Source organism: Chenopodium album, chromosome 6 (assembly GCF_948465745.1).
Source record: "Chenopodium album chromosome 6, dcCheAlbu1.1, whole genome shotgun sequence".
Taxonomy (NCBI): Eukaryota; Viridiplantae; Streptophyta; class Magnoliopsida; order Caryophyllales; family Amaranthaceae; genus Chenopodium; species Chenopodium album.
The window spans coordinates 22,183,570-22,255,658 of NC_137839.1; the positions used below are offsets into that span (position 1 = coordinate 22,183,570).

Here is a 72,089-nt window from a genome sequence, read left to right on the forward strand (position 1 = left end):
TGCAACTCATAGAAGTTGTACACATTTAGACTATCTATTACTTTTATGTCCTGCCAAATCAAGTACTGATGCAATCTTCACAAGCTTTTCTCTGCAATCAAGCATGTCTACAGAAATTGACCCAGCCCCTGTTGGTGAAATAGTTGAGGCTTCAAGAGCTTGGTAAGTAAACATCCTAAGTGCTCATGATCATCCCTCAAATTACATTGCATTATAGAAGCTAATTTTAACTCCCTCATTTCAATTCACTTATTCCTGCCCTTTTTTTTATGTTAATAGGGCCCATGCACATCCAGATGTCATTGCTGACTACATGGCAAGGCAACTTGAATTCATGACTATTGGTGTTGAACCAGTTCCTACAACACTTAATCACATCATCAATAAAAATGTGAGCTCCTTTGTCAGCTACTCCCTTATCCCATTGCCACCAACACTTAATTTGCTAACTCACACTAATTCATCTAGGTTGACAACACTGTCCAAGAAGAAGTGTACATAATCACAATCACAATTCCGGATGCACAGTTGAGCAATGTCATTGCTTATATTGGCTGTGATGGTTGTGGTAAACGTTGTGGAGTTGCTGCAAATGTGCCATTTTTTTTGCCCACATTTCCCTAACAATAACTACACTTCCACGGAAAGGTGCAATTTCTTTTTCAGCATTCTTATATTATGCAACCAACTACTACTCTCAATTAAAATGCACTAACACCAGAACATTGCAGAGTCAATTTTACCTTTGATGATGTAGAAAGCACCGGAACATTTCGTCTGACTGCCTTTGGTCCAGTGTGTGAGCAAATCTTCTAATTGCCTACATTAGAGATATTTGAGAGGAAAATTAAGGTGCCTATTTAATTAAACAAGTAGCTTGTTGAGTACAATCACCTATATATATCTATTTTTGTCATGACACTTTCTTCTATTTCTCTCAGGATGATTAGAGTGACTTTGATCACCTTGCTGCAGCTCTGAAGAACACACCAATGCACATCATACTTCACCCAGCACAGTCATTAAACAGGGCAGGGGTGCTTAGGTGGGTAGTGTAGTTAGTTTCCCGCCCCTGAATACCTGATATACTAATCTAAGGGCTCGTATCTGAACACATCGTTCCCGATAAGCATTGCTTATCGTTTTGGGTTGTGTTCTTGTTTGAGACCTCATTGATTGTTGTTAGCATGTTAGCTCTTCTTTGACCACTTACCAAACATTACTTCTTTTAATTGGCACTTAAACCTTGCTTTAGTTGTTGTAGTTGTATGGACAGCTTACTTTTTTGTCTTGCATGCACTTTCACTCAGTCTGACAAACAATGTCTCTTTTGCATGCTTAACAAATACATGAATTCAGCAATTCCTTGTATTATATACTCTAATGTTCCACAATCAATGCATGCAAGTAGCACCTGTTAAACATTCTATTGTTTATCCCTTATTACTTGAGATTACACTCACTCATGCAATTAATTCTTTGCATAACTACACCTATACAGACACTCTAGATCATGAAATCATTTAAGAAATTGACTAAAAAAAAATTGTAATGTGTGAATCAGCTCTTCAAATTTAAAACATATCAGCATTTCAATTTTTTTTAAGATTTATTTCCTTATTAATGGTCAATCATCATGTTTTTTCCCTTCAAATATCACACAATATCACATTATTTTACAACACTGATTTTGGTTTCCTTTCTTAAAAATTAATTTTAGTGAATTTGTAACAATTGTTTTGATGAAATTTACTGTGTAAAAAACCCCAAATTCATCCTTTTTAATATAAATATAGGCAGAATTGTTGTGTAGCAAGTATAAAAAATCAAATTTCAATATAATTTTTTTTAGGCAGGTATTTATTAGCTGTTAGAAAGAAATCAATTGTTTTTCTTCCATTGCATTATGTCAATAGTCTAATAAATTGATTGAAGAATCAACACTCTTTGTTTACATTAATTATGTGTACTTTGTCTTAGTTAAGTAGTGAAGTTCAATTTTCTCCAATGATTTTCTCTTGTGCAACATTCTAAACCTTTGGGAATTCCCCTGTATTAATATGGACTACTTACCAGTCTATTAGAAATATTCTGATTATCAGTGGTTATTCTGCAAGTCTAGCTACTGCCTTTTGCATGTAAATTGTATGGACAGCTTACAATACTTTTTCTCTATTCTACTTGAGTTCGTTAAGATACAGTCACCCATCAACACCAGAAACATATTCAAAATGCTACAAAGTGTGACTATTGCAGAAATATGTAACCCAAAAAATTCATTACAGACTTTATTTACTCAAACTTAAAAATCTTAGGGAGATGTTTGCCATTGCTGTACGTTCAATGTTTTCCATTTTATCTAACACTACAACTGATAATTTAAATGTATTCTTGGCTCCAAATTGTGATCTCTACCATCTGCAATCTAGACTCCTCAAAGTCTTCTCCTTTTCTCTCTAATTTGTATTATGATTTCCTTCTAATTTGGTTGTATCTGAACATAGTATGTTAAGCCCTCGCTTTGGATTTGATCAATCAAAACTACTATTGGTAATTTGACTAAATAATGAAGCAATTTACTCTTTCCTTGAATCCAGTTCAAAGAAGACCTTTAAAATTGAAAAGCATACTAAACTTTGCAATAGAAACTCAATGCCAAAATTATGCGAATAAATAAAATAGAGGAAAATTTTATTAACCGAGAATTCTGTTCATTGGTTTACAGTGACTAAACCTAGCACCCAGCTCCACAACTCATGTGAGAGATAAAAAAAGAACTTAGCAGTTTACATTACACACTACATTAGAAGTTAAGCTCATATTCAGCATTATTGCGCAGACAAACTTCCCTCAAGAAATATACTTGAACAGATTTAAATTTGTAGATAATTCTACACAAAAACACTTGTCCAGAAGCACACAAAACAAGCTACTAACTACCTAAGAGGTACACAAAGTCTGAGAAACAATAGTATGTTTATGATCTCTCAGAAACAATGATCAGACCTTGAGGACAGTGGTACTAAATTCTACAATCAGCCTTTCTTATACCAGTAATTTTGCCAACATTAATATAATTACTTCAGCTATTCTTCTCTAAAATAATTAAAGCCAATCTATAAAAAAAAAAATGTTGTTCAATTCTGTCCTTCCTAACTATACAATCAAATCCTTAAGCCTTAATCCCACGGGCACTAATTCTACCACCAACAGACCATCTTGTGCTACAGTAACTCTCCTTAATATTGAAAATTCTTTCATACATCCAACAGCAAGCAACTATCAAGCTTCAACACACAAAATTAATTCTACATAGTTATTCAAGTGCTTCCCAAAAATAATCAGAATAGATTTGTATAATAAGCCTGAACAGAAAACCATGGCCTAATATACTATATGTATTTCAATTTTAATTACTTAACGATATACTATCAACAACAATCCCAATAAACCTGTCCTTAATTCTATTATCAAGGAACAGCAAATCAGATTGAATTTGGCCATCAAACACAGGTCAGTGTTTGCTATTTTCAGGCTGATTCAAAGCCAACCCATAAACCTTTACCCAATATATAATACCCGATATTGCAATGCTAAATAAGACCTAGGCACAAACAAGCAAGCACACCCACTCACACTGAAATGGACAGAAAATAAAAAGAAAGAGAACATCATTTAGTTCACAATAGAATAGCTCAACATCATTTAGTAATAGCAAGAATCACTTCTCTTCCACATTGAACAATTTAGTTTTATGCAGAAGTACATTGTGACTTTCTGACTCGAAAATGAATTAGTATATTTTATTCAACCACCATCAAACCAATGAAAGGTATTAAGAAATTTAGCCAAAATGCATTCAATCTCACAAACAATGTCCACCATCAGAGGCAGTAAACATTTTGTAACACATCATCATCAATAACTTGAATACATAATTTTAAAAGACAAAGCACCTAAATTCATTCATCAATGCATCCAACTTTAATACATAATTTTAATCCAAAATAGATAAATTGTCTTTAGATAACTAACAAACCCCTAAATTCATATCTACTTAACCCAACAAAAAAAAACCTTGAATGCTTAGTCAGAATCAAAACCATAGGCTTCGTCATCGCTTTCAGACCTCCGAGGAATCGTCGTACTCCTCAGCCTCTTCTTCCTCATCTTCTTGCTCTTCCTCAGACTCCCTTTCCTGCGGTTGTTGTTGCCCTGCTGCACTGCACCAGCACCCTCAACCCCAACATCAGGTTCCTCTTCTTCTGCTTCAGCATAGGTAGCCACCGTTGAATTCAATTGCATGCTTCACTATGCCCTCATCCTCGCTGATATCCATATCAACCTCCCTTCCTTCGACCCCAACACCAAAAGGCAACTTACCACCACTGTATTGACCCCTAAATTTAGATGGCTCACCTTGAAAACCTACATATCTTATCATTCTCACTGGCTCTTCATCATCATTAGAATCGCTTTCAACTTTAATTGGAGTATCATAGTTGCTTCCAGGTTTAGGTTCTTTACCCTTAGCTTGCTCCCTGGTTTGACCTCCTTACCATTGTTCTTCCTCTGAGCAACCTCAGCGCACTTAGCTAACTGTGCATAACAATCTTTCATTTCCTTCGTCAATTCATCCAACTTCTTTGTAGCTTCCGTTCGAACTTCCGCAATTGCAACAAATTGGCCACGCAAATTGTCTTTGCGCTTCTCTAAAAATTTTCAGTACCAATCATTAAAGATAGTATCATCATCCTCATTTCCAGCCATGGTGATGGTATGATTTTCAATTGAGAATACGAAAGAAGAAGATGAAAGGGAAAGGAAGAGGTTTTCAACTTTCAAAGAAAAGCAGAGAAAATTTGGGGAAATGTGTGATGATCAATTTCTTCCTTTTATTACAGAGCAAACTGTCACTTATTAAAATCATGTCTTTTCATTTGTCTATCATACCATGCAGAAGAAGAAGAAGAGTTGCACTGTTTCATACAACGCACCTGTCCGAGCAAACACTTCGGTTTTAGGCCTACATATAAATAATCCCATAAAAGATGCATTTCTTTTCACACATACAAAAAAACACTTATACTAGAGTGTGTTATAATTTTTCCCAACACTTTTAAGTGATCAAGTTATTTTAAAACGTAAATGTGAAATCCTTTTAAGTAACAAAAAATTATATTTATTTTTTAAAAAAAATTGCAATTTACCTTGCTTCAATTAAAAATTAACCATCAAAATTGAATAATCTTTAATAAGTTTATTGAATTCGTAATATACTATAGATTAGCTATGATTTTAGAATAACATATACGTGCACTTTCTACATCAATGCTTTGTAACACATCGTATATGATGTATGATGTATATAATCCACTTAATTTATGATATACGAAAAATAAACACGTGAAATCAAAATAAAAATATTACAAATACTTATATTAGTTTTTTTTTCTAGCAATAATTTATTTCTTACATTGCAATCCACAACTACACACTTTCCATTTCATCTAAAAATCATAGCATACTTAAATATAAAATTTGTAAAACCCCCAACATTGCCCCATTTCTAAACACGACAAACAAACACACGATTTACAAACTAAAAGCCCTAGTAAGAAAAAAGAGAGAAGTTTAATGGATTGTTTTAAAGTATAAGATGACTACACGCAAGTTGGAAGATACTTTCTTAAATTTTTTAAATGTAGAATCGTCCTTCTTGGTTTCCCTATATTTTTAAAAACTTCAAAAAGTATAATCAATTTATTTATCATGTTGAGATAAACCAGTATTAACTTTGAGAACCGCACTTTGGAATGTGTGAATTGGTGCATAGTGTAAAATTGTACCATCTAGGACTACTTTAACAGGATTAGGTTGTGAATTGTTTTTTCATAGTTGTTGCTGCTGCTTTTCAGCTTCCAGACAATACTGAGTTAGACTTCTTGATATTTGATCAGAAATGGTTGTTTATCTGATTATTCTAAATTCTAATAAGAGAATGCGTATAATTTTATCTAGGACTTTTAAGAAACTTGAAAGTTATTTATTTATTTTTGCTAGCATCATGTTTAAGGATTTTATTATTCACTATAAGTATCATGTTTAGGCGTTATATTAATCTTGTTAGTATCATGTCTAAGACTTTATTGACAATTATGAGTATCATGTTTAGGATGCTTTTAATTCATTTCTCTAATAATTATTATCAAGTTGCTTCTAATTCTTTATGCCTGCTTATTTGTTCTATTTGTTTTTATTACCAATATTGCAGTTTGATTGGGATTATGTAATTGAAAATCACGCCTAATAAGATAATTTGGACAACCTGTTTAGGTTCCTATTAATTTTGTTGCTTATTTCAAGTGATCACAATAATTAGATTTATGTGTGCATTACATATTCAACCAACTTAGATTAATTAGTTTGGAGTGATCCTACTACAAAAGGCGTGCTTTTTAGCGCTTTTCAGCTTTTTTTCGACACATAAAAGCATCGCAAAAATCTTTCTTGACGCTTCTAAAAACCATCGAAAAACGTGAGTCGAAAATTTTTAGACACCAAAAAAGCGTCGTGAATCTCGACGCTTTATTATGTCCAAATTTTTATACGAAGCGTCGCAATTTGCCACAGTTGGCGCACTTCCTTAACTTTGGCGACGCTTTTTCACGTCAAGACTCTCAAAATTGGTGACGCCTTTCTATGTTTAAATTTTCATACATTTGCTAGTTAACATTTTGGCAACGTTTTTCCAGTCCATATTTTCTAATTTGGGGACGCTTTTTCTTGTCTAATTTTTTTAAAAAAATATCTAGAATACCCAAATATTTCATTCACTAATAATTATTTCTAATATACTAATTAAAAAAAAATAAAAATACATGTATAATAAATTTATGCCAAATTTTTTTTATTACATATAAATATATTATAGCATATGTACAATATCTCATAGTAATGAGTTTTCTATTACAAGAAGTACAATTCCAACTTATGCTTTATTCATGACTAATTGTAGTGGAACAAATTTGGAATCACTAATTGAAATCTTTAAATAGCTTAAATATATCTTCATTTCATCCTTGAAATATTGCAGCATTAGTTGTCAGTTTCTCAGTATTGCAATATCCTAACTCAAGCCAATAGCCCACCAAAATCAAAAATGGATGAAGGTCAGTACTAGCAGCTCACCAACTATAAAATAAAAAATGGATATAGAATTGCATCCGTGAAAAGCCCCACTTTCTTCACATCAAAAGCCTCGGCCATAGCCAAAGCATCTCTAACAGCATAAAGCTCAGCTGCTAGCGCCGTGACAGTGTTGTATTTGCTGGAGAAACCTAAAAACCAAGTCCCATCATCATTCCGAATCACTCCACCACCAGCAGTAACATTAATCCTCCTCCAAGAGCCATCTGTATGGATTCTTTTGAACCCAGGGACAGAATGCAGGCATTAGCAGTAGCTCCATCCTCACCAGAGGGAGGGTGGAAGACAGAGACAGCAGACTGAGAGGAACCAGCAATCCCAGCAGAGATAGGGATAGTAGCAAAATTAGAATACTGACAACATCATCGAAAATAAAAAACAACAGCAACAACATTGCACATCAACAGTAGCAAGGTCGACAACAGTGTGATCAGCGTCCTGCAACAAGAACAACATCAGTCATTTCAACTAATGACACAAATAAAATTAGAAATATATATGAATACCAGCCAATTACAATGATTCAAAAAGAAACCACACCTAAGACTTTAAAGCAATAACTAGAAAACCACCTCTGTTTTTCAAATCCTCACCATTCATTAAAACCTAAAAATACAAATTTTATCGCAAAAAAAGCAAACACAACCCAAAATTAACAAAAGTTCACAATAATAAGAACATAGAGAGTGGAAACAATGGACCAAGCAAGTACTCCAAATTAAACAAGCAGCATATATAGTTAAAACAAAAGCAATATTTGACCAAAATTAATGCAAATCAATATCACGATAATAGTGCCCACTTGAGATTATGATAAAGAATTCAGACAATCCACCTCAAGAATCAGGTGTTGCAAAAATAGATCACCAATAATAAATTACGTCAAAGAAAAAAAAATTAGAAATAAAAAATTCGTATTAATTATATAAACTAAAAATCGCAAAGATATACATTCAGCAATTATTACTCAATTATTACTCTGAAATAATTGGAGTACAAAATCAATTAAGACAATAATAATGTAACACTGCAGTGGATAAGGAAGCGATCAATGGCATGGGAAAGCTGTTCGACAACCCTCCTTGTACCATTAGAGATGTGTACGAAGGGGATCTGCTACGAAGTGTTGAATGATCAGATTATTAAGCCTGGCTCACGGTGTTCTTCTGAGTAGTTTGTTAACTGTGGATCTTGTGTTTTTGATTTTGTATGAATTAATCCCCAGTCTCTCTGTCTAAGTATCTATAGGAAGTAGTAGTTTGATTTGGTTATTTAGATGGAAGGCTAAACTCTGACTCTAAGCTGTACTGGTTTGTCTGTTAATTAATTAAATTTACCTCTTCCTTAAAAAATACCTAGAGCTATCAAATTAAAAAAAAAAATACAGTTTCTCAAGAAACACGCTCAATCAAACAACAAATCTGATTTTCAGTTCTGAACTTCAGCTCTGAATTCAGTTGTGAAATTCAGCTCTGAATTCAGTTCTGAAATTAAGCTCTGAATTCAGTTCTGGATTTTAGCTCTGAAATTCAGCCGTGAATTCAGTTCTGAAATTCAGCTTTGTCACGCTTGAGGATCAAATTAGTGGAAGGCATGATTGATTGCTAGCTTGGTTTGCTTTACTGGTTTGCTATCGCGCTCTTCCGAACATCTTTATTCTTGACAATGCCTACTTCTGCGGAAAATAAAAAAGGAAAAGTTTGAAATTCAAAGTGACATTTCTTTAGCTTTATTCGAATCAATCCCTGCACCTACCTACAGCAATTTACAACATATTTACCAAGATACACTCTAAACCAAATTCCTTTTATTTGATGCCTACATGACCTTTTCTATTCTTCTGGGTACTGAGCTATAATGCAGCTACTAAGATGATACACTTGAAGATTTACAAAAAAGAGAACAAAGTAAATCATAATTTGCAAAAAGTTCATAAATTATCATACTATCAGGCATTAGCAACTACAACAACAGAGTCATATATACACATTGAACTTTAAGTTACCTTTCACTAGGACAAAACTCCAGTGCTGCAATGGATGTACTCCGGTGCAACCTCTTACTCCATTGACTGACCCTCTTTGTTTATACTTCAACTACACACACATCACCATCTTTACTTCACCTGTCAAAAAGGAAAAATAGTGTTTGAAGGAAACTCATCAGTTAAACCCCCAATAAGCATGTCAACAAATCAATAGAAGACAATACTTTATACTGCTACGGTAATTACTCTTTTGCTCAGCATTATTTTATTTGACTCAGCTCTCTAAATTTTAATGACGGAGAGGACGGGCTATATTAATGTTCAGTGCACGACACTATTTTTGTATTGAAATGAGGCAAAGAACCTCTAAATTGTAAGGATAAGCTTTTGAAATATTGTAGTTTTCTAATCAATATTTACCAGGAAAGAAACTGATTTGAAGCATGTTCCTTTAAGACAAGTAAACAAAATCTAAAAGATTCATGAATGATCTCTCCCTCCTAAATAGTATCATACTGAAAGAAGTATTTGCACATAGTTACATACATAACACAGAAAGCTAGATGGAACTAGGCTATAACAAACAAAGGCAGTAAGAGCAACAACACTACAATATCAATTTTGAGAATAGTTAGAATTAGCTAGTAAGAGTAAAATCCATCACATGGTAATTGAACCAATACATGAAAAAACAGAAAGCGCACAGCAATTTGATGTGATTAGAGCTTAGATGCATGTGAGAAAATTCTTTAGAGTTTAGGTCCTTACAAGGCAAGATATTTTCCATCTTGGCTGGTGGTTAAAACCGAAGCAGGCTTTACAAGCAGTTCTTATAACCAATTCTATTCCAAGTACTCATGTCCCAAACAACAGTCATTGGTTTAGTCTTAGCCTTAGCTGTATTTAGACAAATATAATTTTAGTTTACAACTCTAGATAATTTTAAAAAAAATTCCCAATAACGTAAATAACTTTGCATCACCTAGAAGCTTATTTACCTCTTTGAACAGTGCAAAATAGAAAAGGTTTAGTTCCATCCTTTGAGAAGCAACATAATTCAATCTTTTCATTCTGCACAAGAAACTTACATATCAGCAGCCCAAGTTATCAAAAGTCAGCACATATGAATTTCCTATGAATAATTAAGACTAAACCAAAGATGAATTAAATTCAATTAGAACTAATTAAAAAATTAACAAAAAATCAATCAAACCAACAATTAAATACATTCAAAAGGAAGATGTCGTTTTAATAACTAATAATGGTTCTTTTTGCTTCATTTCTTACTGGCTTCACAACTTCTCTTTATAAATTACTTTTCAATTTCCAATTCAATTGATGGACTCGAAAATTCTTGTAAATTCACACATGAAATCTGGCTATGGTATTTCTTATAACCATAAATATACCCAAATTCAAAAGTAAACCGCAAATGCTCATCAATTCGAATATATATAGCTATGCATGTCTATATCCTTAGTTGGTTTTCTCGATTACAAGAACTCTCCTAAAACATAGACGTGCCTCAAAGTTTGACACAACAACAAGAACACTCTATATATATTATATATATTTGTTGTGCATCCTAAAAAATTATTCATGAGAAAACAAACAAAACTATAGTATCATGCATTTTAATTAATATCTAATCACACCAAAGGAACTTTAAAATAAGATTAAGCAAGACAAATTTAATAGAGAGAGGGCCAAAGAGAGATTGATATTTATCTTGTTGTAATTGGTCTTACAATAAAAATTTTGAGGAAAAAACCTTGTATAAACGGATATAATGATGCGTCTTTAAAGTGATGATTTAACTCTCTCTAACAAAAGTTTTACAACAAAATACCAAAAACAAAAAAAGAAATTCACGAAGATGAAACGAGTATATCAAATTTTAAAAAATAAACCCTTCGTGTGCTCCAAAAATTTTAACAAGGTTCAATAATAGTTATCTGATTAGTGATTAGGATGGGGATATTGAATTATAACACAAGCTAAGATACAAAGACCCTATAATGAAATACAAATATTAAGAACTAATAAGAAACCTGGATTCAAAAAACAAAGAAATATAAAAGAAAAGAAAATGAAAACAGGAAATTACATTGCTCTTCAAAGAACCTGATTCATTTTCTTATAAAAAAATCCACTCATTGTACTAATCACTTATCACATTACAAGGGTGTCAAGCTGTTGCATTATACAATGCAAGGGAAATGTCAAACAATATCACAATTATAGCCCAGATTCCTAAAACTATTGTAAAGTATGTGCTCAATTACAACCAAGTATTCCTAACGGAGAGGTTTAATCTTTTACCACTGACAATCATGTTAAAAGAGAATTTGTGGGTCATATTTTTCAGTATAAGATTCAAAAGGATGATACATATAATAAACTAGCTAAGACATACTATGCAAATCTTACTGTTAACTACATTCCCACAATAATTTGATAAGAGATATTAGTTGCTCTGAACTTAGCTAGCTCAATTCATCCTAAAGAACCATTAATCTCATTCAAGAATAGAATCAAACTCATAAGAACGAAAATCATAGAACTATTAAAAGAAAAACCAATATTTTGATTAATTTCAAAAAAAAAAAAAAAATTTAACAAATAAAAATAAAAATAAAAATAATAATCCCCAAAACCCGTGAAAAAAATTTAATTGTTCGAAATGTTTCAGCAATTACATAATTGAAAACGAAATTAAACAAATAGAAACCCTTAATTACCAATCAAAACATATGATAAATGGGCAAAAAAAAACCCCGAAAAATTGATACTTTACATTCTACAGAAGGAGAAGAATATGACCTTAATTTCGTCAAACTTGTTACCTCAATTTATAGTAGATCTGGAAGTGATGCAAGGGAGATGGAGCTAGAGGTCAAAATCAAAGAAAATTCATATCAGAACAAGGAGATTTAAAAAAAAAAATGATTTGATAGAGGAATTCGAATGATATATTAGCAAAATAACGAACAAATTTATAAATATTAAGAAGATTACTAGAAATTGACGGGCAACGAAAGAAATTTCTACCATTTCAAGCCCAATTCGCTGAACTTTTGCAGTTTTGGGAAGCAAATCAAACTGAATTGAAGAAGTTTTGATGGAATTTGACGAAGAGGTATTCGCCTATTCGGTAATTAGGTTTAGGTTGATGGAGGAAGTTCTAGCGTTGAGTGAGTAATGTACAGTGGGCGAATTGTTTTCATCCAAGTAGCTTCAAATTGAAGCCACGTGCAAGGCATATGACTTTTTAGACGCTTTTCAATTGAAGACACCAAACAGCGTCGAAAAGACACGGGATATAAATTTATTCATTGACGCCTTTGGCACAGCGTCGACCCAAAAGCGTTGAAAAAGCAAGGGAATTGTAGGAATTGAATCTTGTTTGTATGCCTTTTGGGTTGTAATTAATACATGTCACAATAAGATCGAGTAGAGGCCAACACGGGCGGCTTTGGGTTCATGAATTAATCCATAAAATCATCCCTGAATATCCAGTTATGGTTCTTGACCACTATAGAGTTAGTAATTTCTTGGATTATGAATGGGGTATAACCTTCAATTCATGGATCAAATCGTTGTTACCTTTGAATTGTCCCTTTTTGTGGTTGCCTTCTATGATCCATGAACGTTTTACAAGTTCCTAACAAACTTGTTGGCAGTACTTTTTTGTTTCATTACTATATGTCAAATCCAACTTCCTATGATTGTCAAGCATATTCACGTATGTGCACTTCGTATGACGCCTACATTCCCCTTTAGCCTTATCCCATTTTCAAATCTTGTTTCAACATTTGAAATCTCTACGTTGACACATGAACTCCAATTCCATTATTCTTCGAAAATTATGGAGATTTGACAAATATTTCAGCTAGAACATTAGCTGTAATCAATTGTTATGTGTCTTTTTCTTTGTTAGGAGGATTTTTTTATACTCCCTCCGTGTTTTAATAAGTGTTACACTTATCAAATCCGGTTGTGTTTAGTGTTACACTTCCTTTTTTGGCAAAAAAACTATATTAAATTATTATATCTCTCTCCTCACATGGTCCTCGCCCAAACCCACTACTACTTTTTTTTATTATATCTCTCTTCTCACATTCATTACTTTTCAATAAATTCTTAACTCCACTATCTTTCTTTTACAATTTTTTAATACTCCAACTACCCCACTTACCTCTTATTTTGTTAAGTCAATTAAATTTCCTAAAACTATGTGCCGATCAAACTGTAACACTTAAAAAAACACGGAAGGGGTACATCATTTCTTGCACTCCTCTTAGCTTCCAAATTCAACCTCAATCCTTGAAGATTAATCACAAGGTTTTTGGTATCTTCATCATTTCCCTATGCCAAACTCACACAATTGTGTATCTTTGACCACAAATCATTCAACAATTTTAGTTAAGAACATCATTAATAATATAATTAATACATAGTATACATGCAATTCTAATTCCAAGCAAAGGGATTAATTATTTAGAGAATAAATTTATTACTGAAGTGTACTAAATTGTATTTAGATGTTTGCTCTAAATGCTTACTCATATGTTCTAATTTATGATCGACTTATATGTTATAAACTGTTAATTAGACACCCCTTAGAAAAATCAAAACATGTTCTAAAATTTAATTCATATGTTCTAAATTATTTCTCATATGTACTAAATTGTAAAATTTTCAACTATATCTTCAACTAATACTTTCCTACCATGTTCTAAATTTTTACATACATGTTCTAAATTTGCCTTCGCATACTCAAAATATGTTCTACTCAATTCCTTTCCGTAATGTACAAGATTATTGTTCGAACATATGCAATTAAGTTTTGAATGAACATAGAGATAATTACTTAGATTGAACATAAAATCATCCAATGTTTCAGTATTTGCTTGTTGATCCGTAATTTTCAACCTAATATTATGAATTTACAAAAATCAGAATAAGAATTTCGAAAGAAATATGATAACATACACAAATTCAATCCAACTAATCAAGTTCAATAAATTTAACCCAAATATATTAATTTACAATAAAATTGAAAACATATTTTGGAAAGTAAAATAAATTTAAAACATCAAGTTCAAAACTGTTGACAAAAACTAAAAAATATGAACATTCAATACGAAAAATTTATGAAAATCGACATTAACTAAAAAAATTAACATTCAATACGAAAATTTGGAAAAAGTTAGAACACTCAAATTTGAAAAAATTGCATGTGAACAAGAGGAGAGAGAAAGTCAATCTTTAAGAAGAGAGAGAAAGAGAGAAAAACTGCTAATTCAATTCTACGTACAGAAAGAATGAGTAGAACGTGTGGGGTTGGTGAAATAGTAAAATTAACATTCGTATTTTATTACTTGCTTCATTTCTCCATGCACGGAATTTTAGGAGAAATAGTAAAAGTAATAAAATATGAAGGAAGTGGGGTTGGTGAAAAATAAAATATGATAGTTTAGAGGAGAAAGAATATCATAATATTGGGGGGTCCACTATAAGAGAGAAAATTAGTAAAATATTGTGTAATGTTTTCAAAAAAAAAAAAGGAAATGGAGCAAGTTATGAAATATGGCTTAAAAAGTAATTGAAAGTGGAGCAAGTAATAAATTACAGAGGGAGTAACTTTTTTGCCTTCCCACTAGTACATCTAATCTATCGATATGCGTGTCAAAAATTATTCGTTTAAGGTTTTGGGTGTCATTTCAGCCCTAGAGTGTCCAAATTTACCTTGAAATTAGCAAAAAAAAAAGTCTCTTATGCATGTCAAGAAATGTCTCGATTTATGTATTGTAATTTTTTATGTGCTAATAAGTATTCGGTCGAGGTTTTTGTGTCATTTTTTACAAGGATCTAAAGCAAGCTCAAAATTGACTAAACAATAACGAAAATGTCTCTAGAACTTCTTATTAGGTTTGTTTTGTCAATTTTCGTTATTGTTTTTTCATATTCGAGCTCGAAATCTAATTTGTTTACTGATCGAGTGCTAATAATTAGAATATTTGTACATAATTCACATTGTTTAGATAACTATCTCGATCATTAACAAAAAAAACAACACTTTCTAAAAATGATGAACGCCTATGACTACAAGTCTACAATGTACATAATCCATATTTTTCTACGCCTTTGTCAAGAATGTGTATTCTTAGTTTGTATTCCATGTAAACAAGGTATTTATACAACCTAAAGTAAGGGCTTTAACATAGCCCGTTAACCAACTAAATACAATATATACGGGCTTGGCTTAACACCCCCCCTCATGTTGGAGCATGCAAATCACAAATGCCCAACTTGCCAAGTAAATACAAAAATTGTTGCTTGCTTAACGCCTTAGTAAAGATGTCTGCTAGTTGGTCCGTGGTCTTCACATATAATGGTCGAATAATCCCTTCCTGAATTGCATCCCAAACATAATGACAATCAACCTCAATATGCTTAGTACTTACAACCTAAAGTAAGGGCTTTAACATAGCCCGTTAACCAACTAAATACAATATATACGGGCTTGGCTTAACAACCTTTAAATTCATGATTAAAAAAATAAGGAAAGAAGTGAGCGAAAGTAAAGAAAGAGTTGTTTCTGTCTGGATCCGATAACTTGAGAACCCGAACCCGAGATCCTGATACTCCTATCGGCAAGCTGAGAACCTACACAATGAGCAGAAGTTAGCTAACCCCGGGGTGATTCGGGGATAACCACTCCGATGATAAAGTTAGAATCTGTTTAAGAGAAGGTAAGTAAGAGAGAGAAAGTAGAGAGAGAGAGAGAGAGAGAAAGAGTAATTAATGCTTACCATTTAATGAAGCTTAATCTACTATTTATAATAAATTTCATGACAGGTGGCTATAAGACATGCATGGCTTTTCTAGCCAAGTGTCAATGATAAGACTGCCACGTGCCAGGTATTGAAGATCCCACATGGCCGATATGTCTGCTTTTTAGAGCATATCAGCCCTTATCACATATCATTCTGCTTTTTAGAGCATATCAGCCCTCGTCATATATCATCCCATACAACTAGCCCCCCAAGTGAGGACGTTAGATTATTAATCGACGTTCTCACTTTAGGATAATAAATAATTTTAATGTTATGATATGTTTAGGCTTTCTTTTTATATTAGAAAAAATGTGTTATAAATCTATTTGGTTCACTTCTATGTTTCTTGCACTCTGTTAAGCATATTTGTTAAAATATTTATTGTATTGTTCGTGGGTGTTTTACAAGTGAGCGAAAAAACTTCGCATTCTCCCTAAGTGACCTTGTGTACCGATAGGATACAAGGTCTACCTAACAAAAGAGCTGGGAGCGAAAAACTCCGTTTTCCCCCCAAGTGATCTTGTGTACCGATAGGACACAAGGTCTACTTAACAAAAGCACTGGGAGAGAAAAACTCCGTTTTCCCCCCAAGTGACCTTGTGTACCGATAGGACACAAGGTTTACTTAACAAAAGAACTAGGAGAGAAAAACTCCGTTTTCCCCCCAAGTGACCTTGTGTACCGATAGGATACAAGGTCTACCTAACAAAAGAGCTGGGAGCGAAAAACTCCGTTTTCCCCCCAAGTGATCTTGTGTACCGATAGGATACAAGGTCTACTTAACAAAATAACTAGGAGAGAAAAACTCCATTTTCCCCCCAAGTGACCTTGTGTACTGATAGGACACAAGGTCTACTTAACAAAAGAACTGGGAGAGAAAAACTCTGTTTTCCCCCCAAGTGACCTTGTGTACCGATAGGACACAAGGTCTACTTAACAAAAGAACTGGGAGAGAAAAACTCCGTTTTCCCTCCAAGTGACCTTGTGTACCGATAGGACACAAGGTCTACTTAACAAAAGAACTGGGAGAGAAAAACTCCGTTTTCCCCCCAAGTGACCTTGTGTTCCGATAGGACACAATGTCTACTCAATAAAAGAAATGCTAAAACGCAGTCGTTTAGGAGATGAATCGTTTGCTAGGTTTTAAGCGGGAAATATGCTTTGAGGCAGGACACGTGTTATTAATCTATCGATTTGTATTGAAATTTTTACAAATTGTCCTAGCCATTGGATTTCTGACTCAACCGTCACATCAGTTTCTTCCCCTTTCTTTAAAAAAAAAGAATAAATTTTCTCTTTTACTTTCATATCCCATTTTTAAAAAGCAAAAAGTCGATTTAAAACGGAGATTTCAAAGAAAAGGGTTTTCATCTTCACCTCCATCGCTGCCATAGCAAGCAACTGCCTGTTTGACAGTTCATTACTTAGAAGCACAATTGAAGTTCTGCACTTTTGGCGAATAGCTTTAAGGTATTTACATAATTTAATTATTACATACATAGCCTTTTTTTGTTAAAAAAGGATTTGCATGCTTCGTAATTCGATTTTTTTTACATTTTTTTTTAAAAAAATTTCAAGTTAAGATATTAGATATCTAATAGTAGTATTGAGGAAGAACTTCCTTCCCTTAGCACTGTTAGGCGTCGTCTTATTAGACAATCGTTGGGGAAAGACCTCGGCCGTTCTAGAGGGACTGCTTCTTCCCTTTCTAACAATATTGACGATCTGTTTCAGCCGTTATCCCCAGAAGAACAAAAGAAAGCTTTTTACCGTCACAAATTACTAGCCTACTGTGAGAAGGCTACTCGCCCTGTTAACCCTTGTATTCCGGAAGGCACTGAAATTCTTGATATCGAACCAGTTAATGTCCGTTATCATCTAAGGAGCTTTGATAACACACGGTTCGACCAATATGGCTCTAACGTCGGGAATATTGGTGTAAATACCACATCCATGCCAAGAATGAAGCAAACAAGTTATCAGCCTGAGGTTGCCGCCAGGGAAGCTGCATAATCAAGTAAAAATCCTGGGCAAGGTCAAGTGGTAAGTCCTAGTTCTTCCGATTCCGATAAAGAAGAGCGTCCTCCATCTCGGCCTGAAGATCAATCATCTCCTATTCACGAATTTGCAGTAAATTCGATTCTTGGGGATGACGATGATGACAATTCCGATGATGAGAGTAGGGACAATGTTGTTGACTTAACAAGAGAGGTAATTCAAGAGGAGAGATTGGATGAAGAGTACAACTCTGAGACCGATGACAATGATTTTCGGCAACCTCTTGTTTTGTCAAGGAGTAGTAAAGTACGGAAAGCTATAATAAGTGATAAATCCAGAAAAACCGCAATAGAAAAAGATTATTGCCGTCGTGCTAAGCGATTTTATAACCTTCCTAATGGTTATGACCTTTATCTTCCAGCCGCGGGATCCTCTATACTAGATTGCCCTGCTGGCCATGTTGCCGTTTACGCTAAGCATTTTGATTTGGTTTACGGTTTCCCCTTCATCCGTTCGTGGCAAAAATTTTAAAAGCTTGGAATGTCTGTTTAGTCCAGATAACCCCTCCCACAATTCGTGCCGTAATCGCTCTTGTGTGGATTATGCTGTATAGGAATTTTCCCCTAACTCTTAAAATGCTTTTCGGAAGCTGATGACCTTAAAAAGAGATGGCCAATCTGAGGGTTGGTGGTCTTTGTATACTGCTTCTAGGAAATATACAGTTCACCCTAAGTTATCTAGTTGTAAAGGGTGGCAAGACAAGTTTTTCTTTTTATCTGTTCCCGATGATTATCCTATTCGGAGAACTTTTTACCGGCCACATCCTCGATTTGACACTATTCCTGAGAGAGAACTTGGCCGCCATGAACTTAGAGCTGTCAATTATTTTGACATTGTTGAATCCCAGGATGATGAAGGTAGATCTCGCCTTGCTCCAAAGGTGTGGGTTCCTAATGTGGGGTACATTCTCGGCAATGCCCCATTGTCACATGTCGGTCTGTGCTGGACTGACTGTTATGGTATTAACCCACTATTTGTAATTATTTTTATGATTTTACCTTTTGTTGTCTAATATCTATATCTTACCAACTTAATATAACTTTAACCCCCATTTTAATATATATTTGTTAACAGGTGTCGACAAGTTAGATAATAAGCAGCTTGGATTGTCCGGTGACGGGAAGAGTAGGGGTGTCCGTTCGGTTTTCGGTTTGGATTTAGTCCAAATCCGATCCAATCCGAAATATAATTCGGTTTTCAATTTTCCAATCCGATCCGATCCGAATTTCTCTCTTGATCCAATCCGATCCAATCCAAATTAAAATTCGGTTATTTGGATCCAATCCAAAAATCCGAATTATAATACATTATTTTTTAGCGCCTAATACAATTATAAAAATAAACCTTTACTATAAATAAAAGTCTTCAAAATCATGATTAAAATAAATAGTTCAACGTCAAGACATTAATTAATTAATACAAAGTCTCTCTAATTTATTTTATGTAGTACTAAGTATTTGAGCTAAACTTCAAAATATATAGAAATCCATATTTATACAAGCTCAACTTTACAATTCGATTTTCGGTTTGGATTGGATCCAATTAGGGTCAATCCGATCCAATCCGAAAATCCGAATTTCCAAAAAATGTCAATCCGATCCGATCCGATTTAAAGTTCGAATCCGATCCGAATTGATAATTCGGTTTGGATTGGATTGGATTTCGGTTTTTATCCGAATTATGGACACCCCTAGGGAAGAGAGTCATTCGGAGGTGTCCTAGAGCTCCCAGCTCCAGTTACGACACACTCGCCTCGTATTGCAGCCGCGCTTCCCCAGTCAATCCCAAAAGAAAAGCTGAAAAGATGGCTGATGACCAATCAAAGAAGAGAAAGCTATCCACTTTGAGGAATCGCCGAGGCGACAATGTCGGAGCAGTCAACACCAGAGTACCTGACATCCAAGCTGAGAAAAAATCGAGAGCAGACAACAACCAGACCAAACGCCCCTCTCCGTCTTCTAAGCCCGCTACTATAGAAGATAAGACAGTGGTTCAAACTGAACCAATTACTAAAAAGATGACTGAGGGGGTGGAGATTGAAGATCTCACTCGAACCTCCGAGTCTCCCCCTCTGCAACCTAATGACACAGTTCCACCAGCCGGCCCAAACATCCCCATTACGACTGGTGGTTCTGATACCAGCATTCTTGGGTTTATTTATCGATCTCAGCAGTGGATCGAGCGCCCAGAAGGGAGATTTCCGGAAGTTTTTCTGAGAGGGTTCTCTGTTCCTCCTGGCCATTCGGGGGATCGATGGCAGCCAAATCTTGATGTGTACCGAAACGAATCTCTCTACACCGGCGACCCAATGCAAGGTGGGAATCTCGGATATCGCCTTTTGTGCAACTTGGCTCCTCCTTTGGATAGGCCTGTGGGCGAAATCGGTCCCCTCGCTGCTGTTCATATGCATAACATGATGAAGGTGCTCAATTTTTCCTTTGGTCCCTTACTTACTTTTTTATATACAACTTTGTTTATACATCAACATATCTTTTATTATAACTTCTTATTTACGTGGGCGAAATTGTGTTGTTTTTTTTTTTTTATCGTCCTTATATTACTGTGTTGTGCTCTTATATTGAGACAACTTTTAAACGCAGGCTGTCATGCCCGGTACCGAGCTGGTTGAGATGTACCGCTATTATCAGGAGTAACATCATCAATCTTCTGCCAACCAAAACGCCTTACAAACTGCCTTAGACAACGCCGACAAGGCTTTAAATTTGCTGAAAGAGGTCAAAAAGAGGGATGACCTGGAGTTGGCATCTCTAAAGGACAAAGCGGTCAAGGTCGAAGGACTTGAGAAAGAGGTTCAACAGCTACAAAGTCAAATTGCCGAGAAGAACCTTACTCTTGAGCGTCTTCCCTCCCTTGAGAAAGACCTCAATGACTCCAAGGCAAAAATTCAAAGTCTTGAAGAGAAGGTTCAGAAGATGGAGGCTGACAAGCCAGGTGTTCGGCAAAGAGCTGTTGGCCGTTACTTGGCTTCCAAAGAATTCTGCACGCGGCTACAAGACCGCTTTGACGGTGGTTGGACAGCCGCTCAGAGGTGCATTGCCCATGCTGCCGGTTGGAAAAAGGAGGATTGGGCTAAGGTTGAAAAAGCCTTTGACAACGAAGCCTTCAAGATTCCTTCCGGCTTTGAACAACAACAATTTGCTGATGATGATCTGTTTAACTTAGAGCCAAGCGTCGACGAAGGCCTCAAAGATCCCAGCATTTTGGATTCCCCGACATCAGATAATAAACAAGCTTGAAGGGGCGGGAAATCATCACCGACATCTTCTTGTGGGTTTTGCGTTGTTGGACCTTATCAGTCTTAGTTTGAAGTGTTTTTCCTGTTTTTACCAAACTGTTTTTTGTATATTAATGCTGCTTTATCGGCATATGCCCTTTTTGTGGTGGTGCCTGTCGATTGTTCTCTTACTATTTCAGACATGTAGTCGCTTTTCCGTTTTAATAACTTATGTTATTTTTATGACTATCAATTTCACTTGTTAGTTAAGTGCAACTCTTGCCTTTCATTACAAACCTTGTACATAAACCATTGCACCAAAAAGTTGTCTAACCAATTTTACACGTTACGATCTTACTAGGCTTAACGTCCTAATTTCACTTTCTGGGCTCAACACCCTAATATCACTTTTTTTATCCGTCTTGTCAATAAGACAAAAGATGTTTATTAAATTAAGCCTTTTTCCCATACTTCTTGCCCCCTAAGTGCATATGCTTGTTATACAACTATATCACTATAAGGCATTTTTCGTTGGTGATTCAGAGTATAATACCGGTCGCTTACTGCACCAATTGTAGTCAGTTAAGCACCCTCTCGGTTATCATTATCAGAGCTACGCCTCTTGTCGGCGTATACTCGTTTTGATTTTACCGGAATTATATTTTGAACCAGCAACCTCGTGAGGTAATGACTACAACTGATCAGGTTGCGTTTTCATTACTCTCACGGAAGCGGTTTTTAGCTGTCCGTCCCACTTAACGATGTTTTGTTAAGTAGAGGATGCCTTTTCAACAGTAGAATTTGTAAGTGACAAAATATATACATATCCACTGTAATCATTGCCGTTATTAACATCAGTTTTTCTAATTACAAAATTTCATTATATTTCTTATACATAATACTTTTTTAGTACTGCAGTATTCCAAACGTTCTTCAATGGCTTTCCATCCATTGTCTCTAAGTAAAATGATCCTTGCATCACCATGTCTCTTATTCGGTATGGTCCTTCCCAATTAGCCATTAACTTTCCTTCTTCATTTCCTTTCCCTGTTGCCGCTGTTCTTCGCAACACCAAATCTCCTTTATTCAATGGCCAGTATGCAACTCTTTTATTATATGCCCTTGACATTCTATCTTTGAAGGCGGCTGATTTGATTGCTGCCTTTTCCCGTATTTCAGGGAGAAAATCCAACTGTTGCCGCAAAAGCAAATCATTCTGGTCTTCGCAGTAATGATGACTTCTGAATGTTGGCAACCCTACTTTTGTCGGTACTACTGCTTCTGTTCCAAACACCAAAGTGAATGGCGATTCTCCTGTTGCTTCTCTCACTGTAGTTCTATTTGCCCACAAAATTTCCGGTATCAAATCAGCCCATAAACCCTTTGCATCTTCTATTTTCTTTTTGATTGCCGCTATAATCTGCTTGTTTGCCGATTCCGCCTGGCCGTTTGATTGTGGGTGACAGACTGCCGCATATGCAAATTTTACCTTATTCATAGACAACAAATCCTTTACTGGTTTACAGTCAAATTGAGATCCATGATCAAAGACCATTGCCATCAGCAATCCAAATCTCGTGAAAATATTTTTCCAGATAAACTTTTTCACCTCTGATGCTGTTATCTTTACTACTGGCTCCGCCTCTATCCATTTTGTAAAATAATCCACCCCTACTATGAGAAACTTCCTTCCACCTGTCGCCAGGGAAATGGCCCTACTATATCCATTCCCCATTGTGCAAAAGGGACTGGATTAAGTACCGGTGTTAAATCGTTGGGCGGCAAATTGATAGCGGGCTCAAATTTCTGACATTTCTCACATTTTTTCTCGTACTTAACAGTGTCTTCATTCATTGTCGGCCAGTAATATCCTCTTCTCATTGCTTCTCGCGACAATGCTCTTGCCCCAAGATGATTTTCGCAGGTGCCTTCGCGTATCTCCTCAATTAATTTTACAGATTCAAGATCCGTTATGCACCTTTGTAATGGCAAAGAAAATCCTCTCTTGTACAGCTGGCCTTGATACATTATGAACCATACGCTATCCCTGCGTAGTTTTCTTGATTCTTCCTTATTTGGGGGTAAAACTCCATATAGTAAGTATGCTAGTTTCTTATCTAACCATTGTATGCCGTTATCGACACAGCACACTTCTGATTTTCCTTCTATGCTTCTTTGTTTTAACACCTCTACCATGACTGTTCTCTCCAAGTCATTAAAACTTGAAGATGCTAACCTTGCCAAAGCATCAGCTTGCGCATTTTGTGCTCTCGGCACTAGTCTGATTTCGAAATACTGCAACTGTGCCGTTAATTGCTTCATTTTTTTCAGTATATTTTACCATTGTCGGCTCCCTTGTTTCATACTCTCCTGTGTACTGGCTGGATACTAGCTAAGAATCGGTGATCAAAATTATTCGCTTTGCTTCAGCTGCCATTGACAACTAGATCCCTGCTATAGCTGCCTCATACTCAGCTTTATTGTTGGTGGCTTTGAACTTGAATTTGATCGCATACTCAAAAGTTTTCTGATCTGGGGCTGTTATCACTATTCCTGCCCCTTAACCAGTTGATGTTGCAGATCCATCTACTGATACCTGCCAAGTTCCCAATTCTTCTTCCTCATCATTGTAGGTGGTTTCCACAATGAAGTCTGATAAGGCCTGCGCTTTTATTGAAACTCTGGGCTTATATTTTATCTCATACTCCGACAACTCCACAGCCCATTTTAGCAGCCGACTTGATGTATCCATCTTGTGCAGAGATTTTTCCAAGACATTTTTTTTCATTACCGGATACCTTCGCTCAGTCGCACTTAAAACATGACTGACAAAATACACCGGCATTTGTATCTTCTTCCTTTCTATCAGTAATACTGCAGCTATCATCTTTGGGGAAGCCGAAATGTATAACTGTAACAACTCCCCCCTTTCTGGCCTAGCCACTGTTGGAAGGGACCTTAAATGGTTTCTTACCACCTCTAGTGCATCCCTTTGTTCCTTTCCCCACTCAAATGCCTTGTTCTGTCTTAAAGTCACAAAGGACGGAAGTGCTTTGTCAGCTGATTTACTGATGAACCGAGTTAACCCTGCCATCCTCCCGGTTAACCTTTGGATATCTCGGATAGTTTTTGGTTGTTTCATCTCAAGAACTGCATTTACCTTATCAGAATTAGCATCTATCCCCCATTCGCTAACCATTAAACCCAAGAACTTTCCTGACTGAACACCAAAGACACATTTCTCCGGGTTCAACTTCATCTATTCCGCAATGTCTCAAAGGTTTCCTTCAAATCGGCTATGTGATCCTTCTTTTCTCTACTTTTAACAATTGTATCATCTACGTACACCTCTACATTTCGGCCCTTTTGTTTCTCAAAAATTTTGTCAACTAACTTTTGATAAGTTGCTCCTGCATTTTTTAACCCAAACGGCATTGCCTTATAACAATATACACCCACATCTGTAATGAAAGCCGTTTTCGGTCTATCTGCCTTATGAAGACTGACTTGATGATAACCTGAGAAAGCATCCAAAAAACTTAGCATTGCATGACCAGAGGTAGAGTCTACCAACCTATCTATCCTTGGCAACAGATAACAATCCTTAGGACAAGCCCTGTTCAAGTCGGTAAAGTCCACACGCATTCGCCATTTTCCCGTTGGTTTTCTCACCATAACAACATTTGCTAACCACTCTGGATATGTGCACGGCTCTATAAACCCCGCCGCTAAAAGCTTGTTAACCTCTGCTTCTATGACCTCTATCTTTTCAGTAGAGAAATTCCGTTTTTTCTGCCTTGCAGGCCTAAATTCTCTGTTGACATTCAACTTATGCTCCATTACTCCAGGGTGGATTCCTGACATTTCACTTGCCGAGAAAGCAAACACATCAGCGTTCTCGCGCAACAAACTTATCAAATGACACCTCATGTCTACATCCATATCTGCCCCTACCTTCACTGTTCGACTGGGATCTCCTGGTTGTAACTCTATCTGTAATGTTTCACCTCCCGACAATGGCCTTGGAGTTGCTTCCGGCCTGGTGTCAAAGTTACTCATGGCCAGATCTCGTACCGTTGGCTCCAACTCTTTCTTAGTATTACTTATCACCACATCCTCCCCAGACGGGTTTTTCAAAGCTGTCACATAACAAGACTTTGCCATCACTTGCCCTCCGTGAACTTTTTCAACAGCTCCTAAATTTGATACGTAAGCTATTGTCAAATGGTATGTCGATACAACTGCTTGTACATCATGTATTATCGGTCTGCCGATAATGGCATTATAAGATGACGGGACATTGACCACCAAAAACTCCGCCATCACATCTCTTGCAGTCGGCCCATCACCCATCCGTACTGGCAAGACTATGCTTCCTTCTGGTCTTACTGTCGACCCATTAAACCCAATAATCGGGTAAGATACTTGCGTCAGATACTACCTCCCAATCATCATTTCATTAAAATCTTTCATGAACAAGACATTTGCAGAACTGCCCCCATCCACTAGGACTCTCTTAACATCAGCTCCATTAATCTTTGTTATGAGTACCAGTGGGTCATCATGTGGAAATACAATGCCCATAGCGTCTTCTTCCGTAAATACGACATCTAGGATTGATGCTGGCCGAGGACGGTTGTCGGTATCAAGGGCATTGATAATGTGACGATGCTTAGACAGATGCTTCTTGGCCCCGCTAACTGTTCCTCCATGAACCAACCCCCCAGTTATCACATCTACCCCCCTTCCTGTTGAGAGGGGAGGCATTCCGCCACTTCCCTATCGGACCACTCCCCCTTGTAACCTTTCAGGCCTTGCCTCCAACTACTGCCTTTCTATCTGCCTAGGAGGTGGTTGAGCTCCTTCTACACTTAACCGATATTGAGTCAAGTGGCCTTTCCTTATCAAATCTTCAATGTTGTCTTTCAACTGTGTGCACTCTTCGGTATAGTGACCCGCGTCTCTATGAAACATACAGTACTTCTTAGCATCTCTTGGTCTTGCCTTCATCGGAATCGGCCTTGTCCAGGCCTCTCTATTCTAATTAACTAAATAAATCGCTGCTCTTGGTGTATTCAAGGGCGTGTATGAACTGTACCGCATTGGCGGTCTTGCAACTCTGAACTCCTGCCGATTTCCCCCTCCCCTTCCTGGGGTCGGAGTTCTCGGCCTCCCACTTCAAGATGCCAACCCTTCATACTGATGCTGACCCTTACCAGTAGCCACATTCTTATTACTCGTTTTCATCAATTCTTCACTCTTGATGTAATCATGGGCCTTGTTAAATGCAGCAGCCAGCGTCGAGAAGTTCTTTCGTGTAAGATAACGCTTGAACTCAGAATCATTCAGGCCGTTCATAAGAGCCATTACTGCTATCTCTTGTTGCAATTTCGGGATTGTGTTTGCCTCGTTATTGAACCGTTTGATATAATCCCTCAAAGACTCATCTGCCCTTTGTTCTACTGCAATCAATTCCCCTGATGTTCTCTGCCGCACACTGTTGCTAACATACAACCCTATAAACATCTCGATCAACTTTTCAAAACTATCTACCATTCCATTTTCCAGATTGTTGAACCAATCGGCTACAGCCCCAATTAATGTAGTCGGAAAGACCTTGCACCAAACAACATCCGAATTTGTGTAAAGCATCATATGCCCCTCGTATGACGTTATGAATCTACCCGGGTCTCCTCTTCCGTCATACCTACATGTCGGCATCTTGATCTTTTCCATCGGTTGATCCAAGATGCTTTGCGCAAATGGTGATGCTCTTAATTGTACCACAGTTTGCGGTACCTGCCCTTTAACCTGGGAACTCCTCTGCTGATGGGTTCTTGTTATAATAGTACGGCTCGACGATTGCCCCTCTATGTGACGCAGTGTGGTATGTGTCCTTACTGGTGTTTCTTCTCGGCGGTGCCTTGGCGAACTCATTGCTTGATTGGACTGTTCACCATGATTAGCTAGCGGCACCCCCCTTCTGCCTGAGCCATTTCTGCCTCTTTTCTTTTTTTGCTTATTGCAGTCATTACTCGCGCTGCTACTTGCAATTCTTCTGGCGTAAATTCTGCCATGGGATCTACTGTCGTTCCCACTTGCCTCTCCGGGGTTAACGACATGTGGAACTAATTTTCCTCTAACGTATGCGTTTCGTCTTCTACCTCAATTTCTGGCTGTGTTATAATCGGTCGGTTTACCGTTTTGCTTATTATCGGTGTTGCATTGTTTTCGGCCATAACTATCGTTACTTTTGTGTGTTAGGTTCTTAGGCGATAGAAGTAATCACTGGTCCCCTCCTTCTAGCGCCAAATTGTTTATGTCTAGATCCGATAACTTGAGAACCCGAACCCGAGATCCTGATACTCCTATCGGCAAGCTGAGAACCTACACAATGAGCAGAAGTTAGCTAATCCCGGGGTGATCCGGGGATAACCACTCCGATGATAAAGTTAGAATGTGTTTAAGAGAAGGTAAGTAAGAGAGAGAAATTAGAGAGAGAGAGAAAGAGAGTAATTAATGTTTACCATTTAATGAAGCTTAATCTACTATTTATAATAAATTTCGTGACATGTGGCTATAAGACATGCAAGGCTTTTCTCGCCAAGTGTCAATGATAAGACTGCCACGTGCCAAGTATTGAAGAGCCCACATGGCCGATATGTCTGTTTTTTAGAGCATATCAGCCCTTATCACATATCATTCTGCCTTTTAGAGCATATTAGTCCTCGTCATATATCATCCCATACAAGAGTACACATTTTTCTGAATTTAATTATATTAATATTCAATATGTGAAACTTCACATAATATGGAGCATTTTAGAAGCTACGTGAAATTCCCACTAAAACAATTAATGTACTCGTGAAAAAAAATACTTTGAAGTAAATAACCAATAATATTTCTTTTTATTCTAAAATAATAATAAGCTACTTTTGATGGGAACATCTAGTAATCTGTCAATTGATTATCCTTTTCAATTCTCAACTCTAATACCAAGTGTAATATACTACTTCTTTGGCTCATTTAAATGTGAAAATACGTCCAACTATTTAACACACCTAAATTTGGAACAAAAAATTTTAAATGCTCACATAATTGTTCACCTATGATATTTTCAAAAATTTTCAACAATTTATTGTTTGTCTTGTCAAACTAGATAAATTAAGTAAATTGACATACTCATAATATGTCGTGATGTCATTTTGTTTAAGCATTTCGAATATTTGTACATAATTCACATTGTTTAAATCAGTAGCTAGCTATAACTTTGAGATGTTGAAGATAATTTTGGCAACTAATTACAATCTTGCGTTGAGTGTATTTACAATTGCAGAAAAAGACTAATTCAAAATTAGGCGGATTTAATGAAATTAATGGAATCAATTGACCTTACTAATTTTTAATGAAAATTTCTTATTACAGATATTTAAAAGTTGAATAAATAAATTATTTAACATTAAAATATTTAATATGAGAAAGATAATCATTATATGTGTTAACTATGTAAAATATAATATGTATATTAATCTAATTGGTCAAATCCCAGGATGACAATCTGGTCAGAAATGGGTTGAAATACCTATTACCAATTGGATTATGTACTTGATGATGTGAGGATGATAGCTATTGAACCTCTGTTCAACTTTGAGCACATTGACTCCGAGAACAAAATTTTTCATGATAACAAGACTTTCGGTGGTCTGACCGGAATTTATTTAGTTGGTCTTCCCCTGATGTTGGATTTTCAAGGCTGTTTTCAAAAATTGTTCTGTGCTTTTGGTCAGTTATTTGTTTTTTCTCTCATTAAATTTAAAAATATTGTAATAAAAAATTAATATTATTTAATTCATTTAACTATGCATATCTTATTAACTAATTTTTATTTCAACCATAATATAATAATGTATTGCACCTATATATATATATATATATATATATATATATATACTACCTCCGGTTCACTTTACTCGCAACTATTTCCTTTTTGGGATGGTCCAAATTACTTGCAACTTTCCCATTTCTTTCCTTTTTTAGTAAACTTTTTAATGTGAAATTACCATTTTACCCTTATTTTTTTAATAAATCAACTTAGTTATATTACTAACCTTATCTGATTAATAAGAAGACTGATTAATTAAATTAATCATTCCCACCAAAATTATACCCCAACCCTTCAAATTCATCAACTCCCCAACTGCCCCAATTGAATGCTCCTCATTCAATTCATCTGATTAATTGGTTGGAGTTCATTTATTCTGGAGAATTCTCCAGAATAAATCCCTCCCACCTAAACCCTAGTTCTTACTTTCTCTCTCTTCTCTCGCCGAATCGATTCCTCTCTCACTCTCTCTCTCTCTGTAATCCTTGTTTGGTTTTCTCTGAATTCCTCTTTCAATGGGTTCCTCTAAAGACAAAAACCCAGATCTAACTTGCCATGAAACCCTTGAAACTAGTGCTACCAGCCGCCGATCTGGTAGCGTCACCTACAAATCTCGCCGTTGAACGGGTGTCCTGAAACCCATTCGCCGCGCTTCAGTCATTGCTAGGAGGCGGATTCGTGGTGCGAAACTCGCTGACTACGACAGCGACGAGGAGCCGCCTAAGCTGGTGTTCTCTGAGGCCGTGGCCCGTGAGCCGCCTAAGCTGGTGAGGGTTCCGTGGTTGCTGCGGTGGTTTCTGCTGGAGGTTCTGGGTCTCTAGTGACTGAGGTGAAGGTTTCATCCACCGGATCGGCTACAGGGGAGTCGAACCCAGTAGATCTGGAGGTTTCTGAGGTGGCTCAGCCACCGGAGTCCCATGAGCGTGACGACGACCCTTCCTCTGGCGCAAAACACATCAAATCTGGTCCTCCAGATGGCATGTCGAGGGAGGAAGTGATTGACGCCTATTTGCAGATCTACTACCCTCAGTTCAACCCCCCTCGTAATTGAATGCGCAGCGTATACTCTATAAACCCTAATTTTTTGTTTTCTGATTCTCTGTGTTTGTGCTGTTGATGTGCAATTTTGGATAATCACTGTGTTTTGATGATTGTTGTTGATGATTGTGTGAGTTGTTAATTACGGATAATCATTGTGATTTGATTGACATGATTAGTTGATGCATGAATGTGGGCGTAATTATCTAGTAATTGTGTTAGCATCTCTGTTTTGGGATGATGGTGGTTGATAGATGGTTTGACTGAAATCTTAACCCTTCTGATGGAAATAATAGACTCTAAAATGAAACAAAAACAGAGTGAAACATGTAACTTTTTGTTAATCAAAATATTTGTACTTGACTAATTACATGACTGCCTAAAAAATAAACAAGTTGTATCCACCAAAAGTACACATAATCTACACATAATCTAACACAAAAAGTTGTTTGAATAGGAAAAGGTTATATGTGGCAGTCAATTATGAGTCCCTTAATAGTTGGCTTCCTAAACTAAGACACAGTCATCAGTCTGCATCTACTTCCATGTTGCCTTCATCATCTCCTGTAATTGTGACTGTGTCTAAAAAATGAACAACTTGACCTATTAGCTCCCTGTCTACTTGAAGTAGTTGAGGTAGTAGTCCTTGGCTGTCCAAGCTTCTCTTCTTCATGTGTGGGGGAGAGAGGTTATTGCCCCCTTGCTTTTCCAGAATCTTAATAAGGCAGGATTGAAGTGTGATCCATGTGTACTTGTTTAGTGTAGGATCAAATTCTTGAAATGCTCTTGCCACTTCCTTGATTAAGTCATCTAGATTCCTTGGAAAAGATTGATATTGTAATGATTGAATGACACTAAACAACCCTTGTAGACACCTTAAAATGTCTCCCCAAAACCAAACCCGATGATGAACAACCTTTCACCGCCATTATTGGTCGGGTTAAGTATTTAATTTTTGGAGTGCTTAAATCCATATTTCCATTTCATAAACCAACCCAATTCCTATCCCATTTCCCCAAACCATAACTTATTTTCCTCTTTTCGTGCCTTTAAACCCAAAATAATTCATTTCATGTCCTTTAAAATCATTCATTTTGTGTCCTTTTTATAAAAACGTTTGATCCAGTTTATTTTGGTCCATAATATGGGTCCAATGATTAAATAGTTGGATGGGTCTTGAAAAGATCTTTCCAACGATATATTATAAGACCAAATCCGAGTTATAACGAATAAGTTATGGCCAAAATATTAAACCGAGCCCAAACCGAACCTAAGCCCACCTTACCTACGACCCAATGATCATGTGGAGGGTCCAAATTATTTAATCCCATTCATAAACCAATTAGGATTAATTGGAAGCTTCTATAAGTTTCTAAAAGATCTTAATTATCCTTTTTGAAAAGATAAGATTAAATAGTTTGAAATTGAATAAAACTCCTTTTTTTGAAAATCCTATTTATATCTGAATTGAAAAACATTCAAAGATAGAAAGATATTATTTTCGTGCCTCATATTTTTTATCCAAATTTTATATGGTTGGATAGCCCTTGAAATTATCTTTCCAATGATATTATAATATCAATTTCGAGCTATAACGGAAAAGATATGAATAAAATGTCAAACTCTATCCAAAACTGACACCGTCTCACTATTCCGGCTATATATTTTGTTCTACAAAATATTTTAATCTGATTCCAATTGGGTTAAAAAGTAGACTTCAATAGATTTCCAACCATATCTTATTCATCTTATTTTGATTTTTGGTTCAAAAGATATGATAAAAACAAAAACCGCAAAAACTGTTGTCTATCGCAAGAGTTTTACCCGATTCGAATTCTTATCTTTTCTTGATTCTTCGACCCTCTTTTTTTCTCTATAAATAGAGGTCATATATCCCCTTTTTTTTTCCAACGATCAACAAGCTTGATCACAAAATAATTCTCTCCCTCTTTATCCTAAACACTAGCCTCCCCATTCTTTCATTATTTCTTCCTTTAAGCACTCCAAGGAGTCCATACAATACCTGAAATTCTATACTTTAACCAAGGCGTGATAGGTATAATTAACTGATGGGTTGGACCAAATCAACTCTAATCTTTATTTAATTTAATTTTCATTTGCTTTATATTTTTATTGAAGTTACTAACAGTTTATTCATGATGTAGCAATTTAAAGGAACGCGTGGAATGTGAGTAATTAATTAATTTAATTACTCTTATTTTATTTTTATATTGCTAGTATCATGATTAGGTTTATTATTATTTGATTTGACTCACATTATTATTGTTAAATTGCTTCTAATATTAATGTTTATTCTATTATATTTATTGATCATCGTTTTGCATGTTTAAAGGGAATATGTAATTGGAAATCATGCCTAATAAGATAATTTGGACGACCGGTTTAGGATCCTTTTTAATCTTGTTGTTTAATCAAGTGATCACAATATTTTAGAATTATATGTTGCATTAATATGAAACCAATTTAGCCTAATAATAGTTTGGAGCAAATTGAATATTTTGTTTGTATGCCTTTGAGATCGCAGGAATCACTTTTCACTATAAGAATCGAGTAGAGGCCAATACGGGCGAATGTGACTCCATGACTCACTTCGTACCATCATCCCCGATCCTCCTTTCGTGGTTCCGAACCATATGGAGTTAGTTATCTCATGGATTATGAATGGGGTGTAACCTTCACGGGTCAATCGTTGTTGCCTTCGTTGTCCCTTTATCGTGGTTGCCTTTTATGATCCGTGAACGGTTTACAAGTTCCTTAAAAACTTGTTGGCGGCTCCCTACTTTCCTTGTCCCTAATCGTGTCCCTTACCGTATATGTCAATTCTCACTTCCTATGAGTGCCAAGCATATTCACACATGCTTTTATGTAGGCGCACTTTGAACGACGCCTACAACCCTAAATCTAAAACATTTGTTTATGGTGACTGAGCTGGTTGGAATATGAATTGAATGTTGAATCCATGTGCATGACAAGCTGCTTGAAATTCTTCATCCTTTGGTACCTGATGAGGCCTTGCATTATCCCATTGGATGATTATGTCCTTTGGTAACTGCTCTGGCCATTTTGCATAGATTGTTGGGATAACATGTGTTAGCAGCATTTCCCTTATGCATTCTTTTGTGACACTTTGAATTGCCTTTGTCTCTAGAGTCCCTGCATCTCTGTTCTTGCTTTTCTTTTTGGCCCTTTCATATTTTACAAAAGGAAAAAGGTCATACTTTCCATCATGTATCATGTTGTTTTCAGCATCAAATAATGGTTTACCTATCATTCCCATAAACATTGCTTTAATTTTGAACCTCTTTGATTGTTGAGCCCTGTATGGATCATCTTCTGTTGGAAGTAGGTAGAAGGTTCTTGTTTCTGGATTGATGTAGAACCATTTTTCATCTAAATGTATCCATTGCTGCATATCAGTAAAAGTTGGGTCCCCAAAAACTGGAATAGGATTAATTAGACTTAAAACCCATTTAAGTCTAGCCACTTTGTGCTTCTCTGTAAATGCTGGATGATTTGTGCTTGTGTGTGTTCTCAGCCTGCCTTGCTGCCTTAGCCTATGCAATGCTGTTTTGGGTATTTTCAGTGCTCTAGCATATCCCCTTTCAGTTGTTCTTTTGTACAATGGTACAGATGTTAGAAACTCATCTGTGTATTGTTTTGTTTTGCGTCCTGTCCTGCCTAATTTTTTGGTATTAACATCAACAACAATACCTTCAGCTAGAGATTGTTTAATTACCTGAAACCATCTTGTTGTTGTAGATTTGTGCACTGAATGTTTTCTTGCCAAATTGGCTAAAAAGCCTCTTGGCTGTGAGTCCCCCTCCATGTGCAACATAATCTCCTCAACAATTGCTCTTTTCTGTTCCACTGTCATCTCTCTTGTTGGTCTGCAATTGTGTTGTAACTCTTCTTGGTTTGCATCATCATTTGCATCATACCCATCAGCATCATTAGCTTCATCATATTGCTGTTGTTCATGCTCTGAATCAGATGACCCTTCATACTCTTCTTGGTTGAATTGTTGTTCGATTAACTCATCTTCCATGAGTTGGTCTTGTTGAATTAACTCATCCATAAGTTCGTGTACGAACTCTCCCATGAGTCCCTTCTCTTTTGAAAAAATTTCAGGATTGCTTTTTGGTGATGAAGTGGCGGCTGGTGGTTTTTGGACGGTAGTCAACGGAGCCTATTATTGAAGCTGCATCTACTAACGTTGCTCTAGGATTTTGGATTAAACTAATCTAAGTTTAGATGGCTTGTAATTTTTTAGGGCTGCCTGTATTTTGTACTTAATTAATTAATTTCTGTGATGTTGGTACTTGAATTATTCATCCCCCCTCCCCCTTCCCCCCTCCCCAATTCTCCTAAAACTTTGCTTTTGAAAATGGAGAATTGGAAGGGATGCCCTGCTTTTATATAGGGCCTTTTGTTTGAAATTAATGCTAAAATTTGGAACTTTGGGGAAATTTGCTGCCTTTTTGAATTTTGGGGAAAATTTGGGAGGGAAAAGACCTTCCCAAAAAATTTCGCCCCTTAGTAAGCTGCCAGGTAAAAAAAAAAGCTGGGAATTTCCCACTCTTTTCACTAAAGTACAACCCCTTTATAAAGTCAATAAAAGGGGACCACAATACTTCCCTCCAATTTTAACTCCTAATTACATACCCTTACTTTTTCTAAATCCCCCCTTAAAAGTTTTGCCTCGGCCTCCGCAAACCCCAAGACTGGATTCAGCAAAGACGCCTGTGCTTGCAAAACAATGAAGCACCGAATGGTCGGTGGTACGCCTCCTAAGATTAAGTTAGTAAGGGTTCGAAGTAAAACTTGCGGAAATTAAGTTATCTGCTCGGATTCCAAGCTCAAGTGTTCTATTTCTTGAGAGTGACAGATCAGACAATGATTGGTATTCAATCAGTGTTAGGTCATAAAGTTGTAAAAGCTGCCCCATAAATGAGGGGAATGTTCCCTATTTATAGGGTCCTTGGGATGTGTGCCCTTCCTAGGGTTTGATGACCTAGGGAGGGCATGCCGTTTCTCAAGGGCCCCTTGGGATTTTAGCCTTGAAAGCCGCCATTCCCGGGGGGGGATCTGCCAGACACGTGTCACCATCTAGAAGGTCCAAAGTGGCGCCCCTTCCAGTGACACGTGTCAGGCTCTGATTGGGCCATTTGGCAGGGTAAAAATACCCAAATCATTTGCCCCTCACAGGGGACACGCGCTTGCCACGTGTCTCCAGTGACAGGTATCGGCCTTTAGTTGGCCGAATTCAAATTATGTTGTGGAGGGTGATGAGTGGCATTCATGCCACGATTAAGAGCTCATTCTAACGATTTTTTCCCTTACTTGTAGTTTGTTTGTCCCCCTTTTTTTTACCTTTTGTTCTTCTTTCTTTTGTCTGCCTTCCTCCCTTGTTTTCTTGTTTTCGTTTTGTAGGAATCCCGGCGTTGAAAGGAGGACACTTTGCATCTATGCCTTGTGAGAACCCGCGCTGCAAAGCCCAAGGAGCAGAGCCAGACCAGAGATTTTTGTGTGCCTTATGCCCGCGACATGTGTGCGGGCGCGCGTCTATGTACTGTGCGGGCGCGGAGCCCTATGAGAACCCGCATAGAAAAGCTTAAGGAGCATAGCGAAACCAGAGAGTTTTGCGCGCCCTTTGTACGAATGTGTGCGGGCGCGCACTCATAATGTGCAAGCGCGCATCCATGGGTTTCACTTCTCCGTACCCACGAATCTGCGGGCGCACGGAGCTCTAAGAAGGCGCGCGTTTCATCTGCGCGGGCGCACAATGTTCTTGTGCGGGCTCGCACCGCTGGTTTCCAGTTTTTCTTTGAGTTTTTTGTTTCCTTTTTTTTAGAGGACCTTTATATATGCCGTACTCTTCTTTAGAAGGAGGATTAGCTTATCTTTTATCTTATCAACATTTTTAGCCCTAATCTAGAGAGAGAAACACCATTAGTTTTCATTTGGTAGAGAGAGAAAGTGTGGATTTCTTCATTGATGAACTTGGATTTTGAAGAAGAAGCTTGTTTGATCTTTTGTAAATCTTCAACTTCAATTAATGAGCAATCTCTTACTCTTTTTCTTTACTTTTGCATTTAGTTTTGTTTTCTTACTTTGATTTTCCTTCTTTGCTTATTGATCATGTTGAAGCTTATTGATTTGATGATTGATATTGTTTTCAATATGATTTGTGAGTAGTCACCTAGCCAAGGGTGTGAGGATGGTGTAGTTGCTAATTGTTCATGCTTATAACATTGGGATTGAGTTGTTTGTGATTAAACCTTTGCATACTTGATATTCTTTAATCTTCTTACAAGTGCACATTGTTGGTTGATTAAAGGTGAATCTTTGCTAACATGAAACGGAAGTTGACTTAGTTTAGGTTCATTATTATCGATTGTTCTTTGATTTCACATCCTAATATATGGTTCTAGTGTGGAAACATAGAGGCTATGTTAGGAGAAGCCGATTACCTCCGGAAGGAGATTAGATTGGATTTAGTTTCAATATTCATGTATGCTTAGTTCACTCTCAATTTGCTTTCATGTTATTGCATGTTCAAATAGCATCCTCATCTACCCACTCCCCTTGGTGCCTAGTTATATTGATTTTAATCCATTTTGTCCTTAGTTTGACCTCTTAGTTATTCCCATATCTTGTTTCGAGATAGCTTAGATTCTAAGTGATGAATGCGGTGCTTATGTACTTCTCCCTGTGGTTCGATCCCTCTTTTTGCCCTATACTTGTAGTAGGTTGAGTCGAGTGTTATAAATTGTATTTTACTTAGGTGTAGTTGTCTAAGGACGCAATTATACCTTTGTCAGAGGGAAACTAGGGTTTTACCCCCTTCTATAAATAGAGAGGTTGACCCTCCTTTTAGATTCACACCTTTGCACGAATTTTTGGAGAATCTCAGAACTTCTGACTTTCAACTTTGACTTTCAAGCATCCTACACTCGGCCTTTCTGTCTGCTTGTTCCAGCGAACCAAGCGTCTCTTTAGTACCTTCTCCTAATTTAACCGCCTGTTCTCTTCTTTTACTTTGCATTTTTTCTTTGTTTTTTGAAAAATGGTTTCCCAAACGCACGCGGCACGGCATAGGATAGTGTTCAGCCAGTCACCGGGGACGGCTGAATCTAGAACTAGCGGTGTTTATTGCTTGGTCAAGGATCCTGCTTTGCGAACTTCCCCAAATCCGACCGTTTTTGTGTCTGTGCAGGACACTATGGCCAGAACGAAGAGAACCGCAAGAGAATATAATTCGGATGGTTCCTACTACCATTTGGATGGGTCGATTGTTTATTCAAATGGCTCCATTAGGGTGCCTGTTAACAAGGTTTTTGATAACCCCCAAGCCCTTCTTCTAACCCTCCCCAAACTCCAACTTATTACCCTTCCCCATCCTCAAGCGGCACTCCCAGTGATTCCATACTTTGGGAGGCTGAGAACCAGACGGGACCCGGGCCTTCTGGACATGCGTCGGAAGAGAGACTAATGGAGGACCCTGCTGGCTCTAGCCAGCAGTCCCTCAGCTCTTAAAAGAGCTCGAATGATGTTTCGACCTCGTCATCTTCTGAAAGCGCCTCCGTTACTTCGGAGGAGGCACGAACTAAAATAAGCACTGCAAGGGAGTCTTAGTTAGTGGAGAAAGGTGAGGGCTGGGCTGGGCCGAGCCGAGTGCTTCTTGGTGTCAGGAACGTGCTCCCTATTTTCATCACGTTCCTTTGGGCAAATGGAGCTCAATGACATCCGCCCTTGCCAAGTTTCAGCTTAAGAATGTCATGGGGCATGGCTACACTTTGTCCGTGTCGACTAAGGACGACACGGTCACCTGGCCGAGCATGGCCAGCTATCGGGACAAAGCTTTCGGCTGCTACGAGGCGGCCCTTCAAGCTGGTCTGCGCTTCCCTCTTCATCCGGCAGTGGAGAGGATTTTGGATGGATACCAACTTGGTATCTGGCAACTAGTCCCAAATTCATAGATAAATATCATCGGGTATGTTGCCGCATGTGAAATGCTGCGGGTGGATCCCAGCTTTGAGGCATTCACCCACATGCACTACCTCAGCCGAGCGCCAAAAACAGGCGGCGAAGGCTGGTACACCTTGTCTGCTTGCAAGGGGTACATGATGGCAGTCGGTAAAGAAAACAAGTGGAAGGACTGGAGAACTAAGTTATACATAGTCCATTCTTCTGAAAGCCGGCTGAACCAAAAGTATAATAGGTGGAATAAGGATCCGCCCCTCATGGCTGGAAGGAGTGCTCTGCCGCCTCTCCCTAGGCGAGCCTAGGAGGATACTTTTGATAGGGGGCTGTTCAAAGTGTCCGTTCGTTCAAATGAGCAGGGGGAGAAGGAGGTCACCCCTCAAAGTTACATCCCCCTATAAAAGTGGTTTAAGGATAGGGTGTTCTTGGCCGCCTGTGGGATGAGTACTGAGATGCCGAGAGGTAGTCGACCGTCTAATATTGTGCAAATTTTAACTGCTTTCCAATGTATGTTTGCAAATTTCTAATTCTTGCTTATTGTGCAGACAAAGCTATGGAAAAAGTCTCGGCATCAAGGAAGCCGGCTGCCATCTCTAGACAAAGTACCGTTCGAACGTTCTTAAACGGACGAACAAGGACCAACAAGCTGGCGGAACCCCCAAGGTTTGTGTGTCATACTTGTATTTTTTGAATAAGGTTCTTCCTTAGACCGCATGGTTTCTGACGTCTCTTTTATTGATGTAGGGTGGCTCCACCAAACCTTCTCCCTCTAAACCATCCGACCCTAAACTACCAAAGTTTAGGGCGGGTGATGTGAGCGCTTCAGGCAAGTCCAAGAAGCACGTTGCTCACAAGTCGAGGAAAACGAGTGACGGATCCCATCTCGAAGCTGATAGGGGGATCAGCAAGCCGGATGCCATCAAGGCATCGAAGGGTGGCTTTAAGCAACCCACCACTACTGTCGGTTCAACAGGAGAGAGTAGAAGACTCGACAAAGAGGAGGAGGTGCAGCCGGATGGAAAAGACCACTTCCACATTCAATATTTACACATAGATAGGGACGATTTGACCTTTCCCCTATCCAAGTTATTTTTATTTTTCAGCACCTGTTTAAAGGCCGACTGTCATTCAGATGGCTAAAGAGATGCTGCGGTCGCTTGATCCTTATGATAAGGCGTCCGTGAGAGGAGTCGGCACCCTGAACCTGGATGCCATCTTGGGGAACCTCCGTGAGGTAAAGAGTTAGCTTGAATCATTATAATTCAAATGCATATCCGCCTGATGTTAACCACCCGTCCCTTTGATCAAATGCAGGCCATGCTGCACGTACAGGGACTAAGGAAGCCTCTCCAGGAGAAGGCCAAAGAGGTAACGGCTGCTAACGCACGGGCGGACTCCACTTTAGACCGAGCTCAATTTAAAATATCCCAAAATGAGCTACTGACACTTGATATGATGTATTCCAAGGCGGATGCCAACCTGCAGGTAAAGCGGGACCTAGAGTCGGCTCAGTCAAAGATAACCAAACTTAAGGCCGAAGTTAAGGGCCTTAAGGAGAAGCTTGAGCCTTTGGACGAGGCCAAATGGGAGGCCGAGAGAGCCAAAGATCGGGTTGGCCGCCTGGAGAAGCGCTTGGCCAATTTGGAGAAGCAGCTCAAGGCCAAGTTCGTGGCCCGTGCCGACCAGTAGAAGGAGGACCTTGTCAAACAGTTGATGGATGATAGTGAAACCATCATGCAGATGGCATGGAAGGCGGCTCTACCGGGTGTTGACTATGGTGCTTGGAAATCGAAGTTTGATAAAGCCAACGACGAGTTCAATGCCAATCTCCTTCAATAGGCCCTAGAGGAGGCGTCTAAGGCTGGTGCTGAGGTTAAAGTGTCCGATTCCTTGAAGGACTTTTCTGAGGATGAGTAGGAGGATGAGGAGGATAGTGAAAATGCTAAGCAGCCGATGGGTGGTAATACGGATGATGCGGCTACCAATAATGAAAACCTCTCCCCTGTTACTTAAGGGTTCGTTTGGCATCACTTTGGTTTTCTGTTTTTTGGTTTTTTGTTTTTTAAAAGTATATTATATATGTCACATAATGAATCAAAAATTATTTAGACTTATTAAAATCATGATAATTTTAAAAACTAACAACAGAAAAGTGAAAACACCTTTTTCTTGTTTCCTGTTTTTGGTTTTTAGTTTTGAAAAAAACAGAAAACTGAAAACCAAAAATGTTGCTAAACAAGCCCTAAGCTTTTCAGTATCTGTTTTTGCGGCCGAATTGCCAGTTACTTGATTTTCCGGCCTGTGTGCCGAGTATTTGATGTATTTCTTTACCGACCAAGGGGTCGGGTAAAATGACAATTTCTGGCTCTGCTAGTTAAACTTTCCTAGTCGTCCTTTGGACGGTTGGTTTTATTTTAATGAAGCACCCGGCTGTTTAGCGGTTCTGTTTATATTTTTTTGCTTTAAATATTTTTTTAAAGCTATGGTTTTTCTATGCATGTTTTTGGATAAGTAATTTTAACCTGTATACCATGCGTATGTCCTTACCCCTAGACGGATGTCGATTGGTTTCGGTTGATCGCATTGATTGACTTAGAAATTATTGATACTTAAAAGAGTATGTATGGTTTCTAAGTCAATCAATCACTATGGTGATTGCCCCAAACCAAGCGACAGACGGCCATGCAGAGCAGACGATCCCTTAATTGCATCCAGCCATATGCCTCATATAAATAAGATGGTAAGTTTTTTACTTAGCTTATTTGTTAAAGAGAAGTATTCCGCCTGTCTTGCCCCAGAGCGAAAAACAGGCGCATCCGGCCAAAGGCCTCGTTTAATATAAATAAACTGATATGTACTTTGACTTAGTTTATTTATTAAGAGAGAAACGTCCTCCTGTCCTGCCTTAGAGCAGAAACAGGCGCATCCGGCCATAGGCCTCGTTTAAAGTAAGTTGCTAAGTTTTTTGACTTAGCTTTATTGATTGAAAAAGAATTTCCCGCCTGTCTTGCCCCGGAGAAAAAGCAGGCGCATCCGGCCTAAGGCCTCGTTAGCCTCTAATCATGAAACAGTAGCTGTTTTCCACCTGTACTAGAACAGTTGGAAAACTCTATGCTTTTTAGATTTCACTTTAAATTAAATCAAACGACTGCGAGCGCTGCCTTAGCATTCGGTAGGGCCACTTGATGTAGTAGTAGAGCAATGTGCCACCCAAATGGGAGATGCTTCTCCTCGACGAATTCCGCCAAATGGACGTCGCCTGTTATCTGACTCATGTTGGAGCAGACGGTCATACTCATTCTGGAGCAGACTATGGGCGTCGGCCTCTATTGATTAATTAATATCCGGCCATTTACCTCTTTTAAAAATACTATCCGGCCATAGGCCTCTTTAGAAATGGTGAATAGCCGTTAAGTGTTGGACTTAACTTAAAAAATAAACTGGTAGGGTCGACTGCTTTGGTGCAGTCGGCTAATTCAGATTGGTTAAGGGCATCTGCTGTTGGGGAAGACGTTCAGTATAGTAAAGCCGCTTGCACCTTGTGTAGGCGACGTTTATATAATTATAGCCTGATACACCTGTTTATTGTACAGGTGGAGTTTTACAAAATACATTAAAAAGACAATTTTGGAAATGAAGGCATATTCTCATTAACAAAATTTGAGAAATTTACAAAAACTCTTAAAAGTAGTACTTTTTTAAGTTATCTACATTCCAAGTTCTGGGCAGCTGCCTGTCGTCTGGTTCTTCCAGGCGGTAGGTGTCGTCTCTTACTTCTTCATAGATTCAGTAGGGGCCTTCCTAATTCGGGGTTAGCTTTCCCTGCTCATTTGCCCTACCGACTGCCTCATTGCTACTATGGAGCCTAGTCTTTAAAAGCGTTTTGAGGACCTGGATGCGTACACAATCATGCAAGAACCCAAAGCTTTGTTTAAGAAACAAGCTAGAGTCGAGAGGTACAAGCTCCATCGTGAGATTCTGGATTGTAGGATGGAGAAGGGTACCACAGTTCATGATCATGTTTTTAAAATGATCGGCCTAATTCAAAGTATGGAGAAACTAGGGCACCCATATAGGGATGAGATGGCAAACATCATTCTCAACTCACTTCCAGAAAGTTTTAACTAGTTTATCATGAACTTCAACATGACTGCCACTACAAAGACTATGAATCAATTGCATGCAATGCTGGTTAGTGCTGAAAAGCAAATCCCTAAGGAACCTAAGAAGGAAGTTCTTATGATTCAAAAGGGAAAGGGGTTCAAGAAGAAGGGGCAAAAGGCTAGTGCTAAAAGCAAGGGCAAGTCAGTTGCCAAGGCTCCAGCACCTGAAAAGCCTAAGGCGACTCAAAAACCCAAGGCTACAAGTGAAAGTGAATGCTTTTACTGCAAGAAGAAGGGGCATTGGAAGCGCAATTGTCAGAAATACCTCGACTTCCTCAAGAAGAATGAGCATCAACCTCGGGTATTATGTTATAAACATTTTAACTTTCACTTAGGTATGTGATACCAAGTTGTAGTGCTTAACATTAACAATGTTGCGCAGGAACTGCAAACAAGTGAGGCTAGTATGGAGATTGAGCTTGAAGGTGCACTAGAAGTATTTGAGTGGCCAGAGATAGCTTCATAGAAGATTAGTTTTATCATATTTTTAGAACAATTTCCAGTATTAATTAGACAATATTTCAGTTATTTATTTTGAATACTGATTTGGTTTTACTTGGCTTGGACAAGTGTTGATCCATGACCAAGGTAATACATTGTTTTCAATTTGCTAGATATGAGGTAATTTTTTTTATAGCATTGATATAAGTAGATCACAAAAGTAAAATTAGATGATTCAAAGAAAACTTACTTATAACAAAGTAAGGTTAGGTCACATAAACCTTTTGCACATCCAAAGTTCAATTGGATGGACTCTTATTCCTATAAGATTATGAATCACTTGAGAATTAGAAGTCATGCTTGATAAGTTAAGATGACCAAGTTGCCTTTTAGTTGAAAGGGTAAAAGAGCTAAAATGACCTTTTGGAAGTCATACATATGATGTGTGTGAACCAATAAGTTCAAAAATTAGCAAAGAGATTTAACTATTTCATTGCTTTTATTAACGATTTAAGAAAAATATATCGATAATTACTTAATGAAATAAAAGTTGGAATCATTGAAATTTTCAAAATTCCAAATGAAATGTAAAATCAAGTTTGAAGATAAAACAATATAGCACCACAATATGATTGTTGTGATAAATATTTAACTCAAAACAAATTATCATCTAAGGGAATTGTTGAATTAATTCACAATCCAGAAACATTACAATTAAATTGTATGTATGAAGCAGGAATCAAACCTTGCTTGCCATGGTTCGATCCAAGATTTAGTGATTTACAAGCATCGTTTTGAGGATATGCATTTAGAACGACAACAATTGCGAATATACTAAACAAGAAACTTAACCAAAGCAGTAGAAAAGATGTCATAAAAGTTATGAGCTGGAAATGTTCCAAAGTTATCTTTTCTAAACAGGATTAAGGGTTATGAATTGAAATCAATGTAAAATGTTTACAAAGATGACATAATAGACCCTAAATCAGAGGTATTATTCCTACAATCGCTAGATAACAAAGTGTTTGTGGCTCGCGATAGTGTCTTTATAGAAAGAAATCTCTTCCTACAAAGCCAAGTGGGAGTAAAGTTAGATCTCGATGAGATTTGAGACGAGCAACAAGTGGATGTGGATTAACACTACATCAGAGATGAGGGCGTATGAAATCAGCTAATTTGATAAATCATATGTCGAAGCAAGCTGATTCAACTAGCAAGACTTATATCGTCCCACTTGAATGAAAGCTTCAAAGAATTGAAGAGAATAATTCTATTGTTGCTCATACCTATCGTAGGTTACTTAAAATTAAAAAAAAAAAAACAGTTTGTTGGAATTCTAGTAAAAGGTGGATTCTAAAATTTTCCTTTAGGAATGGTTGGAACCCATGCCCTACAAGAAAGCTTTCGACAAGTGACAACTCAAGAAATGGCTTAAATCCAAGAAATCCATAAAGGACTCCATGTCTGTAAAGATATACTAGTCCATGATAGTCTTACAAATGGGGTCAAACCTATTAGTTGCGTAAGCATATTCGGATTCTTCTAAAGATTGCTTGGAGATCAAAATCGCCTTCATGAAATGTTCTTGATGGATGATATGTATATGATACAAACTAAGAGTTTTAAAATCCGGAAATTCCTAGAAAGTTTTGCAAACTTCAGAAATTCATTTATGGATTGAAGTAAGCATCAGGGAGTTGGAACATTTGTTTTGATTAGGCAATCAAACAGTTTGATCTCCTTGAAAGAACGAAAAGGAATCTTATAGAGACAAGAAGTTTAGTGGGAGCAATTGGTCTTCTTAGTCTTGTATGTAGTTGACAAAAAATTCATGTAAAATATCAATGCTTGAATCGGTCAAGCAGTGGTTAAGTAGTTATTTCTATATGAAAGACTTAGGAGATGTTGAGTACATATTGGGAATCGAAATCCACGAAGTGAATCTTGAAGAATGATTGGACTTAATCAAGAGACTTATGTTGATAAGGTTCTTGACAAGTTCAATAAGGAAAACGATGTTGATCCCTCATCTCTCATTAAACCTATTGAGGAAATTCATGCTATCGAAGAAGAGGAGATCTTTTTTGATGCCATGGATGATTTTCCAGAACCAGCAAGCAAGGAAGATGTGCGAATGCTTATATGGTCCATGTGAGAAGGAACAGACTTACTATGTGAGGCTCTTGAATTTGCAAAGAAACAAGGGGAGGAACTTTAGAAAAAGTATGATAAAATTCCACCCACGAAGAAGAAAACATACCCTCTACAAGTAATTGACACACCCAAGAAGAGTAATAAACTCTATACTCCAATTGGAACTTCATATGCTAAAATGTTCCAAATGCTCTCTGAGAATGGTAAAGTCAAACCTCTCGAACCGAGACCATTTGAATCTCTAAAGAGGACATATAGGTTCTATTGTCCGTACCATCAATCAGGGGGACATACTATTGAAAACTGTTTAAAATTTAAAGATTTAATTCAGAAGATGATTGATGATAAAAAGCTAGTTCAAATCCCACAAGAAGAAGACATAAGCATCAATGGGGTTTGGGACAGCGATGAAGAAGACGTCTACCTAAAAGACATGGAAAAACCTCCACTTTCGGTGTCGTATTCAGTAGGTGATTTTTGGGATGAAGAGGATTCACCCATAGACATCCTCATAAGATCTGGGAGAATGCAACCTCCCGTCTCTACACAACCTATTCCAACTGTGCAGCAAGTTCCTATACCCATCATAGAAGACAATGACATTGTCAAGCAATTCAAAAAGACCAAGGTCAAGATGAATGTATGGAAACTTCTAGCTACATCTTTAGAACATAGGTTGGAAGTAATGAATGCCTTGGATAAAATAGGGATAGATTCCTACACCACTCCTGAGGGGTTTGCTAACTTCCTTACGAGTGATCTCCCTAGTCCTATCAACTTTATCACTTTTTCTAATAAAGATTTACCTCCAGAAGGTGACAAGCATTACAAGGCATTAAACCTCACAGTAGTTTGCAAGAGAATGAACATCCCAATGACTCTTGTAGACAATGGATCAGCAATTAATGTATGTCCACTTAAAAATGCGAGGATGTTAGGCATAAGGGATGAAGACTTAACCCTTTCAACACAAGGAATAAGAGATTATGACAATACTCGTCGCCAAGCTCTTGGTAAAATTACTATGAATGTAACGGCGGGAGCAATAGAACATGTCACTACCTTCCAAGTGGTAGATATTAAAGCTTCATTCAACTTATTGTTGGGACACCCTTGGCTTCATGACCTCAAGGTCGTCCCCTCCTTCTTCTATTTCTACTCCTAGGATAGTTAGTAATCAAGTCATTGAGGAAATTTCCCTTTTTGATGTAATGATTTCAGAGTTTAATAATATGTCTTCTTCCGCTTACTCCTCGTGTTTTTCATTAACCCAAGATGACGAGCATTGCTTAACTAACAATGAAAATGACAAGGAAATTATTAAAGCAATGGTAACACTTGAAAAGAAAACACCGATAATTGAGGAAACTGAGACGGTTGATATCTCAAATGATTCAACCAATAAAAGAGAAGTTAAAATCGGATCAACACTTAATGAACAAGAAAGAACCGATTTAATTAATCTACTTAAAGAATTCATCGATGTATTTGCTTGGTCATATGAAGATATGTCTGGCATAAATAGAGAAGTAGCTCAACACACTATACCACTAATTCCAGGAATGAAACCTGTAAAACAAAGGTTGCGTCGAATGATACCCGACGTAGCTCTCAAAATAAAAGAAGAAGTTCAAAAACAAATAACTCCAGGTTTTATCAGGGTATCCAAATACCCCGAATGGGTAGCCAACATGGTCCCAGTTCCAAAGAAGGATGGAAGGGTAAGAATGTGTGTTGACTATCGAGATTTAAATAAGACAAGTCTAAAGGACGACTTCCATTTACCACAAGGAGGTTGAAGTATATGTGGAAGACATGATTGTGAAATCAAAAGATCGCCCAGGACATCAAGTAGCCTTGAGAAAATTCTTTGAAAGGCTAAGAAAATACAACATGAGGTTGAATCCATCCAAGTGCGCTTTTGGAGTCACCTTAGGCAAGCTCTTGGGATACTTCATAAGCTCTAGAGTAATAAAAATAGACCCAACCAAAATCAAGGCGATCATGTCAATGCCACCGCCCAAAACCGAGAAACAAATTCGAGGATTCATTGGTCGGTTGCAATATATAAGTAAGTTCATATCAAAATTAACAACGTTATGTGAAACAATATTCAAGAAACTCAAAAAGAATGTACCTGTAATATGGGATGATAAGTGTCAAAAAGCCTTTGAAAAGATCAAAGCCTATCTCGCAAATCCTCCCGTATTAGCACCAGCACTTCCCGGAATACCTCTCAGGTTATATTTGACAGTTACCAAGGAGACAATGGGAGATATGCTAGCACAAGAGGTAGAAGGCAAGGAGAACGCAATCTATTACCTAAGCAAAAAGATGCTCGAATACGAAGCACGCTATACACCGCTCGTGAAGTTGTGCCTCGCCTTGGTCTGGGCCACAACTAAGTTAAGACATTACATGTTGGTGCACACCGTTTTTGTAGTCTCTCGTTTACATCCACTCAAGTATCTATTTGAGAAATCTACACTCAATAGATGCATATCAAGATGGATAGTCAATCTAGCCCATTTTGATGTAAGGATTGTCATCACAGCGAAAGCACCGACATACTGGTTCACAAGCAGCAAAGCGCCGATGTACTGGCATAGCAGCATTAAACGAGCACTGATCTTTTCGAAGACTATCACAGCAGGAAAAAGAAGCTCTTTGTTCAGAGACGAGTGAACATCGAAACAGCAAGGTGGCGTTCCCTAGATTATGGAGAGTTGTCACAAACATATTAGGATTGTTTCAAGAGAAGCAATCTTCAATAGTATTCCCTTGGACGTGGAATATTATCAATGCGGATGGAGATTGTTTCAAGAGAAGCAATCTTCGATGGTATTCCCTTAGACGTGGAATATTATCAAAGCAGAGGAGGATAGTTTCAGGCGAAGCGATCTTCTAATTTGGAAGCAGTTATAGGCGTAGCGGTTTTCAAGCGGGGTGGCATTCTCTAGCTTGTAGGAGGTCATCAAAACAACAGTACAGCAGCAAATCGGTTACTTTCAGAGACGTGTGCTCGACGGTGCAAGATACGCATTTCTTAACTCTTTTATCAGTTTAACTAACGTAAGTTTGCAGGTATCGGCGTTACAAGAGTGATTTAGGATCGCAGAACGTTCTGAGTCATTCTCCGTCCCTATCAATACTTTGACTTTTGTTTTCGAAACTTGTGTTTCTCCAAACTCAGTCAAAGTGGGGGCTTCTGTAAACACCCATTTGTGTCTCCCCAAAACCAAACCCAGTGATGAGTACCTTTCACGTTGAATCATAATCGAATGAAACGAAAGTGTGGAAAAGTCTAGTGTTGCGGAAAGCTTTTATTTTCTTTTCTCTTCTTTCTGTTTTCGAAAACCCACTCTATTTTATGAAAACGTCCATTCCAGTTTAGTTTGGTCCATGATAAGGGTCCAATAATGGTTTAGTTGGATGGGGATTGAAAAGACCTTTCCAACGATATATTATAAGCCCAATTCCGATGGATAATGAGGAAGTTATGGCCAAAATACTAAACTGGGCCCAAACCGGATTTTGCCTACGACCCAATGATCATGAGGAGGGTCCAAAGGTTTAATCCTATTCCTAAACTAATTAGGATTGATTAGAATCTTCTATAAGTTTCTAAAATATCTTAATTATCCTTTTTTGAAAAGATAAGATTAAGGAATTTGATTTAAATATAAACTTTCCTTTTTTATAAAACTTTCCTTTTTTAAAGTCCTAATTCTATTTGGATTTAAACATGTTCAAAGACAGTCAAATATTATTTTTGTGCCTCATATTTTTTATCCAAATTTTATATGGTTGGATAGATCTTGAAATTATCTTTCCAATGATATATTATAATAATAATTCCGAGCTATAATGGAAAAGATATGAATAAGATATCAAACTCTATCCAAAACTGACACCATCTCACTATTTCGTTCATATCTTTTATTATACAACATATTTTAATATTATTCTAATTGGGTTAGAAAGTAGACTTCAATATCTTTCCAACGAAATCTTATTCATCTTATTCCGATTCCTGGATCAAAAGATATGATAAAAACAAAATCCGCAAAAACTGTTGTCTACGAGTTTTATTTCGATTCGAATTTGGATTCTTTTCTTAATTCTTCGACCCTCTTTTTTCCTATAAATAGAGGTCATATCTCCCCTTTTTTAAATCACCAACTCTCATCAAGATTTTCTTGATTATTCTCTCTCTCTCTCTTTTTCTAAACTAGCAATTCTGCATTCGCAAGATCTAGAAACACCTAGCCATATTCGAAGTTTCCTTCGCCCTAGACGTGAAAGGTTTTAATTTCTGAGGGTTTGGTCCCAAATTTCTCTTTCAATTATTTAATTTAATTTCTTTGATTATTATTTTCCTTGAAGTTACTAACGTGTGTATTTTGTTATTAGAAAGAGGTACGAGGCATCCAAGTAAGTAATTTAATTGATTAATTGATTTATGATGTAGAAATCATGTTTACATTGTTGTTATGATATTCCTAGTATCATGCCTAGGGTATTTTTAATATTAAATATGATTCCTCTGATGCTTCCTATTTTCTTCCTAATATTTATGATTGTTAGTATCATGTTAGGGTTAAAGACTTGATTTTTATTGCTTAGTGACATGCTAGGGTTTGTTATTAATCTTGTTAGTATCATGCCTAGGATCTTGCTATTTTTATTATGCTTTAATATTAACATGAACATGATTATGAATATTATTATTATTATAATTATTATTCATGATATTGATTATTTATTGTGTTGCTTGATTATTTATATTTATTGCTTGATCACACCTTTTTATGCATGTTTAAAGGCAATTGGTAGTTGTAATCGCGCTTAATAAGATAATTAATAATCTTGTTAGGTTAACTGTGATTATAATTCAAGTGATCGCCAATAATAGTTTATTTGTGCATTAATATTCAACCAACATAGATTAAACAGGTTTAGGGTTAATCCTATTGTTTGTATGTTAATCAGAAAGCGCACATGAATACGAGCAGAATAAAGTAGAGGCCTATTATTAGGGCAGGTTCAATCTCTTTTAGGTTGGATTTGTACCTTCATCCCCGAACCCTTATTTGGTTCTAGACCTTATGGAGTTGACGATCTCTTGGATCGTTAAGGGGTGTAACTTTCACCTCGTGAGTGGTTTACAAGTTCCTTAAAAACTTGTTGGCGACTCTTTTGCTCTATCTTCTTCCCTTTTAGACGTCATCGTACTTTAGTGTATGATCACAGTGGGGTTCAAGCTAGTGGGATTTTAAAGGCTTGAAACTATTCCCTACACCTACACTTCACCATGGTTGTTCTATACATGGGGAATTTATATCATTGGTAAAATTACCCCTCCAAGAACAGGAGGTCACGAATACATCTTAGTAGCAATTGATTACTTCACAAAGTGGGTTGAAGCACAATCATATGCTAAACTCACTGCAAAACATGTATCACTCTTTATCGAAAGAAACATCATTTGTCTATACGGGGTCCCACATGAAATGATAAGTGACAATGGAACTCACTTTCAACCTGAATGTGAAGAATTGTTACAAAAATATGGCATTTAACACCATCATTCTTCCCCGAATAGACCTCAAGAAAATGGAGCAGTTGAGGCAGCTAATAAAAATCTAAAGACTATCATTGAGAAAATGATAGAAAATTACAAGGATTGGCCTAACAAACTCCATTTCGCACTTTGGGGTTATCGCACGTCAATTCGCACATCAACAAGAAATACGCCATTCTCCTTAGTTTATGGAATGCCGTACAACCTGTAGAGCTAGAGATACCGTCCCTACGCATTGCACTAGAAAGTAAACTCGATGAAGTCGAATAGACTAGAGCAAGATATGAAGAGCTAATTCTACTTGATGAAAAGCGACTAGAAGCTCTACATCATACCCAATGCTATCAAACTCGTATGGCTAGGAATTTTAATAATAAGGTCAAGACAAGAAACATCAAAGTAGGAGACTTGGTGTTAAAAGCATTAAGGAAAAATGTTTTGGATCCAAGAGGCAAATTTAGGCCTAATTGGTCCGGACCCTACATTGTCAAAACAATTCTATCAGGAGGTGCAACAAAACTAACTAACATGGATGGAAATGAATTCTCAAACATGACGAATCTTGACCAACTTAAAAAGTACTACCCATAATTACTTGAGTAAGACACTCAAGAGAGCTACGTTTGGCCTGATTCCTTAGGAAAGGATACGTAGAAAACCCTTTACGGGTGCGGCCACTTTAATTCTCGCAAACCTCGCATCCCAGAAATAAAAAGACATTCAACAAAAATTGAATGGAACAGTAGCGTCGCAGAAAAACGTTTGTCGCCGGCAGACAGACTGCAACGCAAGGTGACAACGCCTATCGCCGGACGACAAACGACAACAGCCGGCGACAGCTGTAAAACGGCGGTGCCGTTCTTCCAGGAGTACCTTGGAAAATTTCGGTGTTTTTTCGGAAAATTTTCGACTTCTGTACTCGATAATTTTCTGGAATTTTTTTTTCTGTTTTTATTGCTTTAATAAATTAAATTTAAAAGAGTTGATTTAATTAAAAAGCTGAAATTTCATTAATAAAATAAAATAAAAATTACACTATTAGTGGAATTTAAATAAAAGCTTAATAAAATAAATGAACTTTAAATTTAAAACTAAGTCTAATAAATTGGAAGTTAAGCAATGCTTCAATCTTTCATTTCTTTCTTTGCTCTTTTCCAATTTTTATCGACATCCTCTTCATCGTCCATGACTTTAGCTAGTAGGCATCTTTAGATGACCTACATTCAATTTTAGAGTAAATGGTTTCTCCCTTAGCTAGGACTCCATGTTTCTTTTCTACCCAAACTTTCTTCTCTAAAGTGTCAGCTTTCCTTTTTCCCTTTATACTTTGTAGAGTCTTTCTTTTTAGGTATCATAGATGTTTTGAATTCAATCCTTTCACCCAAGCGTTCCTTAACAAGAATCACTTTATTACCTAGACGATTCTTCACATTGGTTTTACTCTGATTTTTCTTCATGTCCTTTGAAGGTTTCTTAAGAATCCACCTCTTTACATCATTGGGCAAGGAAGGAGGAACCTTTTGGGTAATTACTTCCCATAAAGGTCTAGCGCTCCAATATGCATCAAATTTCTTTACTTCTTGTGAAACAGGGAATTCATAGGGACGACGAAGATCCCCAAAAGGAATTGTTTGAAGTAGGTCGTACTGTCTTTTTACGTACCCTGTAGGGATAATAAAAAGTCATCTTGGTTAAGCTTGGAAGACGCAAAAAGGCTGCTTGTTGACACCAACCATCTTCTCTATTTTCCACCAAGGGATGACCCACTTGATAGCAAAGTTGCAAGAGGCAAAGACTTTATTCCACTCATGGCGCCCCATATTAGAGAAGTGTTTCTTTCGCCTCACAAAAAAATTCGGAGTATATTTTTCAACATTGTCAGGAGGAATAATTAATTCTAGTCCCTCCATGAGCCATATCTGCAAAAATTCAATGCACATAAATTAATATTACTATACAAAAATATGTTTTTGATTTCTGTAATTAAAAATATTATTTTTCTACCTGTAATAAAATTGGAGAGCCCCGAAAAGGTGCTTTTGGATTTCTTTTCAATTCATCAAGACTAAGCATAGTCTCTCTAACAATTAATGGCATTTGATTTCTTCCAGATTAAATTTGCTACAAAAGAGTTAATATAATTGCTTGACCCTCATTAGTTTTACCTTTAGTGAGAAGATATTGGTTAAGCATGAAAAAGAGAAAATCCCTTCTTCTATAAACATGAAAAGATTCAGAATAAGGTCTATCAAAGTAATGGCGTGCAAATTCTTTTAAATTAACTACACTACCATCTACAATATTTGTTAGATCTTTGTCTCTTAAATTAAAGAAGCGCTCAAAATCTTTATAATAATATTTATTTATTCTAGGGATTATCGCAAGATCGAATGAAGGGAAGCCTAAGATGGCACCAAATTCTTCCGATAAAGGGATAATTTCATCACACCCTAGTCTAAAACAATGAGTATCTGTGTCACAATATTCTAAGGCAGTATGAATAAAATCTATATCAAGATCTACCCCCTTTACACCATAAATACCTCCCATGTGAAAAAAGTCAAGCTCTTTTCTCTCTTTAGCAGTTAAAGACCGACACCATTCACAAGTGAAATTGGTAAAACTCTTTGACGAGGGGAAAACTAGGTCGTTATCTAATCTTCCCTTGGTCAAACTAAATTTATAAACACTTAACAAACCTAAATACGAGTATAGAGGCAAGTCAAGGGTCGAACCCAAAGGAACGGTAATGTTCAAGCACTTTCAATTATGCGCCTAAGCTAGGTCGAAGACGAAGGTAAGAGAGAATACTAACAACTAACAAAACAAGTAACTAAGGAAATAAAACACTAGGAATGAGGATCAACAAGTAATCATGTCAATTGCAACAACTTGGGAAGAGCATGCCAATCAAAGGTTGTGAGGACTAAATGATAAGAGCAATCAATAGGAATCAAAGAGCTATCTCCTAATTGTTAAGCTAGGGTTCACTATGAATAACAAACTAAGAGAATCACAATCAAAACCAATTGATAATTGCAATTCCTAAATCAATTGTTCATGTCATTAGCAATTACAATGCAATCTAGCATAATTCTCAAGGCCAAATTGAATTACACACATGCAAACCTTCACTAATCACTTTAATCTCAACAATTAATCAACACAATTTCAAAATTAATCACAATTAATCAATCATTCAAGTTTCACCCAATTCCTAGCCAACAACTACTCAAACAACATCATCAAATCAACTATCAACTATAGAGAACAAGAATCAACAAAATATCAAGAACAATTACTCTAATCAAACATCAAATATCAAAATAAAACCAAACAAACATCAAATTAAACAAAGCAATTGAATGAGATAGAGTTTAGAAATGCTCATTGATAATTAAGAAGATCTCCAACACAATTGTCACACTTGCATCTTCAATCTCTCAATCACCATTGAAATTCCTCATTTTCTCTCTCTAAAACTACTCCTAATCTAGCCTATTCTAGAGAGAGAAGCTCTCAACCTAAGAGAGAGAAAAATAAAACTAAAACTAAAGAATTACATGAATGAAGAATAAAGAAAACCAAAAACTATATAAACAAAAGGAGAAAAGAAGTTAAAATCGTAAAAGACCCAGAAACCCGCGCCCGTAGAGAAATCGGCCGCGCCCGCCGAGGGGAACGGACACCCCGATAGCCGCGCCCGCGGGGCCAAGGCCCGCATCCTCGGGGAGCCCTCGGGACAACCGCGGGTGCTTACTGCCCAAATACGGCAGTTTTGGAGCTGCAGCAACCCCGCGCCCGCGGGTACTGTAGCCCGCGCCCGCGGCAGTTTTCCAGGGCCAACTTCAGAAGACTGTAACTTCCGATCTAAGAATCATATGAAAGCGTGCGACCTATCATTGGAAAGCTCTTCAAGTCTAGTTTCCAACCCAACTTGAATCACCCTAATCCAATCTGTAGAACTTGAGATATGACTAAAACAATGCACAAAGGTCCTATTTGATACTTTGCAATCCTTCGTTTTCCTTTGTTTCAAACTCAAATTCAATTCCGAAAAGTGCATATTGATCCTAGTGGGTGCTATTTTCAATTCCCATGCATATAGCCCGCGACGTACCTACAAAACAAGATAAAGAAACGGAGAAGCAAGAGAAATAGATGAGAAATGAATAAAATGATAAGAAAGCCATTAAAAGCATGCATTTCTCTAAACTAACACAAAAACACGTGAATCGAGCATTATTCTCTAAAAACACGACATAAACGACTACAAAGGAGCATAGAAATATAAAGAAAACATAGCCTAAAGGTGCCATAAATGGCACGGATCAAATTCCCCCAAGCTAAACTTTTGCTCGTCCTCGAGCAAAACAAAATCCAACCCAAGGGAAAAATGATGACATTATTCAAGCAAAGAAAGAAACGAGAAAACTAGAGAAGATGGGAATATACACTAACTCACTTTTGTAAGAATCACGGTCAATTTTAGCAGCTAAAGACAAGCCATTTAAACCCCTAGATCGCCCTAGAGGATGAGTGATGCTCTCGTAAGGGTATCCTAAGAGTTTACCCATAACTCTCATAATAATACAAACAAGGTAAAGCATGAAAAAGAAAACAAAATACAAGAAAAGCAAACAAATGTTCATGAAAGGACTTTTGCAAATGTACAAGCACAATGAATGCAAATCTTTCTAAACAAGTAAGGGAGTGCACGCTATAAGATACCTAAGGTTGATTGAAATATAAAAATGCTAAGCATAGGAACTAGTTATCACACTCCACTTTCATCCCAAACGGTCTTACCGCGTTCCCCCTATTAATCTCATATCTCCCCATAGTGAGCATCTCATAGATTCCGCGAAGGAACCGGAAAAAGATCAAATTTTTGGGCTACTCGACATCTTGACTTCGCATCCCCTTTCCTTAGGCAATGACCCATGATTCCCTCCCCCGAATAGTGACTCAACTTTCTAGGTCGAAAGGTCTTTCCCCAAGGTTGTAACATAAGGCATAAAGGGTGAAGGTAGGCTAAAATTTAAAATTTGGAGGTTTTCCTAAAAAGTGAAGCAAAAGGGTGATCAATCCTTAACAACACGATCAAGAAATCACCAAGCAAAAGCAACACCCCCAAGCTTATTTGAAGCTATACTCACAAGAAATATATACAAAAAGCGTAAACGCTTCTCCCCCAAGAATAAATGAAGCATTGTCCTCAATTCTTAGAAGGAGAAAAGAATACATCAAAATATTTTTGAATTTTCACTTTTTTCAAATTTTTTTTCTTTTTTTTTTTACTTAAACTTGCAATGTCCTCGCCTTTTGCTAAATTCGGACGACTTTTTCTATAATGCAATTTATTAGTCCATGCCTTTTATGATTAAGGACGGCTTTTACTCAAACACTTGCCATTATTCACAAAGAAGACTTAATCACAAACTAGCACTCATAAAAACCAAATTTCCAACTTATCCACCACAAACTCCATCATACGTGATCAATTTGCTTCACAAAAAACCAAGAATAGAAAGGAAATGAAATAAAAGGCCAAAGAACTAAAGATGTGGCTTGAAAAGAAGGTATAAGGCTCAAATGGTTGCAAGAAGGCAAATGGAAACCCAAAAACAAATATGAATCAAACTAACCTAAAAATGAAAAATACCACCCCGAAAAAGGTGCCTTTGTCCTCCCTAGATAGCTCGGTCTCGGGTTTAAGAATCATACATCAAGCTTTATAGATTAGGCTTGCAAAGTCAAGGACCCCATGCCGCTCATGCAAGAATATGATGAAAGCTTGAACAAATATAAATCTCACATGGTTGTAGCAAAAACTCACTAAGGTTGTCAAATTGAAGATAGGGAGCAACTACCAAACATGCCACAAACAAGTAGAATCCGGCTTCATGATCCCCCTAGTTCTAGACAACTACCTTAGCATGCTTTATCCTAGAATCAACCAAACGTAATCTCAAACCGTGCACACCACTACCATTTAGGAAGAAAAGCATTCAATTATACAAGTCGAAATGTTATTATGTCCAAAGCAAGAACAAAACAAAACACATTGCAAATTTGCCTTGATAGAAACAAAAATCTTTTTGGAGTTTTTCAAAATATAAGAACATGGAAAAGCATATACAAAGGTGCATAGCATACATGAATCAACATCCCACCAAACATGATAGAATACCCTCCCCCAAGCTTGAATGAGACATTACACTCAAACATAAATCATATATCCATGGGAGGGGAAAACGAGGAGATCAATCCAACAAACCAACATATGTCCAACAAGTCATCATCCACTAGAGAAAGAGCAAGGAAGGATATTACCGGATATTAGGTGGGTGTAAATACCCGCAAATGACCCAATTTAACCTTTCAAAGCTAATTTCTCAAGAATTAAACCTTGTTTCCATATGCTAGCAAAAATAGGAGTCGAACTTCCTCGATTCTTGATCCAAATCGAAGCACCGAAGTATATCAACTCATGTACCTAGCAAAAGGCACACAAAATTTCCATGAGAGAAAATCTATTCTAAAAACAAAAGAAAATCTATTCTAAAACACTGGTTACTTCCCGAGAAAGGCTTGCTTAAGGTCCAAGCTTGAACGCTCTAGTAAAATAATATTGCAACGATCGCAAGAGCTTGTCAAATGCACTACTACACATTTCACATGATATAAGGTAGGCAAATGACGGAAGAAAAACGTGCAACAAGATCATTGCACGCAAGTGAGAAGGGAGGTGCCAGAAGAAAGAAGAAGAAGGATCAAAAGGAAAAACAAGAAAATTAGAAGAAGAAGAAAAACAAGGGGGAATAAAAGAATGGAAAGAAAAAGAAAAAGGCAAATCCTCCTCACTAAAATATTTTTGGGTGGCAACATCACCCTTTTCCTCAATAATAGACGAATGAGGGAAATTAAGATCGTCATAGACAAGGGAGTCCCCAATAGGCTTATCAACAAAAGAAGGGAGAAAAATAGGGCAATAGGGGATGTGGTCAAACCTTTGAGAAAACGGGGTATGAGAAATAGGCAAAGGGTTCGCGACTCCCTCAACACAAGGTCTCACATCGCCAATGAGGGCATGAAAATCAATCATAGAGTCCTCAAATGAAGTTCTCTCACAATCGACATCTCCCTCAAGCTCAAAAACTCCAAAGGAATCAACCTCATCCTTCTTTGCACCACAATAAACAACCTTTCCTTCCACAAACTTAAAACCTAAGTCCTCAAAACCGTGCATGAATGGATGCAAATATAACTCAAAATCATCTCTCTCCCATGAAGCATCATCAATGAACTCACTTAGAAGGCTATGGGTTTTCATTTGACTCTCAATAAACACATTGGACATAACCTCAAACAAGTCCAAACACTCATGGATAGAAGAGTCACATTCAAACACTTGAGACTCAGCATAATCAACCAAGGAAGAGGAGTTTAGATTCACAAAATCATCATAATCATCATCACTCTCAACTCCCTTTCCTTCACTCCTATGCTCAACAATAGGATCCTCACACACTCTTGGTTGTTCAAAATGATCATCATCATCATCCTCAACACACACATCAAATTATGACTTTTCACAAACAAGCATCAAGGATGACAATTGGCTTTCTAACTCATCTTTTCTTCTTTTTCCCTCCTCAAGACGCTCCTCATTCTTTTTCATTATCTCTAATTGACCTCTCATAGATTGAAGAATCATCTCCTTACTAGTCCCAAGATCATCATCAAGCTCAATGTGCCTAATTTGAGACTCAAATATATCAACAAGAGATTCAAAAGATGTAGAAGGTTGAGGCTCAACAAGGGAAGAACAAGCACAACCAAGATTGGAAGAATCAACATTAAGATCATGAGCATATATATCACATTGGGGAGCGGAGGCACAATCAAGGACATGAGATTCATCATCAAGGGAACGAAGCACATCACAAGAAGGCATGGTAAATAATGAAGAATATTGAAACACACCATTAGCATCAACTTGAGCATGTACTTCATCATCATGAACAAAAGGGGAAATAGAGTTGAAATCATGTATTCTAGGTTCACCAATAGGATCATGTGACAAATCATGGGAATTCATGCTAATATTAGAAGAATCAACGCATTGCATATCAATATTAGGATCAGGATTATCCCTATTATAAACATCCCTAGCAAACCAAACATAGAAATCCCAAGCATCATCAATTGACAATGCTCTAAATTCACCATTATGCATGAATTCAACTTCATCCCTAGTTTGCTCATTCAAACCAAAATAACAAATCTCACAAGCCTCCCAAAGGCTACAACAATTACAATCAAGAAATCCCTCTAGTCTATTAAAATATTCACAAAAAGGCTCATTGTCAAATTGAGGAAATGAGAGACATGCCATTTTTTTTACAAAGAAAACAAAAATCAAATAAAAGAAAAGTAAAAACAAAGACCTAGACTCAAGCAATCAAAATCACTAAAACATAGACACCGTCCCCCGGCAACGGCGCCATTTTGACGAGGGGAAAACTAGGTCGTTATCTAATCTTCCCTCAGTCAAACTAAATTTATAAACACTTAACAAACTTAAATACGAGTATAGAGGCAAGTCAAGGGTCGAACCCAAAGGAAAGGTAATGTTCAAGCACTTTCAATTATGCGCCTAAGCTAGGTCGAAGACGAAGGTAAGAGAGAATACTAACAACTAACAAAACAAGTAACTAAGGAAATAAAACACTAGGAATGAGGATCAACAAGTAATCATGTCAATTGCAACAACTTGGGAAGAGCATGCCAATCAAAGGTTGTGAGGACTAAATGATAAGAGCAATCAATAGGAATCAAAGAGCTATCTCCTAATTGTTAAGCTAGGGTTCACTATGAATAACAAACTAAGAGAATCACAATCAAAACCAATTGATAATTGCAATTCCTAAATCAATTGTTCATGTCATTAGCAACTACAATGCAATCTAGCATAATTTTCAAGGCCAAATTGAATTACACACATGCAAACCTTCACTAATCACTTTAATCTCAACAATTAATCAACACAATTCCAAAATTAATCACAATTAATCAATCATACAAGTTTCACCCAATTCCTAGCCAACAACTACTCAAACAACATCATCAAATCAACTATCAACTATAGAGAACAAGAATCAACAAAATATCAAGAACAATTACTCTAATCAAACATCAAATATCAAAATAAAACCAAACAAACATCAAATTAAACAAAGCAATTGAATGAGATAGAGTTTAGAAATGCTCATTGATAATTAATAAGATCTCCAACACAATTGTCACACTTGCATCTTCAATCTCTCAATCACCATTGAAATTCCTCACTTTCTCTCTCTAAAACTACTCCTAATCTAGCCTATTCTAGAGAGAGAATCTCTCAACCTAAGAGAGAGAAAACTAAAACTAAAACTAAAGAATTACATGAATGAAGAATAAAGAAAACCAAAAACTATATAAACAAAGGGAGAAAAGAAGCTTAAAATCGTAAAAGACCCAGAAACCCGCGCCCGCGGAGAAATCGGCTGCGCCCGCGGAGGGGAACGGACACCCCGATAGCCGCGCCCGCGGGGCCAAGGCCCGCGTCCTCGGGGAGCCCTCGGGACAACCGCGGGTACTTACTGCCCAAATACGGCAGTTTTGGAGCTGTAGCAACCCCGCGCCCGCGGGTACTGTATCCCGCGCCCGCGGCAGTTTTCCAGGGCCAACTTCAGAAGGCTGTAACTTCCGATCTAAGAATCATATGAAGGCGTGCGACCTATCATTGGAAAGATCTTCAAGTCTAGTTTCCAACCCAACTTGAATCACCTTAATCCGGTCTGTAGAATTTGAGATATGACTAAAACAATTCACAAAGGTCCTATTTGATACTTTGCAATCCTTCGTTTTCCTTTGTTTCAAACTCAAATTAAATTCCGAAAAGTGCATATTGATCCTAGTGGGTGCTATTTTCAATTCCCATGCATATAGCCCGCAACGTACCTACAAAACAAGACAAAGAAACGGAGAAGCAAGAGAAATAGCTGAGAAATGAATAAAATGATAAGAAAGCCATTAAAAGCATGCATTTCTCTAAACTAACACAAAAACACGCGAATCGAGCATTATTCTCTAAAAACACGACATAAACGACTACAAAGGAGCAGCCTGAACTCAGTAGGCCCAGCCTGACAAAAAGAAAATCAAAGTGAGTAAAATATCACTTGGGGGCTACATAGTAAAAGGTAAAAGATAAAAATCATACCGCCGCCCCGCAGACAGAACAGGGGCCGGAGCTAACAACGGCAGCAACTCCTTCTCGTAGCACCGCCCTGGGACCGCATGAGATCACCAAGGGGTACCAGCAGGCGACCTCTCGGACATGCTGAGCAGCCTCACGTCATTGAACAAGTGACGTGGCGGAGAAGCAAGGACGACAAAAATATCCGAGGAGTGATGAATAGCAACTCTCTCTCCTAGGTACGTCGTCGCCCCATACGTCCCTAGGAAGCAGCGACGCTCCGCAGTGTACTCCCCAGCCATCCTAGGGATAACCAAATCGCCCCATGGCCGGTACAACACCTCAGGATCCTGCAAAGAATGCCTATAAGATAAGGATCTACCAAAAAGCAATACAAAAATGTTAGCTATGCAAAAGATCATACCAAGAGGATCTGCTCTAAAACTTGGGTAGTAGTCGCCCGGATGTAGCGGCCTCCCTAGCAGGCGCCAACAGGAAACTCGCACGGCGATGGCCTCGCCGGCGCGAGAGAAGGAAATTACTCGTAGAACCAAATATACAAAAGACAAAAGATATCAGCAAGTGCTAACAAAAACTTAGAGCTAACTTTATAGGAGATAAAGTATACCTCTACGACTCTCCAGAAGCCGGACAGAACGATGTCTCCCGTATAAGACCGGTGCTGACAAGAGTCTCGCAAGGCACGAAAAAATTCGGCATAGGCCAAGCTGGCCCAGTCATAAGTCCCGATCAGGTGAAGATCACGGACAACAGGAAGGTAGTAAAGCAGCGCCCTACTATCCTTGTCAGGGGAAAACGTCCTTGACAACAAAATAAGCACAAAGATGCGCACCTGCTGCTCTCGGGTGGTCGCATCATCCTCAAAAGCTGCCGCTAGAGTCGATCGACGAATACACTTGGTGCTGAATTGTGATGACTCCACCTCAGCACGATCCCGAACAGCAATCGAACCCAGCAGCTCATCAACCTCAGGAGAGTAGACGCTGATAATGCTGTCGAACGGCAACGCAGTAGAACTGAACTCCAGTCCCGAGATGAGACTGAAGTCGGCTGGGGTGACCATCATCTCACCCCAAGAAAGTGAAAAGTGTTGGTGGTGTCCCAGAAGAACTCCACCAGAGCGTGGACCACGCGGTGACCTCCATCAAAAGAGCTCATGGCTTGCGTGGCCTCAAACAGGGTAGTCAGCCCACAAGATTCCCAGAGAAGCCGCAAACCCTCGTCGACGCTGAAGAACGTCCGATACAGCTTGCCCAGAGTGTCGTTGCCCGAGCTGTGGCAACGAGTCCTACCAGCGGTGATTCCCACGACGCACCCTCTCAGAAATGTGGTGGTCGGGGGGAAAGTACAAAGTCCGCTCATCCCACTCGAGGAAGGGACCAAGAGAAATGGACGGGTCGACGTCCTCCTCAACGGGCTCATGCTCCTGTCGTATCTCGGGACCGTGAACCCGAACCTCGCTATCTAGCCATACTACATTGTGAAAAATTGACATAAATTAAGGTTCTATAGTATTTAAGGTTCGCCTAGCCGCATGATACTATGTTCGCAAAAAAAAAAACAGTGTACGTAGTACTAAAACAGAGCACAATTTCAATTCGAGCATATATGGAATTTTTCAAGCATCCAAACAATTTCTTGCAATACTACGATAATTATTGTGTTAAATTGGACAAGAATTGCTAGCAAACACATCAAGAACAAGACAAATTGTCTTCCCGACCTTAAGAGGTCCAACAATGGTGAATTGTTCGTTTCTTCACCAAATTAAGTTAAACAAGTCTCAAAATACTCCCAAGGAAATATACAAATATAATCAAGCAATTTCATGGCATAAAATTCAATAAACAAAGCAAATTAAGCAAAAAAAGTTTTGAATTTTTCAAAAATTCGTGAACAAAAACGCACAAATTCAGCAAAAATCGGGGTTAGTTTGAAGAAAAATTACATAGATCGGGAAAGTAGATGAATAAAGCTTCGATTTCCAACACATTTGAGCAAATTTGGTTAAGAAACGAGCAAGATTGAGCACTTCGAACTTTTGCGGCGAGTTTCGGAGAAAAAAGAGCAACAGCGACAAAAATAACTAAGAAAAAGGATCTATAAGGAAATCCCGATTCTGGCGCCAAACGAAAGCTCTGTCGCCTGGCGACAGAGCTAAATTTTGGCGCCAGTGATGTTTCATCGGCGACGCAACTCGAAGCCACTCAGAGTGGTTATTTCGACCTCCTTACAGCAATTTTGGGTTCCTTGGTACGCCAGTTAGCCCCTATAAGCAATTTGACATTATTTAGTAATCGGCTCGGTTACAATTACATTAGGTGATCGACCTGATAAATGATCGTCTCACTTAGCTTAAAGCGCCTAAACGTTTGCTCACTACAAAAGCACCGACATAATGGTTCACAACGCAAAGGCATCGACATACTGGTTCACAATTCTGAAGCACCGACATACTGGTTCAAAAGCAGCAAAGCGTCGACGCACTGGCATAGCAAAAGCAAAGGATTGACATGCGTTGGTCTTCGGTAATACTCTTTAGGGTATTTTCGCAACAAATGAGGATAGTTTCAGGTGAAGCAATCTTTGATAGTGTTCCCTGGCTTGCGGAAGATGGTCACAAAACGCTAGAAGGTCGTTTCAGGCGAAGCAATCTTCGATGGGGTTCTCTAGCTTGTAGAAATCTATCACAGCGGAATTAGAGGCAGTTACATGCGTAGCAGTCTTCAGGCGGTATTCTCTAGCTTGGGAATGATCGTCAAAACAAACAGCAGGATGGTGTTCCCTAGCTTGCGGAAGGTTATCAACAACAGCAATGCAACACAAATCGATTACTTTCAGAGACGTGTGCTCGACGGTGCAAGATACGCGTTTCTTAACTCTTTTATCAGTTTAACTAACGTAAGTTTGCAAGTATCGGCGTTACAAGAGTGATTTAGGATCGCAGAACGTTCTGAGTCATTCTCCGTCCCTATCAATACTTTGACTTTTGTTTTCGAAACTTGTGTTTCTCCAAACTCAGTCAAAGTGGGGGCTTCTGTAGACACCCATTTGTGTCTCCCCAAAACCAAACCCAGTGATGAGTACCTTTCACGTCGAATCATAATCGAATGAAGTGAAAGTATGGAAAGTCTAGTGTTGCGGTTAGTTTTATTTCTTTTCTTTCTCTCTGTTTTTGAAAACCTATTTTAAGAAAATAGCCAATCCAGTTTGGTTTGTTCCATGGCAAGGATATTATAATGGTGTAGTTGGTTCAGGTTCGAAAAGAGCTTTCCAACGATATATTATAAGCCCAATTCCGATGAATAATGAGGAAGTTATGGCCAAATTACTAAACTGGGTCCAGTTTGATATTTATACGCGACCCGATGAACTATAGGAGGGCCTATTATTGATTTATAATTCCTAATGTGATTAGGGTTGATTATAGTCTTCTAGATTCATCTAGAAAGTTCTTTTGAATCCTAATTTAATTAACATTGATAAATTGACTTTAGTTGATTTTTAAGAGTTTTAATTGGAATAAAAGAAGTGTTTTTAAGGAAAGTACAATTTTTCCCTCACATACGCTTAAATTTTATCAAAATAAGAAAACGCGTGGAAAATTATTTCTAGCTCCATTCGACAGCTCTGTCGCCTGGCGACAGATCTGTCGTCTGGTGACAGATGTGTGTTTGGCGCTACGGTCTTGTTTTATTCTTTTCGAAACTTTAATTCGTTTTTTTATCATATCCGGCTGATTTTCTCTATAAATAGCCTCCTAAAACCTCCATTTTCGATCATCAATTCTTAGGAATTCTCTTCTCTACCAACTCTCATCAAGAAATTCTTGATTCCTCTCTCTCTTTTCTAAACTAGCTTTTCTCATACAAAATTCCGCATTCACAAGATCTAAAAACACCTAGCCAAGTTCGAAGTTGCCTTTGCCCTATACGTGAAAGGTTTAAATTTCGGAGGGTTTGGTCACAAATCTCTATTTCAATTATTTAGTTTAATTGTTTGTTTATTATTTTTATTGAAGTTACTAACGCGTGTATTTTGTTATTAGAAAGAGGTATGAAGCATCCAAGTAAGTGCTTTAATTGATTTATTGATATTATGATATAGAAATCATGTCTAGGTTACTATTATGCTTCCTAGTGTCATGTTAGGGTGTTTTGATCTTCCTAGTATCATGTTTAGGGTAAAGAATAAGTTCTTTAGATCAATTATGGTTTCTATGATGCCTTTTATTTTCGTTCCTAATATTCATGTTAGTATCATGATAGGGTTAAAGCTTTGATTTTTTAATGTTTAGTGACATGCTAGGGTTTGTTATTAATCTTTTTAGTATCATGCCTAGGATCTTGCTATTATTATGCTTTAACATGATTATGATTATAATTGTTATAATTTATGATGATTATTATGTTGCTTGATATATATTGTTATTGCTTGATAACGCCTTTTATGCATGTTTAAAGGGAATTCGTACTTGTAATCACGCTTAATAAGATAATTAATAATCTTGTTTAGGATAAATATGATTATAATTCAAGTGATCGTCAATAATAGTTTTGTTTGTGCATTAATATTCAACCAACATAGATTAAATAGGTTTAGGGTTAAACCTAATGATTACACGTTAGTCAGAAAGCGCACATGAATACGAGAAGAATAAAGTAGAGGCTTATTATTAGGGCAGGTTCAATCTCTTTTAGGTTGGATTTGTACCTTCATCCCTGAACTTCCAGTCATGGTTCCAGACCTATTGGAGTTGACGATCTCCTGGATCGTTAAGGGGTGTAACCTTCACCCTGTGAACGGTTTACAAGTTTCTAAAAATTGTTGGCGACTTTTTTGCTCTAGCTTCCTTCCCTTTGGACGCCACCATGCATAAGTGTATGATCACAGTGGGGTTCAAGTTTAGGGTAATGCTTGAAATATTCCCTACAATATTGCAACAAAATAGAGGAAATAAATGACATCGAAGATGACAATCCTTGGTATGATCATATCCTCCAATATATTACCCATGGCACCTATCCTGAAAATACTTTATCGAAAGACCAACGAGCCTTGAGAACACTCGCATCCCAATATGGTCTATTAAATGGTCAATTATGCAAAAAGGGGCCTAATGGTCAAAGCTTATTGTGTATAGAACAACCCGAATCCTCACGCCTTATGGAGAATACTCACAAAGGTGTTTGTGGACCTCACATGAATGGTAAAATGCTTGCTAAACTAATTTCACGACAAGGGTACTATTGGTCCACTATGGAACATGATTGCATATAATATGTTAAAAAATGTCCAGAGTGTCAATTGTTCGCTAACTTACAACACCTTCCACCATCCGAACTATACAATCTCACTTCCCCTTGGCCTTTTTCGAGTTGGGTAATTGACATAATTGGTAAAATTTCTCCAACAGGAGTAGGAGGGCACGAGTACGTATTAGTAGCCATTGATTACTTTAATAAGTGGATTGAGGTCGCTTCTTAAGTGAATATCACTTCTAAACATGTCGCAAAGTTTCTCGAAAGAAACATACTTTGTAGATATGGAGTTCCACATGAACTAATTAGTGATCAGGGATCTCAATTCAAAGCTGAAGTAGAGACCCTCTTAACTCGTTATAAAGTAAAACATCATCACTCATCTCCATATAGACCTCAAATGAAAAGAGCTGTAGAATCAGCAAATAAAAACATATCAGTCATCATTAAGAAAATGGCAGAAAATTATAAAGACTGGTCGAATAAACTACACTTCGTTCTATGGGGTTATAGAACTGACAAGGGAATAATCGTGTCGTTGAGCGACTACACCTAAGTCAAATTAATTTATAACGCTCTACCAACCTAATACGTGTATAGGGTAAATAGAGGGGTCGAACCACAGGGAGACATGCATAAACACCGCATTCACTACTTAAAACTTTAAGCTATCTCGGGACAAGAAGTATGAATAACTAAGAGATTAAACTAAGGATTAAGAATGATTAAAGATCAATATAACTAAACACCAAGGGAAGTGGGTAGATGTAGATGTCACTTGATCATGCAATAACACAGAAGCAAAGCAATGGTAAACTAAGCATGCAAGAATATCGAAATAAAGCTCGATCTGACCGCCTTCCGGGGTTAATCGATTTCTCCTAACATAGCCTCTATGCTTCCACATTAGAACCATATATTAGAAGGTGCAAACAAAGAATTATCGATAGTAATGAATCTCAACTAAGTCAACTTCCGTTACTTGTTAGTAAAGACTCATCTTTGATCAACTAACAATGTGCACTTGCAAGAAAGACCAAAGAATATCAAGCATACAAAGACTTTAATCACCATTAACATAACCCCCAACATCATAGGCATGAATCAATTAACAACTACACCATCCCCACACCCTTGGCTAGGTGACTACTCACAAATCATATTGAAGACAATATCAATCATCAAATCAATAAGCATCAACATGATCAATAAGCAAAGAAAGAAAATCAAAATAAGCAAACAAAACTAGATACAAAAGTAAAGAGAGAGAGTAAGAGATTGCTCATTCATTGAAGATGAAGATTTACAAAGGTTCAATCAAGCTCCTTCTTCAATATCCAAGTTCATCAATAGAAATCCACACTTTCTCTCTCTACTAATGAAGTTTCTCTCTCTAGATTAAGCTAAAAATGTAGAAAATTAAAACTAAGTTAATCCCCCAAAACGTTCTAAAAAAGGGACTTAAATAGTCCGTACAGAGTCAGCTGACAAAAGGAGAGGTCCGACCGAACAAATGGGAAGGTTCGGCCGGACTACAGGGTAGGTTCGGCCGAACCATGGGTAGGTTCGGTCGAACCTCCCTGATCCTGGTCTGGTCGAACTCCTGCGGTTCGGCCACTCCTGCAAAACTGCCGATTTTCATCTTGCCCCTGCCTCGAAGTTCGGCCGAACCACTGAGCAGGTTCGGCCACACCTTGGTTCGGCCACACCATCAGGAGGTTCGGCCGAACCTCTTCTGAATCATGCTTCCTCTGGCTTCCTTTGAGCTTAGCTTCCTCCTCTTGAAAATCTCGATGGTTCCTACAAAGCATAAGCATGAAAAGCACAATAAGAGCAAAGCGGGAAGACTAAGAAAAGGGAGGATAAAGGAGAAAGAAAAGAGAAAGCAAAGCTAAGTAAAAATGCTTAGAAAGAGGGCCAAACAAGTGCAAACGAGGGGAGAATCCTTAGAGAAAAAGGATAAAAGAGTGGCATAAATGCCACTCATCAAGAACGTCCATACGAACATCAATAGGAGTGACTCCATACTCCTTAGTTTTTGGAATGGACGTAATTCAACCAGCCAAACTAGAAATACCATCCCTAAGCATCATACTCGAAAGTAAGCTACCGGAAGCTGAATGGGTAAGAGCGAGGTATGAAGAGCTTTTATTCCTCGATGAACGACGATTAAGAGCTTTGCAACATGTACAAGTCTACCAACGACGCATTGCGCGACATTTTAACAAGAGGGTACGACCTAGAAATATCAAAGAAGGTGACTTTGTACGAAGTTAGGGGTCCACCAACCGATCCAAGAGGGAAATTCAAACCTAATTGAATAGGACCCTACCGCGTAATTGAAATTCTATTAGGCGGAGCTGTCAGATTAATGGATATTGGAGGTGATGAAATTCGCCAATTAATAAACATTGATCGATTTATAAAATATTACATATGAAATCCGGATAAACTCGTTCATTCATTAAATAAATCATTTTCTTTAGCATTCAATTAAAAGATTCTAAGTGTTACGCACTTTACCGAATAACACGGTAAAGTTCATAACACTTGGGGGGCTAATTTAAAAATAAAACATAGACCAATCAAGGTTTATATTTTTTCGAACATCACGAAAAACTCTTCACACTTGGGGGAGGGGGGTAATAATGCGAAAAAAAATTTCTAAAGCTCGTAGCACAGGAATCAAACGCGACTAAAACAGTTGCGCGCGGATGTCACGTGCAACAGAATCAGTTGCGTGCGACAGGCTCTCACAACGTTAGATTTTGCGCGCTCCACCTGATGACGAACTGTGAACCCAGAATTTTTGCGCGAGAATAAAATTGCGATTTTTACTAGCGATAAAAAAAAAGGGGCATTTCTCGAAAATAACATATACTCTGAAAAAAAAATTAAGCTTTGATTTAATTTACTAAACAAAGTTTGATTAATTTTTCATTGAATTTCTACATAAGAGATTGAAGAAAAATATAAAAATATATAATAATAATAATAATAATAATAATAATAATAATAATAATAATAATAATAATAATAATAATAATAATAATAATAATAATAATAATACAAACATTGTAAAGAACTACGAAAAGACCTGATTTTGTAATATGAATACGTAGGCAATCTTTATGATTCGTTCATATAAAAAAATATAATAAAGCTCATTTTATTCCATTCAAAATTCAAAAAAAAAATAAAATAAAAGGGCATTGTTGAACTAGATAATAAATTAAAAAAAAAACATAGTAGTGATTACACTTTATTCGAATTAAACTAATAACAAATTGTGTAACACTCTAAGGTTTTACTATATCCTCGATTGTCATAGTAGACGGAGGAGTAATTTCCACTGCAGTAGTTTCAACAACTTTAGAGCTTTCCCCTTCACTTTTCTTTTTAACCTAAACATTGTTCTTCAATTTAGAAATTGGGGTCTTTGCAACTTGTTTTTCTTTTCCTTTAGCAATTGTTAGTGTCTTCTTACGAGTATTTGGTGAAGGTTCTTTAATCCTCACCCCTTGTTGCGTAGGTTTAGGAGGAGCCTTTCTCTTTGGCTCCTTTGAACGAGCCTTAGGAGATGAGAAGTGTAATTTTCTTCTCACTCCTTTGTTTCGGCCACTAGGAGGGGTAGTGGTGGCCGAATGCATTAAAGGTTTGGGTGGATTGCGAGCCGAGGCGGCTTGATTTTGTGATCGAGCCCTGCTTAGTTCACCCTTGTCCGCCGTATTCATCCAAGCCTTGTAGAAGGAGGATAATACAATACTCACAGTAGGACTTTGTACTACCCATCTAGGGAGACTTGGCCAATATTTCATCCAACGAGGAATTCGTTCAGGTTTAAAGATCACATCTTTAGGGGCATCAAAATCTTGAGGGGGAATAATTTTTTAAATTTCGTATTGTCTCATCACCCTGCAAGGAAAGATGTTTTGGGATCTGACAAGTTAGGGGCATATGTCACGGGGAGAGTATTTGCGGGGAAGCCTAGTAGAGCCTCAAACTCGCTAAGTAATGGGAAAATTTCATCCCCTTTAAAAAAAAGATGGTTGTTCGAGTCCCAATGATTGATAGCGGCATGGAGAAAATCAAAGTTTATAACTAGTTTCATATAACTCAATAGAGGATCAAGGTGGTATATTTTGAAGGCTAGTTTATCCTCAGTTGAAAGGGAAGTGACCCATTGCTTCAACCATTGTTCAAAGGTTTTTGCCATTGATCAATATGTAAAAAAAAAAAAAAAAAAAAAAAAAAAAAAATAAGGAGAGGGAAAGAATTTAGAGAGTTTTTAATTCATTATAGCACTATTAAGTGAATGAATGCGAAATGATCAAAATCCTACACAGAACCACGCTTAAATTTTCGGCAATTTTTGCTCAAAGGAAAGTTCACCCGCAAGTGGCGCGCGCAACTCACAAGTGGTGCGCGTAACTCACGAGTTGCGCGCGCCTGCCGCGCGTAACCAATTTACATGCGTGCGACAGCCACGCGCAAGACATCCTGTTGCGCGCGTCTGGTCTGTCTCGACATACTGATTTGGTTTATTTCTGTATTTTGAACTACATAATAACGAACGGAATATTAACTAAATCTTATGATTAATCATACACTTAATTTTGTTAACTCGTGTGTCCTTTTTTATGATTTTTTATTTTCTTATTTCCTTCTTATTTTCCTTTTCTCTTTCTTTCTTTTCCTTTCCCCTTCCTTTTCACTTTCCTTTTTCTGTCATCTTTTCTTTGTTTCTTTTTTGTTATTTTTTCAAAGGGGGTAAGTCGGGAACCCTTACCCTCCCTCGGAAAATTTTTTGCAATTTTTTTCTTAAAAAAACATTCAAGGAAACAATATATATATATATATATATATATATATATATATAATAATGACATATATAAAAAATGTGTGTCATATGTACAACAAAATAATAATAAAAAAAAATATGTACATATGTTTCCAAAAAAAATAATAATATACAAAGGAAGTAAGGATGCTCGGCGACTCCCGGGCGGCTGCTATACATCCTGGAAAATCCAAACAAAGATTAATACACAAACTGTGTAATAACTTTGATAAAATAAAAAAAAAAATAAACTTACCGCGACCATCCGATGATCACGGCATGATAAAGCCACGAGGGCTCTCCGATAAGCAGCTCGGAAAGCACATATAGTCCTCACCATGTCGTTCATGGTATCCCTCGGTACCTGTTCCAAATACAAGGACAGTTAATGAACAAACGTATATGAAAAAAAGATATAAAATACATATACAAAATAAACATACCGACTCAACCGTCTCAGGATTAAATGGTATGTCCTCCTCCCCCTCCACTGTTGGGACAATCTCGCGAATTACCAATCCAAAAACATCGGTATACGTGACCTCCGCCATAGGAGGCACCCAACCACCTAGCTTGACTCGCTGAAAACGCAATAAAAGAGTCAAGGTTCCGAAAATAAAAGAAAAATAAAAACATATGGTAAAATACTAACTGAAACAAAAGATGGGAAAGGAGTCAGCCTGGATGCCATGAAAGCCTAGTAAGATGCATCCTGCAGCACCAGCTTCTCCGCTGGATAACCAAGGATCGCCTGCGCTTGATCCTCGGTAGACAGCAAGTCCGGACGCAACATCCGGATCGGAGGATCCGTAGGAACCGCAGGCTCCTTGGATAAAGATTGCTAGAGAACATGCTCGCTTAAAAACCAAGCGTCTGTCCTCTAGAGCACTGGAAGCCTTTGATAAAGGGCCTGGAAATGGCAACGAATCTTGCCAGACCGGACAGCCTCAGGGTCTCCAACGATCAAACTCCAAGGACGGAGATCGTTCTACAAACACTGCCACATGAAAATATCAAAAAAATTAAAAAATAATAATAATCGAAAAAAGATGCACATGTGTTGAAGTACTCACCGACGCACGAGTTGTCGAAAGGATCCTCTGGCAAAATTCGCCGACTGAAGT

At 37.6% G+C, this 72,089-nt stretch overlaps 3 protein-coding genes and 1 long non-coding RNA gene across 7 annotated transcripts; all 4 read right to left on the bottom strand.

Annotated features, from left to right (window-relative positions):
* Nucleotides 1–6,860: 6,860 nt before the first annotated feature.
* LOC145635953 (uncharacterized) lies at nt 6,861–12,389 on the bottom strand. 4 transcript variants are annotated; one of them, XR_014113970.1, is made up of 6 exons: nt 12,248–12,389; nt 12,043–12,085; nt 10,195–10,267; nt 9,965–10,093; nt 9,215–9,334; nt 6,861–7,647 (listed from the first exon to the last, which is right to left on the bottom strand). It is a non-coding gene; the product is annotated as an uncharacterized LOC145635953 (long non-coding RNA). The 4 variants fall into 4 exon arrangements; XR_014113971.1 differs by having other exon boundaries at nt 10,195–10,279; XR_014113968.1 differs by having other exon boundaries at nt 12,020–12,085.
* A 9,831-nt stretch (nt 12,390–22,220) lies between these two features.
* LOC145636786 (uncharacterized) lies at nt 22,221–22,886 on the bottom strand. Its single transcript, XM_081688335.1, has one exon. The coding sequence runs from the start codon at nt 22,884–22,886 to the stop codon at nt 22,221–22,223; it is 666 nt and encodes a 221-aa protein (XP_081544461.1).
* Nucleotides 22,887–23,005: 119 nt separating this feature from the next.
* LOC145636787 (uncharacterized) lies at nt 23,006–23,653 on the bottom strand. Its single transcript, XM_081688336.1, has one exon. It carries the CDS (start codon nt 23,651–23,653, stop codon nt 23,006–23,008), a length of 648 nt encoding a protein of 215 aa, XP_081544462.1.
* A 9,533-nt stretch (nt 23,654–33,186) lies between these two features.
* LOC145636788 (uncharacterized) lies at nt 33,187–34,347 on the bottom strand. The gene has a single exon (XM_081688337.1). The coding sequence runs from the start codon at nt 34,345–34,347 to the stop codon at nt 33,187–33,189; it is 1,161 nt and encodes a 386-aa protein (XP_081544463.1).
* Nucleotides 34,348–72,089: the final 37,742 nt, after the last annotated feature.

What these genes read in the sequence shown, in the direction of transcription:
- LOC145636786 (XM_081688335.1), bottom strand. Translation starts at nt 22,886, where the DNA reads ATGGTCTTTGATCATGGATCTCAATTTGACTGTAAACCAGTAAAGGAT.
- LOC145636787 (XM_081688336.1), bottom strand. Translation starts at nt 23,653, where the DNA reads ATGAAGCAATTAACGGCACAGTTGCAGTATTTCGAAATCAGACTAGTG.
- LOC145636788 (XM_081688337.1), bottom strand. Translation starts at nt 34,347, where the DNA reads ATGGATGAGTTAATTCAACAAGACCAACTCATGGAAGATGAGTTAATC.